Source organism: Erigeron canadensis, chromosome 1 (genome assembly GCF_010389155.1).
Source record: "Erigeron canadensis isolate Cc75 chromosome 1, C_canadensis_v1, whole genome shotgun sequence".
NCBI classification, from domain to species: Eukaryota; Viridiplantae; Streptophyta; class Magnoliopsida; order Asterales; family Asteraceae; genus Erigeron; species Erigeron canadensis.
In genome coordinates, this window is record NC_057761.1 from 5,417,140 (window position 1) to 5,489,228 (window position 72,089).

Below are 72,089 nucleotides of genomic sequence, written 5' to 3' on the forward strand. Positions count from 1 at the left end.
TAATCACCGCACTATACTATGATATGATAACTTAATGGGTTTGTTTTATTGGATTCCACAACTATTGATAAAGATCCGAATGGCAATGGCTCAACGAAGGATGCAAAAGCTCAAAAAAAATCCGATCATGTCGCCGGAATCTGTTGATGTTCTCCACTTTCGCCGAAATCTGCTGATGTTCTTCAAAAATAAAAGTGGTTATCGACAACTTGTTTTCCATCTGGTTGCTTACATTACATAACCCAACAAACAAAGGTGGTTACACTACATAGCTAGTCGAGTAGTTGATTACATTACATAACCTTTTGGTCATAGTTGGTTACATTCCCGTGCTATTATCCCAAAAAAAACCCAAAAGTGAAAAAGAAAACCTTTTAGACTAGAAGCCTCAACTTTTAGTCTTATCTACAAACTCCAGCACTAAGCCTCTAACCACAATCTCAACTCGAAACTTTTATGCGAAACATAACCAAAGATTTGATTATATATAGGGTAACACTCCGGTGAGAACAGTCTTAATATAATAACAGTGAGAACACTTAAAAACATCATTTTGATGCATTAAAAGTCCATAAAACTAACATAATGCATAACTAATTATCATTATTTAAGTGTTTAACAACACATTGGCCCGTCAAAATTGAAAAAATCATATTTTTTGTTGGAAGCATCATTTTGATCAATATGCATCCAAAATGGATGCACAAAACAAAAAACATGATTTTCATGATTTTGACAGACCAATGTGTTGTTAAGGATTTAAATAATGATAATTAGTTATACACTATGTTATTTTATAGACTTTCAATGCATCAAAATTTGGTTTTTAAGTGTTCTCACTGTGTTTTATTTTAAGACTGTTCTTATTTGATTGTCTATATATATATATATGTGTGTGTGTGTGTATGTATGTATATGGAAAAAGGAATATAAGGTTGTCCGGCACCTGAGCTTAGGTGTGGAACCCCTCACATACTAATATTTTATTATTTCTTGATTAATGAATAAATGCATGGGACCCCATGATTTTTATGGATTAAAAAAACAATATGTGAGTGTTCCACACCTAAGCTTTGATACCCAACAGCCTTATATATATATATATATATATATATTCTATTATCTAGTTTTTTGAGTAAACTACTTTTTTCGTCCTTGAAGTTGACACGTTTTTCACTTTTAATCCCTTAGTAAAAAATATAAATTTTTACCTTAAAATTGATAAACTTTTTTGCAATCGTGATACTTCCCAAAAACGACGTTAGTTGTTGGCCATTAACGTACGCACATGCTAAACACGTGAGGATGTTAATGTCATTTCTTCTTTACTTTCTAGGGACTGAAAGTGAAAAACGTGTCAACTTTAGTGACGAAGTTTGTTACATATATGATATGTCATAATTAGATATATATTAAATTGTTTAAAAATAATTATATAGATTAATCTTATATAGAATAGACCTACTCTGATATAAACTTTGTGAATTTTAGGTTTGGGTTAAAAGGATAAATTATGACTTAAAATGGTGATTGAGTAAAGCTACAACGTTCTATGGTTTGTGACAAAGAGAGTCCATGTGCCGCCGATTTTTAAATGTGCAAAATCCAGCTAGTTTTGGCAGCGAACAACTACACATGTATCTACATGAGATTACTGCTTCAGTGTGATTGGATAATCTACTTTTAGCTGCTTTTTTTAGTCGTGTACATGGAAAAGATGGAGAGTCCATTTCATTTGAAGACTTTTGAGTTTTGTGTTGTTTTCTATTTTGGGCTGTTCAATTACTCCACCAGCCCAACAGCTTTAATTTCTTTGATTTTGGATCGATCAAGACAATAATAGGAAGGCCCATACTCTTTGTTTTGGTCTAATGTCGGTTCGGAAGGAAACCCTTCACGTGGGGGTCAAGGAAGCAAAGGCTATATATATTAGTTTTACTAGAGATGAGTTATTTTGATAACCATTAAACAAAAACGTGAGAACCAATCTCAGTCTTCTAATCATCAAGATCAAGAAGGGTATGATTGTTATTATGAAAAAATCAACATCTCTCTTTCTCTTTCTTCTTAGTAAATTAATAAAAATATTTAATTAATTAAAAAACTTTTATCTCACAAACCATACATCGTTAGACGAAAAAAAAAAGCATGGGTAGTCTTGAAATTTCGTCCTCTTTCATTAGAGATGCAATTCGATATACTTTTGAAGACTTTTTAAATTTCATTTTTTCCCCATCCCGTTCATTCTACACATGTGTAGGTTCATCCTACATATGTGTAGGGATAAATAAAAACCACTAAAAGGTTCATCCTACACGTGTGTAGATTCATCATACACATGTGTAGGTTGAACAAAAATTATGATTCGGAACGGGCTTCGCTCTTAAGGATATTCATAAACCAAAGCTAGTGGGGTGATAGGTCATTGAGGGTGATAGGTCATAGGGTGATAGTTCATAGAGGGTGATAGGTCATAGGGGGTGACCGGTGATGGGTGATCTACCTAACGGGCTCTGCCCTTAGCTGCTATGGCTCCGCCATGGACTGACAGGCTCCGCCCTTGGCTACCATGGCTCCGCCATGGATTGACGGGTTCCACCCTTAACCTTCATTGTTGTGTACATATGTTCATTCATCTTACACATGTGTAAGACAAGTGGAAAGCACTAAAAGGTTCATCTTACACGTGTGTAAACATCAAATAATAATAATTTACACATGTGTAAGATGAACGTGATGAAAAAAAAACGAAACTTAATAACTCGTCAAAAGTATGTCGAATTGCATCTCTAATGAAAGATGACGAAATTTTAAGACTACCCATGCTCTTCTTTTCGTCCAACGATTTACAGTTTGTGAGATAAAAGTTTTTTAGTAAATTAGATAAAATTATATTAATTTAATAAAGTAAGAGAGGGAAAAAATAAAAAGAGTGACACAAATACCCCTCTAGTGTTGGGAGGGGTTTTTTGTTTTTAATTTAGTCCATCCATTTTTTTTGATCCAAGGGTGGAGAGAGGTTCTTGAGTTCTTTTTTTTAAGGGTTCTCAAATAACCCCTCCTCAGTTTTACTAATCCTATAATACCCGTACCATGTACGGTAACTATATTGACTGTATCATAAAAAAATTCGAATATGTCTCATACATGATTCGTGAGTATGAAATAAATTGTGGTTAATGTAAGCCGATAATCAAAACTAAATTATAATAAACAGTAATGATAAATATAATATATGTTTAGTTAGAATTTTGGATTTACCTTAAATTTTTAGAATCACATCAAAATCGAAACTTGTAAGTATAGTGAATGACGGAAAATAACCATGTGATTTTGGATCGTAAACACAAATTTTTGGAGTTTTCATGTTAATAATTTATTATAAGTAATAGAAGTTGAAGAACTAAAAAATAAAAAGAGACAATTTATCAATGAGAAAATGATCAATCAAATAAGGTTATAATGTCTTTTGTATTAATAAGTCAATAGTTAGAGTTTAATTGTAAGTCTAATAAGAAAATTGAATCTAATTATAATTAAAAAAACTAATTAAAATAAATAAATTAAAAAGTTACGACACGTGTCGTTTAAAAAACATCTCAATCCTGTTTTAGTTTATTTGTAGATATCACATATTCTGCTGACACATATTCTTGGTGGGTGCGTGTTGAGGAGTCGACGAACGAGCAGGAGCGGATGGAACTAACAGTTTTCTTATCAAATATTATGTTCGACTAAGGTTTTTGTTAGGAGTCGCGTAAACTTTGTTGTTTTTGGATTATAGTTCATATGACTGATTGAGTATTAATTCACTACTATTTGATTTAAATTTTCGTAAGACAATTTATTGTAAGTTAATGATTTGTGTCGAGTCTACCTAGTTTAGGGATTAAGACATGTCATCTAATTACCATAGGTTGTGCCCAAAATTGTTCTTATTAAATATTAAAATTATGTCTATGTAATTTAAAATAAATACTCGGTAAAGTTTAATAAGTAAATTAATGCAACTTTTGAAATTCGGAAAGGATGCACTTTTTATCATTGTTTAAAACTTTCTCTTTTTAATTTTGTATTGTTTAATTAATTTAAGTCTAGCAATTTTGTTAATTAAAATTAGTTTTCTTATTATTTTTCAAAATCAAACAAAAAGTGTTAAAACTTGACTATAACCACAGACGCTCCTCATAGGAACGATATCCACTTACCCTATCTAGCATAAGGTATTTAGATTTATTTTTTATTGATACTTTGACGTCGATCAATATATAGACCTGTCTTTTATTCCGGTCATCTTCTCTAGCTAATTTCTGAGAGTCTCTGGCAACTAAGTTTTTTCGCGGCGAACAAATGTCAAATTGTAACTCAACAATAATTAACTTCCAATTCTAAACCTTGACCACAATATAATATAAAAATTAAGATTTCGTATTATAAGAAATCACAAATCAATATTTCCATATATTTAAGGTTCGAAATATGGCATACCAGCAACGACATTAAAAAACCATCAACTATACCAGCGGCCACTTCAACACCAACCACCGCCACTTCTTTTTCATTTTAGATCGAGATCTATATATGGCTGTAAATTTGTGTAAAGATCTACGTGTTAGAAGAAGAATGTGAAGGCACATATGGAGATGGAAGTAGATCCATTCGGGTGAAGATGTAAAAGTGTTGTATTAACTTTTTTTTCTACCGTTTTGTGAAGCTTTCATTTGTTTAATATTACGTGTTAATGCATACAAATAATTAGCCGTTCTTTCATTCTTTTTTATTTTTTACCATTTATAGTACAAAATTAATATGTTAATGCGTTCAATTGTCTTCTATTTTGAATTGTATGATAGTTTTTTTGTGTCTTATACTTATAATAGCATAATGTTAGTTCGTTTTCATTTTTTTTGCCCATTTTGTCACGTTTCATTTGTTTAATTCTACATGTTAGCACATACGATATACATAATGTCTTTCATGGCAATGTCCGGATTATTAGTCTAAAATTAAACTTCCTGCTGCGTTCCATCGACTGCTCCTACTAGTTTTCTAAAGAACCCCCGCTCTCTGTCTTCTCTATAGATTAATTGATGTATAAAACGGGATGGGCTTTAGGCGGTTAAAAACGGCCCAAAGACAAAAATAAAATAAAAGGTGCTGGGTTTCTTCGTTTAATCCCATCAACAAATAATAGAAATTATTATGTGCTGCTTCAATTTGTGTTCTCGGTCAAAAGTCAACTAAAGTTCACTAAACGGAATTGAAAAATGGGGTGAGTGGGTGATGTGTCAAGTGGTGGTTGGTTAGTCAAATTCAACACAAGGAAAATCACCAAAAATTATTACTCGTAAATGGGATGGGGTGTGTTGTGCGTGTGATGTTCCAACGCAAAACAAGAAGACTAAAACTCCAATTTTTGGTAGCACAGTTTTGTACTTTTGTTATTTAACTAGTTGGTTTTTCCGCGCGTTGCTGCAGGAATGAACTTTTTTGCAACAGTAGAGACAACTATGATTGAACTAAAGATCACCGGGATTACAAACAGTCAAACTCGATGGCCGTTCATATAATTATCTATATGAAATTAACGTTAAAAGGCCAACAAGAAACATAATTACTACATAATTACACACATAAGTATTTGGATAATATCGTTACTTTTAAGTCTTAAACTCTTGTTTCGTTTAATGCGCAACCAATTTGACACAAACAATCACACATGATGCAGTAACAAAACATGGTAGCAATGATAGTCTTTTCAAAAGGCATTCAATCAATCAAATTAGAGCAGCACAAAAGATATAATTTTACAATGCTTGGTTATCACTACAACGTATCCACAAGGTGTTAATACAATTTAGTGATAAGTGGCCAAAAAGCAGAGTTCATAAACAGCAAGATTACCATATTATTAGATTTTCCAATTAGCAAAACAACCGTCTTCTATGAACTCTTTTTATTATATATGATCATATTGACTAGCTAAATGTTCTCAAATCAAATCACTTTTATATAGAGCAAATGTCACTTTTATATAGAGCAAGTGTCAAAATTGTGACCTCTAACGCACCTGATTACTTATAAGACTTCCAACAGAGGCAGGCCCGAGACTTTCTGTTGTCAGATCATTTCATTCTACTTCGCTATTTGAATTAACTGGTCGCTTAATGAACATATAAGTACCTGGTTATAAGTAAACACCATAAACAAAAGCAATAAAATGATTTCATTTATAGAGTTGAATTCGAGCAAATAAGTACATGGGTTATAAGTGCTAAACACCATGTTGGTAGCAGTTGGGAAAATAAAGCAAAAATCAGCTATGTTCATGTACATTGAATTCCTACTTCAACAAAGCTATAGTTTCATCTTCCTATCCAATGTGTTCATTTGAACAAGAAGTGTTGTAAAATGTGTGTGTCCCTTCTAAGAATTTAGCTAATAAGATAGACAACTTTTATCACTCGCTCTTACACGTTGATGTCAAACACTTTCTATTTTCCTGATTATCTCAAACAAATCATTGTTTTAAGTGTAACTATCGAATGTAAATTGTGTCCAATAACATTGTACTACGATAATAAAAGTTCTACCCAGTACCCACGAATGAGATAACAAATCACCACACATCAAATCTCACGCCAAATGATGACTAATCATGTTTTCGATTACAAGTTTTACATTTCGTGGTATGCCTACTTTAAAGCAACCTTATAAACATTTGACTCCAATTGACTAACCATATAACTAATAAATGTGAGCATAATTACAAAATTTACTACAAATATGTTTAATTATCGAAACAAATATGCAATCAAATTAATTAATAAAGAAGAGAATTGAAAACGTGTACCTTTTAGCAAAGCTTCCAATAATATTAGTTAATATTATTATTATGATGAATAAGGGTCTAAAGTAAAATCCCTCTACGATCGCACACTAGACACTCCATATATTGTATGCTACTACCCGAATCACGAACCGAACAACCCTTGTTGCTAACCCTTTTGATCGACCTAAGCACTAAACCCGAAAAATCCTTTTCTTGCTTAAAACCGAAAACCGAAAACCCTATAGAGAGGGGGTTTTCGGTCGACCAAAGAGAGAGAGAGAGAGGTTTTTCACAATTAGATTGTATTATGAATGTATGTGAAAACCCTTGGAATTAGTCCACTAGTTATAGGCAATTATGTAAGGGTTTTAAACTTGGTGGACAAGTAATCCCAAGGGGATTTACCCTTGAAATTTTCGGCCCCCTATGGTGGACTAAGGAAACAATTCATTTTTCTTATTTCAATCCAACACCTCCTCTTTAATTAACTAAATACATAGTTAATTAATTCGTGATTATATATTTAATTAATATATTACTTTAATATACTAATCAATGATATCGAGTTACCGTGTCATTTCGTGTGACCCCGTAGGCTTAAATTATTTTCGGGCATACGTTTATAATTTACATGATCACACTCCAACAGCTCCCACTTGAGCATGCAAATTTTATAAAAGTAATAACATTGGTTAGCGTCTAGCAACACGCCAATGCTCCCAGAAATTTTTAAGAATAATTTCTTAATTTTGCCAATTTGAAATGATTTAATCTTTAATATCCCATTGTTCAGATACCCTTGTAAATTATGAATATGGATCAATGTCATTTCATAAATTGACGATTATGTTTCTCATTTATACAATTAATCAAGATTACCAAATTAGTCAAGATACCTTATTGAGTTCATTTGGGTATGCGCATACAAACATCTTAATTAATTAATGAGGGCGCCAAATGGTATCATACTTCAGTTGCAAATTGAAGGAACAAATCCTATATTGACTATAAGTGTCTGGCCATGTTATGTCTTGACATTTCTGAAAATAGCCCTTTATTACTACCTTGTTCAGGACAATTAGGAACTATATCTAAAAATGCAATCCAAACATGCACAACTCACTTATATCTCAAGTCAAAGGATAAATAAAGTAACCATTTCATGAATTTCATTTAATGACGATGATCTATAAAATGATAATTCGTTGTGTGGGGTAAGTCTAATATTCATTTTGAATATCATGTGAGTTTTGTACGAAATCCTATCATCTTCAAAATATTCCCTTAAATATTTTCACCAATCTCTCACAATTGTCTTACTTTAATTATATTCCCGTACAATTAATCGACAATAGAGTATTTAGAATATTCAATTCATATTCATGGATCTAAACATGCAAATATAGGACACAATTATTAAATAAAAAGAAATTACTTATACCGCGTATAAAAAAATTCATTTAATGCAATAACAATTGTTTAACATCCCATAATCCAAATACCAAAACAGATTTGCATGATATAACTAGCAATATCTAAGACCAATGCCTTCAGCATGCTTATTGAGCTTTCCTTTCGCCAATGCCTTTGTAAAAGGATCCGCTAGAATATAATCTGTTTGAACTTTGAGTAGTTTGATTTCACGCGATTCGATTTGCTCACGAACGTAGTGATATCTTCTTTGGTAATGTTTGGCACCTTTTTGAACCCCATGTTCATTGGCTATGATAATTGCACCGGAATTATCACAATATAAATCCATTGGAGTGTTATTTGATGGCATCACATCAAGTCCAGAAATAAACTTTCTGATCCAGACAGCTTCCATGGCCGCATCCGAAGCAGCTATATACTGAGACTCTGTAGCAGACATAACAACTGTAGATTGTTTCTTGTTCTTCCAATCTACTGCACCTCCATTTAAAACGAAGACATATCCTGACTGAGATTTTGTATCATCTTTATCAGTCTGAAACCCAGCATCACAGTATCCAGTTACCTTAAGCTTAGTATCGGGATTTCCTCGATACACCAAAAACAATTCTTTAGTAGCACGCATGTACTTAAGAATGTTCTTTACAGCAGTCCAATGATCCTCTCCAGGATTTTGCTGATAGCGGCTAACTATATTTTGCGCGAACGCAACATCAGGTCTAGTACATCTTACCGCATACATGATAGAACCCACCGCCGATGCATAAGGAATTCTTTTCATACGTTCCACCTCTTCAGGTGTAGAAGCACCAGTCTTGATAGATAAGTTAAGTCCCTCTTGCGTAGGCAAATTCCCGCGCTTAGAATTTTCCATCTTGAATCTCTTCAAGATTTTATCTATATAAGCACTTTGACTTAATCCAATCAACCGTTTACTTCTATCTCGATAGATCTTGATTCCAAGTATAAATGCCGCTTCACCCAAGTCTTTCATAGCAAAACACTTTCCAAGATAAGATTTAACGTCTTTCAACATTGGAATGTGATTTCGCACTATCAATATGTCATCGACATACAAGACAAAGAAAGTGACATTACTCCCACTAGCTTTGCGATATACACATTGCTCATCAGGATTTTGAGTAAAACCAAACTTTTTGATCTCCTTATCAAACCTTTTATTCCAATTCCTTGATGCTTGCTTCAATCCATAAATGGATTTTTGAAGTTTGCATACTTTGTCGGGATGTTCTGGATTGATAAACCCTCCAGTTGTACCATATAAACTTCCTCGTCTAGAAAACCATTCAAGAAAGCAGTCTTGACATCCATTTGCCATATCTCATAGTCATTGTACGCAGTTATGGCCAAGATGATCCTAATAGCTTTAATGTCTGCAACGGGAGAAAACGTTTCCTCATAATCAACTCCATAAAGTTGAGTATAACCTTTTGCTACAAGGCGAGCTTTATAGGTGTGTACATTTCCATCCATGTCGGTCTTCTTTTTAAAGATCCATTTACACCCAACGGTTATACCATTTGGTGGAAGATCAACCAAGCTCCAGACTTGAATATCTTTCATGGATTTCATTTCCACATTCGCAGCTTCAAGCCATTTTTCAGATTCCGGATCTGATAATGCAGCTTTGAAATTAGGAACCTACGAAGTGGAATCGCATCATCTTCAACTTGATATTCATCTAGAGATTTATCTCTTTGAACATTTCCCCCCCCCCCAAGTTGAAGATCCCTAGTGCTTTCAGAAGTTGCCACATCTTCTTGATTTCTATCAAGTTCAACAATCCTCCCACTGTCCTTTTGAGATATGAGTTGCTCTTCAAAGAATTCAGCAAAACGATATACTTTGACAGTTATTTCCTTAGGAAAGTAGAAGTAGTAGCCTATTGTTTCCTTTGGGTATCCTACAAAGATGCACTTGACCGATCTAGGTTCAAGTTTTTCAGGCGTATCTCGTTTCACGAGTGCCTCACATCCCCAGACCTTTAAGTAAGACAATTTGGGAATACTCCCATGCCACAATTCATGCGGTGTCTTGTCAATCTTCTTGGTTGGAACCATATTGAGAATGCGAACAGCGGTCTCAAGGGCATAATCCCAAAAAGAAAAATGAAGAGTTGTATGATTCATCATAGATTGGACCATTTCCAACAAGGTTTGATTCCTCCGCTCCGAAAAACCATTATGTTGAGGAGTATATGGAGGAGTAAGCTGTTGAATAATTCCACAAGCTTTAAGATAATCTTTAAACTCTTGACTTAAGTATTCACCACCGCGATCCGACCGAAGAATCTTGATGGTTCGACTGAGTTGATTTTCTACTTCACTTTTAAATTCCTTGAATGTTTCAAAGACTTCATGTTTATGCTTAATCAAATAAGCATAACCATAACGACTAAAATCATCCGTAAAAGTGACGAAATAGCTAGCACCTCTCCTTGACACATGTATAAATGGGCCACATACATCCGTATGTATTAGTCCAAGTAGCTCTTTAGATCTTTCCAGTTTATTTTTGAAAGATTTCCTTGTCATTTTGCCCGAAATACAAGAGACACATTGATCAAATGATGTATCATTTGATTGTAAGACACCATCCTTTTAAGGTCTTTCAATGCGTTTCTTGCCAACATGAGCAAGTCGACAATGCCAAAGATAAGTCGAGTCCGAATTGGACTTGACTCGTTTGCTAACTTGATACATTGAATTATCCTTTGAATCACAACCATGCATTTCAATTTCATAAATACCATCACAAGCAATAGCATTAAAATAATGAACATTATTACGAGAAACTGAAATTCCATAATCATTAAAAACATTAACGAATCCATTGTTTTTCAACAAAGAAACTGAAATGACACCTCTAGTAATAGAAGGTGCATAATGACAATCGTCTAAAACAATTATTAAAACACTAGGTAAAACCAAATGATATTCGCCAATTTCTTCAACAGCTGCTGGTAGGCCATTTCCCACGAACAGTTGTAAAGATCCCGGCTTCAGTTTCCTTCTCCTTCTAAGCCCCTGTAATTCTATATGAGTACCACACCCGGTGTCGTAAACCCATGAATTTCGCTTAGAAAATGAATATAATTCAATTGTGAAGATACCTAAAGTACTGGCCGAAAGAGCTTGCTTCTTCTTCTTCTTCAACTCAGCTAGATACTTTGAACAATTCCGCTTCCAATGTCCCATTTCATTGCAATAATAGCAAAGTTGGTTCTTGGCTGGATGTTCCTTTTTCGCCGGAGGGGTCTTCTTAGGTCTAAGAGTAGCAACTTGCTTTCCTTTATCCTGTTTGTCCTTTCCCTTCGGTTTCTTATCTTTTTGGACCCTTCCCCCTTGATCGTGAGAACTTGGGGTGTAGCAGATTTCTTTGGAAGCTTCTTTTCATACTCATTTGCCATGGCATGAAGTTCAACAATGGTTTTCTCCATGCTATGCATAGTATAATTGCACACAAAATCTTCAAAGTCCTTGGATAAAGACTTGAGAATTATGTCAATTGTAATAGACTGTGGATAAGCATAGTTTAACCTTTCCAATTGCTCAAAAATCCTCTTCATTTTGAGGTTATGAGGACTGACCGGTGTTCCTTGTTCGTGTCGCAAGTTATGAAGTTGATCAACTAAGTCAAACAACTCCACTCCGGCTTGTTTTTCGTACATAGACTTGAGTTCAGTGAGCATGTCACAAGGATATGAGTGCTCAAATTGCTTTTGAAGTTCAACATTCATGCTTCCCAACATTAAACAAGCGATCTCATTATGTCTATCTTATGTAGCAGCATATTCCGCCAATTGCTCGGTAGTAGCATTGGCACCCGAAACAGTGGGTCTCTGCTCTTCAAGGATATGGTATTTTCCCTCAGCTCTTAAAACAATCCTTAGTTGACAATACCAATCATTGAAGTTAGGTCCAGAAAGTTTTTCCCTTTCTAGCATCGACCTAAAAGCCGATTGATGATATATGTTTTGAGTAGGATTTGTGGTTGCCATTCTACAAAACAGACAAAACAGTTCAATTATTGGTATTTTCGATAATTATCCTTAGGAAATGTAATTTACTCTTGTTAAATTTATCTAACAAAATACTTTCACTAAGGCTAGGATCCAACTTGACATGGAATCATTTCATCTGTTGATCAGCTAGAAACGACGGTATTTAAAAGGTAATCGTGAAAACGATAATTTCACTTTGCAACTCCTAGAGTTATGGGACTTACAAAATACTATAAAGGAGTATTAAGTATTTTGTAAACATGTTTTGTCTCATCTTATGCCACGGGTCAAGGATCTCACCTCTTAACTCGCTTTAAGTCGCCTAATTAAGAACATGTAGATAGTCCAACGTCGTCTCACGACGAGTGGTAATCTACCTTGAAGAGATACAATTCACTTACGTCTCATGCAGAGCAAAAAGCACTAGCAAGTGTTCTAATCAAAGTGGGTGCCAATGACTTAACTTTAAATGGGTAATGCATTTGATGTGAATCAAAAGTTTATGTATGAAGCCTCATGCATAATCTTCATAACATAATATTTTAATAAAACTTTTGTATAGCCTTAACAACACAAGAGAGCTCGGTAGCTCCATTTGAACGCACAAAGAAGCGCAAGGGCAAAGGTTTGCGATGAACGCAATTAAAAACCCGCCCTTTTAGAAGACTAGCGCACTCCGACTTATACCTCTCTTTGAGTTTATTCAAATGGGTGAGCCGGTGTATCTCAAGGTTGTAAGACTCCAATTTTATTAATGAAATCTCTTATTTCAATAGTTCTTAGTCAAGTTTATATTTTTCAAGTAAACAATTTTGCATCACCTTTATACAACTTTATAAAACAATACAAAATTAATAAACTTACTAATTACCGAACCATTTTAATCAAGTAACAAGTTAAGGTAGGCCACCTAAACATGGTCACTATGGTTCATGCATATGTTTAATTTTCGGCTCCCCTTTCCGAAGAAAAAGGACCACATACATCAAGTTACCTTGATTGCGTAAGCCTTTAAACAATTTAATTTATCAAGTAATACCACATAAACACATAAAGTATGCTGACTGGAAATTTCTAGTAGCTTGACGACCAGTTTACGACTGCTTCTGGTCCGAATCAGATTTCGACCAAAACTACAAAGTTGTAGCCCTATGAGTCGACTATCTACAGTCCGAAATTCGACTTCTATCTCATTAATGATTAAAAGATACGAATTCTTTAGTGAACTGTCGCAAATCAGAAAAATCACACAAAAATTCATATAGTCATACAATTAATCTAAAAATTAACCCTAATTATTTTATCATCATGCTTTGCTAATTATATCTATATATATTAGTAATAATCACAAATAACCTTGCATGAATTACTTGTGATTATACCCTTTATTTAACAACTTAAATAAAACCATACACGTAACATGCAATTTATAACTCATAAATCATGTTAATTCACATAATTCAAAACTTGCTTGAGGGTTTCAATTCACCATTGAATTAGGTTAAAATTAATTAAACAAAACCCTACATTTATTTTGATAAAAACAATTTTAATTAAATAAAATAAGAAAATTTATTTAATAATTAAATTAAACCAACCCTTAACCCCCTTCAAGTTTTGATCTTTGTAAATAATAGATCACATATGTGGTTCGTGATACCACTGTTAGAATACATGCATCTAATCACGAGTAAAGTGCAACGGAAAATCGAAACAAATATGCAATCAAATTAATTAACAGAGAAGAGAATTGAAGACGTGTACCTTTTAGCAAAGTTTCCAATAATATTAGTTAATATTATTATTATGATGAATAAGGGTCTAAAGTAAAACCCCTCTACGATCACACACTAGACACCCCGTATATTGTATGGTAGTACCCGAATCACGAACCGAACAACCCTTGTTGCTAACCGTTTTGATCAACCTAAGCACTAAACCCGAAAAACCCTTTTCTTGCTTAAAACCGAAAACCAAAAACCCTATGGAGAGGGGGTTTTCGGTCAACCAAAGAGAGAGAGAGAGTGAGAGAGGTTTTTCACAATTAGATTGTATTGTGAATGTATGTGAAAATCCTTGGAATTAGCCCTCTATTTATAGGCAATTATGTAAGGGTTTTAAACTTGGTGGACAAGTAATCCCAAGGGGATTTACCCTTGAAATTTTCGACCCCCTATGGTGGAATAAGAAAACAACTCGTTTTTCTTATTTCAATCCAACACCTTCTCTTTAATTAATTAAATACATAGTTAATTAATTCGCGATTATATATTTAATTAATATATTACTTTAATATACTAATCAATGATATCGAGTTACCGTGTCATTTCGTGTGACCCCGTAAACTTAAATTATTTCCGGACATACGTTTATAATTTACATAATCACACTCCAACAAAACCTTTACTACAAGAATGTAAATCTATAATGAATTACTAGTTCCTTACTTAAATCAAAACAAACATATTTTTATCACTCCATTCCTACCGTAATGATAGTCTATCAAACACAACCTAACTTCTAAATAGAAGCATTAACATTAGGGCACCTTTACGTTAGTGGGGAGTATCAAATTAAAAGAAGAATAAATGTTGATGCAGTTCATTACTTTCATTACCCCCGTTGAGAATTCGGAAGGCAATGGTATGACAAAATAGCATATATCTTTGTTGTACTTTAGCATAATTGGCTATTCAAATTTGAAAAGAGAACTAGAAAAGTACATCTTTTTTATATTTGAGCATAATTGTCTATTCAAATTTAAAGAGAACTAAAAAGGTAAAAAGTATATAAAGACATTTTTCTTTCTTTATAAAAAATAAATAAACTTATGACATACGGAGTAATAAAATATGTCAAACTCAGAAAGGATTTTGTTTTAGAAAGATTCACTTGCTATTCCTCTTGATAGTGGTTTTTCGGTGAGAACACCCTTAAAATGAAAACACGATAAGAACACTTAAAAGTATCATTTTGATGCATTAAAAGTCCATAAAACTAAAATATTGTATAATTAATTATCATTATTTAAATGTTTAAACATTGATCTGTCAAAATCGAAAAAATTACATTTTTTGTTTTGTGCATCCATTTTGATGAATATGCATCCAAGATGGATGCACAAAACAAAAAATATTATTTTTTCGATTTTGACAGATAAATGTGCTGTTAAACACTTAAATAATGATAATTAGTTATACACTGTGTTAATTTATGGACTTTTAATGCATCAGCATGATATTTTGTTAGTGTTTTAATCGTGTTCCCATCAAAATTAGGTATACGTATTTGTGTTTAAATGCGGGCTTCATTCAATGCACAAAAAGGAAAAAACAAAATGGACCCATGCACCATGACTCAACAAGCCCATTTTATCACCTCTAATTTGTGTGCTATTTTATTTTTCCTGGGGTCTAAGCCATCAAATTTTTTGGGTTGATAACTGACTGTTGTACCGAGCCATAGCCCATATGTAGTTGCAACTAACCGCCATATTAGCGCAATGCACCCCATTTAAGGCTTTGACACCTTCACTTCCACTACACCATGGTGGTCAATGCTTTAGCTAGAGAATCCGACATCAAATATGAGGGTATCATTGAGTCATGCTTTTATCCTGGGAAGTATACTATAGAGTTGAGTTCGGTTGCTTATGGTCTACTGTGGCGTTTTTACCAAGAAGGTCTACTAGAGGCCTATTTTGCAGGTAACTTGGAAAATTAACCTTTTCTTACATGCACTATAATTGGTGATCAAACACTACCTGATCAACTCAACCGGGTCCAACCTATTCATCCTTTCAAATGACGACCCATTTTATTTACCTACCTATATTGCTGCCACTATATTAAGGTGAGCAACAAATTCACTTTGCCCTTACAGTCGTCTAACTAATGTGAATTTGCTAAATGCTAATATATATGAAGGAGTATGGCTTAAGAAGATCCAAATTCTCCACATGGTTTAAACTTTAAAGTTAGGCATATAGAAGAGTATCCGTAAACCAACTGTTCAGACCTTTGGGACGCGATTAAAGGTTGGGTTACTATGTCAACCATTACTACCCTAAACCAAAATTGGTAGCATCTGATGTAGAGCTTCTACCCAGCTGGTGGACAGATAATCAAACTTTAAGACTAAATAAACAAATCAACTTGATCAACACTCAAACATTACTATACATATATAGCAACATACATGTGATATCAAACAGAACATAGAATGCAAAGTTAAGTTTTTGTGTCATGCTTAACCACATATAAAAAATCCTTCCCACTACACAAGCACTCTAGTCCAACACAAGAAGCTCTCGTCCCCGAGAATTGGCAGGCCTGTCTGTCCACACGGGAAGCGTAATGTATGTTTGTCTTATCCAACAAGTGCTTTATTTTCTTTCATTTCTAGCTAGCTATAAGTCCTTTTGTTAAATTCGTGTGTCCCGAAGGGCCTTTACAATATAAAGAAAATATAACTTCAGAAGTTTAGATATTAAGTGATCAAGCCATCAAAGAATGGAGTTATGGAGGCAATTTTAAAAACTATATGCCAAATAATAAATCACTTATATATGGATATGAGGACCCCACATTAGATATGAACAATACAAAAGACAAACAAAATGACTCTAGAAATTAATCACTCTAAATCATTCATGATTTTTTTGAAGTTATATAATACTGGCTGAAGGAGAAAGAAAGCAAGTCACAATAGGTTGCAAGTAACTGGTTCTGTCCAATCTTGTCTAGTTGTATAACAAAAAGTATGGTTTTTCAAACTTTTGGTAAAGATTAGCACACACCTGAGCCAAATTGCTGATTAGGATAAACTCTAACAAGCCCTGATCATGTTCTACAATCACATAATAACTTTAATCCTAAATTAGAATCCTCTTTAACTTGGTTATATCATTTATGAATACTTTGCTATGTTGACAATGGAGCTATGTCCTGCTCTTGGAGTCTTGGGTGAGGAGAAAAGGCCCAAGCCTCCCAAAATTATAGAGGCCCAAACATTTTCACTAATTTCCTGATAAAAATGGGCTAGTTTAAATTTCCAAGACCTATAGTCCAGTCTAAATCTTTTTGAGTTTTGGACTTTTTTCCAGAAACCTGTAATCTAGTAATCTAAGACAATTTCGTTAGATGTAAACAAATCCAACTAGTTTGTTAGATACTTCATAGTATTCAGCATCGTCTGATGGATGGGTAGTCTCAAAATATATATCAAATGGAATCAAAATGATAACTTGTGTTAGATGATGATTAACATGTGTTGGGTTTAAATCTTTAACATTAACCAACGTTGTATTCTTTTCATCTAACAAAAATAACAAAATCTATGTCACATTCTAAGAAAGATGTAAATGGGAGCAAAATAAATTTAAAATAATAAAACCAATTGTAGAAGAAGAAGTCATGATCAATATACAATTAAGAACAAAATAAATTAAAATAGTTGAAAAATAAACATAACATAACAATTCAATATCAAGTGATGTATAAACATGTACAAAATATCAAAAGTTAAATTAAAGCGATACAAAAAAACCTTATGTTTCTTTTATTGAAAAGTTATATGACCATGATTTTTTTTAAAGATAGTAAGAAGAGGATTGATGGAAAATGATTAATAAAAATTTATTTAGGTTGTATATTTATATAATAACTTCTTGTGAGAGTTTTAAGAATAATATATATCTTTAAAATTAAAAAGATTTGTTTTGATAAGACAAGATTTATAATAGATTTTAAATATAACTATCTGTTTAATAAGAAAAAAAGAAAAAAAAATAGAATTAAAGAGAGAGCTAGATTATATAGGAGGGAGAATTAGACCTAAGAAGAAGGATTAGGGGTGTCAAACATACCTTCAGCCTCCACTTTTAATTATAATATTGATAACATTTTATCAAACTTTTAATTCATTCTTCAATCTTCTACTTTAAGATAATTTCTTCCTTTGTATATTTTTGTTTTTATCAAAGTTTATCATTTAGGTAATTGTTTATTGCAATTTGGAATTGTCATTATATTAAAATAAGTAAAATCAAGATTAGTCAATCTTAAGTTTATCATATAGTTAAGAGAAATGACACAACACACTTTCACCATACACAACAATATATGCATTAAATAGTTATATAGTACATCTGTTTGATGTATATATTGTTGTGTATAATAAAAATATATTATATAGAGATCACCTACCAAATGCCCAACAATTATAACATATTAGACCGTCTATCTATATATCCATTGAATATGTTATGAAGTCATGTTGTCATATCCATTTTTTAATTAGAGTTAATTGTACAAATCATCCATGTGGTTTGGACATTTTCGTGATTTTTCATCCCTCTAAGTTTTTTTTTTTAATGAATTTTGTCCTTAAAGTAAACTTTTAGCACTTTACATTCTTTTGAGTTTTTGATTGATGAAAAACACGAAAATGCACAAAACTTTGTGTAAATTTTTTTAGCACCTTACATCTCTCAAAAGGATGTAAAGTGAAAAAAAAAAGTTTACTTTAAAGTTAAAAATCAATAAAAAAAACTTAGAGAGAAGAAAACCACAAAAATACGCTAACCACATGGATGATTGGTGCAATTAACTCTTTTAGTTATTATCGTTAATGTATTAATTAGTTGTGCCGACTAAAAGTGTGTCCATGTCATGAAAACAAGAGTTCATGATACAACACGTCAAAGGAATCTATGTATAAATATAAACTATTTATTCCGTAACATACATATCTATCATTCCAAAGTTTGCAAAAACATTGATCTTATCTAATATATATAGTTCCATACCACAACTACATTTAGCTACAAATATACCAAAATCATCCTAATGCATGACATTATGTAAAACATTATATGTACGTATGTTTGTTTAGTTTGTTAGTTAATTACGAATTATAGGTTAATACCATTTTGACTATAGTTGATCCGTAGGTACTTATATACGGATATTTAGTGTTTTTTTTTTTTTTTTTTTTTGAGTTTGTTAGCCCTCAAACCCATCTATACAACTTAATATAGTTCACACATACTTAATAAACATATACAATTAATTGTGATTATAAATGCATTCGATCACTCACAAAGCTCAAGCATTTAGATAATTAGATGTCATCCATACATTATTTATAATTACATTTAACTTTAAAAACGATGTTCATCCATGACAATTTTGATCATCCGATTTGATAATATTTTAGCATCAATGATAACATACAATTTGAAGTTACCATATACATGTTTACTTCATTTCATTTGCTAGTCGACATAAATATCACTTGTATCGGAATATATAATACACACATATCATAAAATTAAGAAATCTACTGACGAAATTAAGTTGCTTACGAAACTTAAGTGATGTACCATTTGTTTATATGTCCCAAGAATGATATGTGTCAAATCTTGGTTGGTATATCATATCCAATCAGTTCGCGTATGGCCGACTAATTAATTCAGTTATGGGGACCATATATTATAAATAACTTTGACCCATCAACTTCTCCTATTTTGTCGATACGTACTCCAGATGATTATTGGATTGTTCAACATAAACATTTAAAAATTTACCATATAATTAATAAGTAAAACTGTATACTCATCGTATGATAGGTGTATAAACACTCATCATATATATATGAAGAGTATACATTGATACTTGTCGCATGCTACTTTGATTTTTTAGTCAGTGTATAGCTAGTGAGTATTTATACCGAATTGGTGATCAGTATATATAAACGCTCCCTTATTATTTTACTTACATTTGTGTTGATTTTTAAAAAGGGCAACTGTTCAAGCTCATATTTCTCTAACTTATCTAGAAGCGTATATATGATTTAATCGCTTAATAAAATAAATTATCATATACAAAGTATATGTTTTCTAAGTTTGTCATATTAGTCATGGGAAGTGATATCCCACAATAAAAATTAGTCATCCACAACAATCATTGCTTTACACAGTTGTACACTGTGCAGCAGAATATATACATCTATTGTGAATGGCTAACTCTTATTGTGGGGATATCACTTCCCATTAGTCATACATTTGATTAGGGCATTACCGTGACTGTGCTCAAAAGTTTGCAGTATCAAATTCATATATATTTTTGTGCAAGAAAGCCAAGATATGCTAGTTTATTTCGGTTTAATTCACAAGTGCTTGATTGAAAATTACTAATTTGCCGTTAAAAAAAATGTATGTTTGTTCAAAATTTTGTCATACTAAATATCTATTTTTGGAAAATATGACAAGTAAAAACAATTAAAAATAAATAAATAAGAAGACAATAGGGTTGTTGACCAATTGGTAATGTCTTTGATCATAAGAGGATTTACCTGAATTCGATCCTGAGAGGATCCATCTGAGTTCGAGTCTCATCTCACACATTTGTGATGTGGATTAACATAGAGTTTTTCGATAGACTTGAGTTTTATCTCAAACATGCGTGTAACTTTGGAATATGAGCGAGATAAAATGTCGTTCTACAAAAAAATCAAAAACTAATAAAACAAATCAATTTAAATTATGAAATGCCAAGCGTCAATTGATTTTCATTTTCAAATAAAACACACCCATTACATTAATTACGTTTACATCAACCTATTTCATTTGACGCCACCACCATCACCGACACCATCACTATCGGTTTTTGCCACCATCAGACCGCCCTCAGCTCGCTACCACCACCGACGTCTTGCGCGCGCGTGGATGGTGCAGTGCGGTGCAGTCCTAGCTAGTATGCAATATTATTAACTTATGAATTTGATTTCTACTAATACGTTTTCAATATTAAAACCAGCATTCCAAACACACCCCAAATATTTTGAGTTGAAAGCGCATGGACGATTGTCGTAGATGAGTATATAATAAGACATAAAACTTTTAATACCATAGTTTATGCATGTATGCGGGCCTGATGGTTGATGTGATTTATCAAGAGGCATATGAAGTATCTTTTCAGTATTTAGTTATTTAAGTCGACACATTTTCTTGGTACTCTGACATGTGGTAATTGCTCGAAGGCCAACTTGTGCCGGACGCTTCTACTGTTTCTCTATATATAGAATTCGTAGCTAGATCAAAGAGTATAAAAATGTATAAATTCGTAGCGTGATCCATTACCTAATAATCTCTACCGGATCACTCGACCCGAACTTTTTGGATATCGGGTTTCTTCATCAGGTCCGAACTTGATTTGAAATGCGCTTCCTTTTACCACGAACTTGTTTAATTAGATAATTTATAGTCGAATCCATATAGTTGGTTAAAATCAAATATGATGAATAAGATATGCAAATGTACGTGTGCATGGGGTATTGTGGACCTCAAAATGTTGACAAATAAAAAGAAAAGAAAAAAGGAGACAGAAGTTGTCTTGATGCAAGTTGCAACACGCCAACGAGGACCCCGAACAACAGAACGGAGCCAGGGGTTTTTAAGACTTCACAGGTGCACCAATCTGCTGCTCTGGACACTATCTGATCTACATATTTATACTCTTACTCTCATGCTATTTCACTATAACCTTTAATCACCAATCTCGATCCAATCACTTATGCAATCTTATGGATATAAACAACCCAAAAGAACACTACGGACGTGCTTGTTTTTATATACTTTTTTGTGTTTATATGTAGACATTTGTATCTATACTTTTAAAAAAATTGATATCTGTACCACAAAACTTAATATAATTACCAAATAGTACAATTATTAAATCATATTATACAAGTCAGTAAAATACGTTTGTGGTAAATAAATAAAAAGTTATGGTATAAATATCACCACTATATTTAAAAGTTGAGGGATTGCTTCCAAGAACCATTCAATCATTTTGCAAAGGAGCGATGATCTGGTCACGGTTTACAAAAATAAAGGATTGTTTAATTAATGGAAAATGTTTTGTTTAATATAAAACTTGTATCCCTCTTTCACCTTTATAAAATTTGATTTCGCATGTATTGTTTTAGAACAAATCCTTAAGAGGCATCAAGGTAATTCTTGACAGGGGTAAGCAAAAACCGAACCGAAAAACCGAAAACGGAAAAAAACGACAAAACAGAACCGTTAAAACCAAACAAAACCGATTGGATTGGTTTTCGTTTTCTAAAAACCGAATGAATTGGTTCGGATTTTGGTTTCATTTGTAAAAAAACCGATCAAAAATCAAACCGAACCAAACAAAATATTTTTTAATTTACTTTATATTTCTAACATATAATATAGATATATTTGATACTTCTAGTTAGAAGTTTTGTTAATATATATTAATTTTCTCTTTTTAGTGTAAAAATCATTATAAAGTTTATGTTTAAATGAAAATACACAACAAAATAATTTGCTTTATAAACAGTTATACCGATTTTAACATCTGTATATTTTAGTTTCTATATCATATTTCTTCCTTAATAAATAAAAGTTAAAATTAAAACATAATAAACACAAAAAAAAAAAGAAAAACAAGGAAAAAACAGAAACAAAATCCAAAACCGATCCAAACCGAACCGGAAAACCGACAAACTGAACTGAATAAAAACCGACTCCGGTTTTAGTTTTCTAAAAATCGAATGGATCGGTTCGGATTTTGGTTTTATGAAAAACCAACCCAAACCGACTTATGTTCACCCTTAATTCTTATCAACCCAAAAAAATCCTCTTTTATTTCCTCATCAAGCCCAGTGATGACCTGTTGTGTAGGCAACCCATCTATAATGGGCCCATTATATGGGGTGCTAAATTCCATTTCAAAGACTTACATGTAGATTACATGTAGTTCTCGTAAATTCTACGTCACAAATAATGATCAAACTAAAACAAATTAATGGTTTTCTTTTTCTCAAAATTTTTTATTTGAGTATTAATCTCAAATTATATTGAAAAAAAATATAAAATATATACTCAGAATTTTAATCTGAAAAGTATGTATAGAATCTAATTTTTTTTCCATCGAAAATTAATCTTATTTTCTCAATATGTAATTTTATCTAATACTATCTTATAAAGTATTTTGCTTTTCTTTTAAAGAAAATATAATTTATTTAAAATACCCCTATTTTTTATTCACTAATTTAAACATCTATACCTAATAAACCTATAATAATTTTAAATCTCAGTTACTCATTTTTTTATTTCCTCAAATCCTAACCACTTATTTTTTTCCTGTCCTCAAAACCGTATATCAATAAATTATAAAAATTGTATAGGTGTTCTTAAAATTTCATACTCTTTCATTAGACATGTCATTCGATATACTTTCGACGAATTTTTAAATCCGAGGGTGGAGCCAATACGGCTAAGACATTTGGCTATCATACTTTATGACTTGACCTATTACCCCCACCGTCTCACCGTCGCAACGTGCGGGCACTATTTCTCGTTTTCTTTAAAATAAAACAGATACTAGACGGGTGAACTAATAAAGTCTTTATGCACAATAAAATCAAATCTTTTGTGACTAGGTTTATTGTTATGGAAATATATACATAAACATAAAATAAAAACTAATTTTTTAAATAGTCATATGGGTAAATCAACCCAATACATACTAACATATGGGTTCATCCAACCAATTTTACAAAGTATAATTTGTATACTATAGATATAGATAAATGTGTATCTAGTGATTTACACCAAATATGATTTGAGCTCTAATATCATTGTTGTGATTATATTAACTATTAATCTAAATTTTTATTGAAAAAATAAAAAAATATATATTACTCTTAATTTTATTCTAAAAAGTATTTATAAAAATTAAATTTTATTCTCTCAAAAATTAATCTTATTTTCTCAATATCTAATTTTATGGGGAAAAAACCATAAAAAGATAATATATTTACACAAATTTCCTATTAAAGATAATCTATTTTGTTTTCGTCTATTTAAAGGACCCTATTTCCAAAAATTTCCTAATAAAGGGTATCTCATTAGTTTTTGACAGGCGACGCCCGTTAAATGCCACGTCGCCGATATCACGTCATCAGATCTGTAAATGCTTATTTCGTGACTTCTCCAAACGAGTGATTCCAGAAAAGAAGATGAACAACGACGGCCAGAAAAATCTGTTTGCATAATACAACCCGCCAAAAAATTCAATTACACGCCGGATATTTTCAAAGTCCGATTTCCTTCAAGTTTATTCGAATTAGAACCGATAATGGTACCAAAAAAAATTCTAAATCGAATCGCGAACAATCCCTCAGCAAGAATATTTAGATCCAAAGCTCGCCGAAAAATTAAAAATCGCTACACCTCCTTCGTTTTTCCGAATTAGGACTCGAAACCACCACTAAAATACTCAGAAATCAATTCTGCACAAACCCTGACTTACATAAATCGATTATGACACTCGCCGGAAAATGTGTCAAGTCACCGGAAAATTCAACCAACATAAAATCTCAACAGATCAGAAAAATAAACACATCATTCTGCTCAGAATCTCTCCACGAAGAAAACCTGGTGAAATTCAATTGAATATGATGCAGAAAACTACGGAATTGAAGAAGTTGTTCAAAATGATGAAGACACTTTTTCATCCGTTTTCTTCTTCTTTTTTTTTTTCTTTTGTTTTTATAATAAAAGTGAACAGTAAATAAAAAGGAATCTATCACGTGAATTCTACCGTAGCTTCGAGAAACAAAAATGATGACTTTATAATTTGGTACTTAACGGACATCGTCTGTCAAAAACTAACGAGATACCATTTATTAGAATTTTTTTGGAAATAGGGTTCTTTTAATTATACGAAAACAAAATAGGTTACCTTTAATAGGAAATTTGTGTAAATAGGTTACCTTTTTATGGATTTTTCCGTAATTTTATAATCTTAATTTGCAAAATAAAAGTTTGATAAACAATCAATCCAAAAAGAGCAATAAGACGGGTAAACTAATAAAGGCTTTATGCACAATAAAATCATATATTAAATCTTTTGTGACTAGGTTTATGGCTATAGAGACATGTACATAGACATAAAAATAAAAATTAATTTATGTAATAGTCACATGGGTAAATTAACCCAACACGTACTAACGTATTGGTTCATCCAACCAATTTTACAAAGTATAATTCGTATACAGTATATAAATTGTTTATATATTAGTGATTTATATCAAACATGATGATTTGAGGTCTAATATTACTGTTGTGATTTTATTAACTACATATACTAGTTTGTATCGAAAACGAATGTTCATCGTTTATAAAACTTTTATTTTTTATTTGATAAATTGAAAACGTTGCAAATGTACATAGATTAAACTTTTTTTTTTTTTTTAATTTTGGTTTAGTTCTTCTATGTCAAGTATCTCACATAAGTTTTATTTACAAATCTAAATCTAAATAATGGATATAAGAAAATTAACCAATTCTATTCATATCTACCAATAAATTAAAACAGGATTAACATATTCTTAAAACGACACGTGACGTAATCCTTGATCGATATGTGTCTTTTTAATTTATTTATTTTATTAAATTAGCTTTTTTAATTATAAATAGATTCAAATTCCTTATTAGACTTATAATTAAACTCTAACTCTTGACTTATTAATAACATATTCAATTTCCTTATTAAAATTATAATTCAACTCTAACTCTTGACTTATTAATAATACAAAAGACATAATAACCTTATTCGATTGATCGTTTTTCCATTAATAAATTGTCATTTTCTTCCATAATTATTCAACTCTTATTATTTATATTACTTATAATAATTTATTAACATGAAGACTTAAATATTTTAAGTTTACGATCTGAAATTACAAGGCTATTTGCCGTCATCCACTATGTTTACAAGTTCCGTTTTTTATGTGATTCTAAAAATTTAAGGTAAATATAAACTCTAAATTAACATATATTATATTTATCATTATCGTTTTTATTATAATTTAGTTTCGATCAGTAGTTTACTTTAACCATAATTTATTTCATACCAGTGAATGATATATGAGACATATTCGAATTTCTTTTTGATACAATTTATATAATTACCTTACATCGTATGGGTATTAGAACTGGTTGCTAAATATAAGATGATATACATATACCCTCCATATAATTATGATTTTATTAAGGCAATTTGATACAGATATTTATTTATATCTATAACTAAGAGTGAATATGAAAAATCCTATTTAACACATTTATTTAGATGATAAATACGATTTATTTCTTACTTGTAATTTTATCAAATATCTGTATTTTTCTCCCGACAAGTAAACTATTGATTATTAAAGTAAACTTGTATTTATCTTTTTGGAATATTTAAATTTATTATATATTTAATATGTATTTATAGTTAAGTTATTTAATCTTTTTATATTTAATGTAGATAATTTGTAGTTGTGGCTTAAGTCTTTGAGTGATCATATTTTACCTTTTAGTTATTAAATAAAATTTCAATCTCGAATTCAATAATATATTTATTTTTAGGAAATTAACTATGTCAATTTATGTTTAATGTATTAAAATTAAACTTATGTTAATGGTTTATGTTTATTTATGAAATATATTTTATATACATAACTTCTTGATTTTATTTGTTGTTACATAGCTGCATTATTTAGACATCATAAAAAAAATAAGTTTATTGAGTAATAACAATAAATATTTATCTATAATATAACCATCTTTAATAAGTAAATTTACAAGTTAGTATATTGTTATTACAATATTGTACACTTTGTACTTCAAATTTGGAATATACATTTTTTTATTTTTAACATATTTTTATGACATTGATTATTCATCATGGGACGAATTAGTTTAATCTAGTATTAGATATATATGACATGAGAATTTAAAAAGATGTATTATCTACTCGATCTATTATTCTCTACCTTTTTCTCTAAGGTATAAGTGTACAAGAGTCTATCTATCTATAATACATAATAAAGTGACAATTTTAATTTTAAAAATAAAATCTCAATTAAGGAATTGAAGTTCTTAAAATATCACTTTCTTTTATTCATTAACTAGATTTTAGACCTAGATGTTCATACATTTAACTTATAAAAACTTATAATTTTGAACGTTTACGGTTCTAAGTGTTATAATCAGAGGTTCGTTACTGTCATTATTAGCTGAGGCATATTGATGGAATTGTTTGTCGTAGTCATTCCACAAGGCACATGCTACACTAATTTCTTTATTATAGAATTTTTGAAACCAATTGTACTCATAATTTGATATTATTATTAAAGATATTTAGAAATTAAAATATAAATATACTTGTGATCTTGTACTTGACATTCAAGCATATGTATTTGATCATGATGCGGGCTCATAACACGAATATGTTTACTTTCAATCACATGTCCTATGATATTTAGATAACAATTAGGATTGTTTTCATATTCTTTGATAACAATTAGGATTATTGATTTGAGTGACAATTGAAACTTTAAAAACTTAAATATAAATACATTTTGTAACTTTTTAAAAAAATCTCCTCAAGTTGATGTTAAAAATATATATAAATTAAATATTGAGGGCTAAAAAGTGTAAATTATTGATGAAAAACAAAAAATGTAAATTAACAAAACTTTTTCTACAAATTAATACAAAAACTAATATAATAATATATTTGGATAATAATTATTAGAGTTTTTAATTTATAACTAATCTAAATGATGACATAAGTGAGAGTTAATTTGATAAAATTGAGTTATTTGATTGGTTAATAAGTCATTAGTTCAACTGTCTTAAGGATTCTTGATTTGAGTGACAATTGAAACTTTAAAAAATTAAAATATAAATACCTTTTGTAACTTTTTAAAAAAATCTCCTCAAGTTGATGCTAAAAATAAATATAAATTAAGTATTGAAAGCTAAAAAGTGTAAATTATTGATGAAAAATAAAAAATTGTAAATTAAAGAGATTTTTTCTACGAATTAATATAAATACTAATATAATTATATATTTGGATAATGATTATTAGAATTTTTAATTTATAACTAATTTAAATGATGACATAGTCGAGAGTGAGCGATTTGATTGGTTAATAAGTCATTAGTTCAAATTTCTTATAGTATATATAAGATAAGATTTAAATATTTTCAACTAATATACCTATAATACCATTAATGAAATAATTTACTATATAAATCCTCAATCTGTATAATAACTACACTATCTCCTTTAACTAGTTTTACATTCACCACTCATTGCTGCCCCCACCACGCGTCACCACCGCCGCCGCCCGCCCGTTGTCATCGTCACTCGTCGTCGCCGCCATTACCATCACACCCGCCGATACATTGTATGAACATATGACTCAGTTTAAAAAAAAGGAATTACCTCAAACATGGACGTGTAACTAAATTCCATCACCCGCAAATCACTTGTAAGCATGGTGGTGTTAAGTGGCCTAGTTTCGACAGTCCATCATAAAGGGGGATTCGTCAACAAAAATTCCGAACCTATCAGGGTTTATTGTCTTAATTAAAGCAAACTTTTATTTCCTTTCCATCAATATTGTTTTCCCTTTGTATTCTTATTAGGGTTAAAATATTAAATTAAGTAATTAATAGATCTTTAATTAATGAAGTGACTCAAACATGTGTAAATTTGTCCGTATTAGTAATAATATTAACTCTCTTTTTCTCTCTATAAAGTGAGGTGCAAGATTTTTAAGTATATATGCATTGAGTACATTACATACATACATATTACTTACTCATCTCTCTCTGGTGTTTATTAGTAGTTGCATTATGCAAAGAAAACAAGAAAACACACATCGTATATTCTTCAAACCACACTGATATATATCATGGGTCCAATATTGTTGTACTCTACATAAATTTAGAGCTTTTTCATGTGAAGACACGATCCGGATCTGCCGCTCCTTCTCCTTTCACAATATTGCCATCTCCCTTTCACACAAACACACTTTTCTTTCTCTCATTATCTTTAAGAGAGAGAAGAAGGGGTTGTGGGAGCTAGTTAGCTAGCCTTATCTTTTTGTTTTTTTGATAGAGTTAGAATAAAAGTTTTAATTATTACAAAGAAAAAAATTAATATGGAAGAACAATATGGGATAACGGATCTAACTCATTATATGAATGGAAGAACTATCTTTAGTAGTACTAGTATCCAACATCCACCACCTCAAGCTCATGATCTACACTATGAGATGGTGATGTTGGGTGCTAGTGGTTGTACCGGTGGCGGTGGCGGTGGCGGTGGCGTTTTGTTTCGATCTGATTCGAACACGGGTGGTTCCACGACTGCTAGTCTTAGCGTTGGTGGTGGCGGCGGCGGCGGTGGGTTAGAGATGGAAATCGGTGGTGGTGGTTTAGAAATGGAAATTGGTGGTGGTTGTGGTGCAAATGGTAGGTGGCCAAGGCAAGAAACTCTTACCCTTTTAGAAGTTAGATCAAGGCTTGATTCTAAGTTCAAAGAAGCTAATCAGAAAGGCCCCTTGTGGGATGAAGTTTCTAGGTCTCTTTTATCATCTCGTTCTTAATTATATAATTTTGCTTATATCTATTTAATATTGTTCTTCATCTTCATTCATCAACTTCTCTTTTAGTCTCTTTATCTCTTTCTTGCAAGCTTTTTTATAAATCTTGAAAAAATTTGCCGATCAAAGACTTGTTATCATTGTTAAGATAAAAATGAATTTCTAACATAGATTTGGATCTATGTGTAGTAAAAAACTAGCTCATTAGCTATAAAAAGCTAAATCATCATAAAAACTATTGTCTTTTCTTTCTATTTATATGTTTTGTATCCAACGTAATCATTTATATATCCATATCACTATTTGCTTCCTTTTAGCTTTAGTATTTTTGTGAAGTTTGCTAGCTTACTGTTTTTTTTTTTTATTTATTTAATGAAAACTTATAATATATGCCAAATTTTGGACACACTTCACACACTTGTTGCAGTTAAACTCAACATATACTAATAAAAAGCTTACAAGAATTCAACTTTAATAATAAAGACTCCAATTTGGTTTAATAGTATGCTCAGACCAAGAAACCACATGAAACTTGTACTCCTTAGCAAAGATCACTATCACTTCAGTCTTTTCTCCCTTTTCTTGTCATTAAGTTTTCTGATATCACCCAATGACTACTACTGAAAAATACTTTATTTACTTTTGTTTTTTCTTTTTGTATTTTTTCAGGATTATGTCTGAGGAACATGGGTATCAAAGAACTGGGAAAAAATGTAGAGAAAAGTTTGAGAATTTGTACAAGTATTACAAGAAAACTAAAGAAGGGAAAGCAGGAAGACAAGATGGGAAGCATTATCGATTTTTTCGACAACTTGAAGCTCTCTACGGCGAAACTAGTACTAGTAATATTAATCATAACCCTCCTCCCTCTTTTTCAAATGCTCATAATCTTAATGGTGAAACTAGTGCTTTTCAATCTCATTTGCACCCAAATAATAGTTATAACCAAGAACCATTTAAACCTGTAGTCCCTTCAAGGCTATGTGATAGTCCTAGCCTTTCCAACAATTCTTCGGCTTTTGACAATTCTTCATCGGATTATAGTAATCCGAACGAGTTCATGGAAAATGGAGATTGTGTCAATAGGAGTAATAAAAGGACATTGGGGAAAGGAGGGTGGAAGAGAAAGATTAAGGAGTTTATTGATGCACAAATGAAGAAGATTATGGAGAAACAAGAGGAATGGATGGAGAAAATGATGAGGTCTATTGAACAAAAAGAACAAGAAAGGCTTTTAAGAGAGGAACAATGGAGGAAAGAAGAGGCGGCTAGGTTCGAGAAAGAACACAAGTTTTGGGCCAACGAACGAGCTTGGATGGAGTCTAGAGATGCCGCTTTGATGGACGCTTTGCATAAATTGAACGAAAAAGAGTTGGATCATCATCATCATAAGTCTTCTTCTCCAAATAATGATCAAATTAATAATGTACCTCATCATAACAATAATGGAAAGATGGACACTACTGTTAATCTTTCGAGTTGGGGTGAAAACGAGATCACACGACTAATCCAACTACGAACGAGTATGGAAACAAGATTCGAGCAAGGTGGATGTATGGAAGAGTATTTGTGGGAAGAAGTTGCATCTAAAATGACATCTTTTGGTTATGAAAGAAATAGTGTAACATGCAAGGCTAAATGGGATAGCATAAATGAGTTTTTAATGAGAACCAAGAAGAGAAAAGAGAACACAAGAAGTTCAAATTCATCATACACTTATCACTATAACAATGAATCATCACTTCCTCACATATTTCATCATCAGGGGGGAATCTATCGACAACAACCCAACGAACGACTAATTGCGCCGAATGATCAACAAAACGACGGTACTTATCGGTTTCTTATGGGTGATCCTCAGAACATGTGGGATGGGTATGGCATGAAGGTAAGCAAGGGTGATAATCACTAGTTAATTAGGTTATATTTGTTAAGGGTGTGGGTAGGAAAGGTGGTTATTGACTATTTAATTTTAGTCTCTGGGAATTAAGTTGATATTTAACCAAATTTCGTTTGGAAATTAGTTGTGTGAATAAGGTGAAATTTGACTACGTTTATTAATTAATGATTTATTATTAAATATTTAAATAGTAAGGAATTGATACATGATCAGCTAAACTTTTGTTACCTAGTAAATCTAAAGTCCATCTCATCCTTATAAATAATACTGTTTCTAGCTTGCTTCTATTCTCTAAGAAGCAATCTTTGATGCCAGTATAGAGATATATGTATATATATATATATATTGTATTACTATTACTATTTACTATTAAGGTTAATTCATATATATGTGATGGATGAACTGATGGTATGTTTGGATTGTATTAATTTAGTCGGCTTAGTATAGATTTAATAAGAAAATATAAATAAAGTACCATGCACCATATATGGAATTTGTTGTATCTCGCATTTATTATCTGATTTGATGATTTCTGTCCAATTATCTTTCTTTCTTAAAATTAATACTTGGCCGGGGAACACAAGGAAATTAAAGGGCCGGGGAATTGATTATACAAACTTATAATATAGCATGAGCAAGACACAAAAGAAAATTGACTCAATTTTGATTATTTAGAAAGCTCTAAAAATAATCGTCGTCCCTTATGTTTCTTTAGCGTTTATTCCTTCTTTTTCAATTACGCCTTTCATTGTAGTTAAAAAACGAGATGTTTTTAATTTCTCATATGTATCCCGCTCTTGAAGAAAAAACTTGTATCTGTAAAATGAAAAAGATGAATATATTCAGTATATTTTACACTAGATCAGTATATTCAGTATGATTATATTAATAGCAGGTTTATTTTACACTAGATCAGTATACATTCAGTATTCATAATGCAAAGATGATCGAGAAATATATATTTCGTTTTGGACGATTTTTTTTTAATATATTAACTATCATGCGATAGTAACATGAGTAAGAAAACAACATTAATTATCATATTCTTTTTTCTTTTTGGACGATTTTTTTTTTAATATAATCATACCAACTAGAAAATAATTTGTACATTTAAATTATAATTAATTGGGTTTAAATCCTTAACATCTATTTTTTTAAGATCAACTTCTTATCGTTAAGTTCTCTACCTAACAAGGTACTAGCTAGAGATAATAGTAACAAATTGCATTAATAAAAAAAGTCAAAATATTGTTTTATTCGGGGGCGGTACCACATGGGGGCAAAGGGATAAATGCCTGTTTCCAAATTTAGATTTTGTCACAAAAATTTTAAAATTTTCATTGATCTTTATTGATTTTCAAAAATTTCTTATAAATTTTAACATTTTGACTCCTTTATATTTAATTTTTACGGTTTTTTTTATTTTGCCCCTTTAAGAATTTTTTTCTGATACCGCTTCTGATTTTATTGATCTAATCCAACCTACTAATTCTACAAGAGTTGCATTGATGTTATCACGTACATCTAATATCGTTTCTGGCCTACAAATTAAAACCGCTAGAAATATTTTGTCAATTAGGATGTAAAAATCATGTTTGTAAACTATAGCACACCCGTTTGTTCAAATGACTTAATTCATTACTATATTCATCTGTTTTTGGAGTTGAGTTCAAAATTTTGCGTTCCATCGATCAATAACTTTATTTAAAAAAGCACAAGAACTTTTAGGCTAATTATATGTTTTATGTTAGCTAGCTAAACAATTAAAGGTTAGCTCTTAATTAAAGCAAAATACTTTCGTTAAAGTCAACCTATATATATGAACTTTAGACAAAAACCATTCTATTTATCTTCCAATCTTATCACACAATCATTTTACTTTAATAGTTTCAATGATTACAAATTTACTTTTATCAATAACAACATGTGCTTTACCACCCAATTATATTATTAGAGAAGGATGGATCATTGAGGACAATAATGTTTTCACTAGCTCGATTAATTGTTATGGTCAATTCAAAAGAGTTCATAAAAGAAAATTATAAAAGTATGATTTTCATGGCTTTTTTGAAAAGCTTATGTCTGAACTTACAGTATACGAATATTTGACTAGATAAGCAAGTTGCTAGTATAAATATCACTCGTACAAAATGGCTAATTACATGTTTAGGGAGGCAATTCATTAAGCCCTACTATACCAAGTTATAAGATGATCGATTTTCGTCATCTCAAACTGTTGCAGATGCAAAAATATCATCTTTTTGCTCATAAAATAAAATTCATGTAAAATGTACGTATATAATAATTATATATTTGGTATATTCTTGTTTCTTCATTATATATTAATTACACTTTTTCAAATGAAGTGTCAAGTGTACCCATAAAAGTAAATATGAAGTTATGTACACATCAATTGTATATTCACTGTTTTCAACATTATCAAATAAGATGTCTGTCCATGTAAATATGAAGTTATGTACAAATGTAGCGGTACTTGAATGACAGGATCCTATTCATGACTATTATGTTTGTAATGTTAAGTTATATATATATATATATAGTTTTCTTATTTTGAGAACCATTTTTTTTTTTAAGAACCATGAGAACTCTTAAATAATATATTTGTTCACATGTTTTTTTTGTTCATTCACATGTGAAATGATATAAAAAAGTATGTTGTAAAAGAAACTTTTTTTAAAAACCTTCAAAATAGCCTTTTGTGAACTTGTCAATGAATATGTTCACGTTTTCGTTCACATGTTAACAAATGAGTATATATAAGGTTTTGAAAAAAACTTTCTTCTACAACATGTATTTTTATAACATTTCATATGTGAATGAACAAAAAAAACATGTGATCCAATACATAATTTAAGAGTTCTCAAGGTTCTTACAAAAAAATGATTTCTCAAAATAAGGCTCCCCTCATATATATATATTGAAAAGTTATTTTGATAACTTTTTTTTGCGAGAACATTTGAGAACTTTTCAAATTAAGTCCAACCGATGATTATTTTTTACATGAAAATTGTTTTTTGATTGTTTTCTGAATTACTTATGTGTAATTTTGAAGTTTATAATTGTGTGGAGGCATGCATTATCATCCGTTATACAATTATGTGGAGATTTGGATTCTTGATCACATGTGGACGAATATTGATATGATTACATGTGATCGACTTTCATGTAAATCCATATGATTCCCATAGGCGTCCGGTGATAACCAGTTTAAAAAGAATGAGGGCAACGCCCATAACGTATACACCTGAAAACGAAACTGATGATTGCCGTAGATGTCACCGGAGGTGGTGGCTGTGGTTGTCTCACCAGAAAAGAAGAAAAAGGAGGAGGTGGTGATGGTCGTTGGAGAAGAAGGTGGTGGCTGGTGGCGGCAGTCTCGCCGGAGAAGAAGAAAGATGGAGGAAGAAGATGCTTAATCCAACGGTGGAGATTGACCCCCTTATACTTTTTGGATTGTTTGTACTCTATTTAACCCACCCTTCTACATATAATCATGTATTTATAAATTTTTCTTGAATCTATAAAGCTTTATTTGTAAAGCTACCTCCAATATAGTAAGAAGAGGATGATATGATACATTTCACGTACGTAAAATTTGGGATAGCCGAGAATAGTGTGACGGTCATTGAAGAAAAATGATAAATCTTTCTAACCAAATAGCCTAATAATCCTCCTAATACATTAAAAAGTTGACATGTGATATCCACTAATTCTCTTTCCTAATCTTGTCCCCTGATTTTTTCATGTGTCATCATCTTATGATTAAAAGGATTAGTAGACTATTTAATTAAGAGAATTAATCATTTCTTATGCGTGTACATGAAAGAAGACCTTTTTCTTCTTTCTCTTATTAGATAAAAATGAATACTCATAGTAAATAACGTATTTATATATTTAATGTTTATGAATCTTTAGTATTTTTTACTTTAGATATCCAATTCTTATATTTTTTAACGACATATTATTTTTACTCTTAAATTACACATAAGTCTGGAAACCAAGACTATCAAAAAACCCTCTATCCACCTCTACAAATGTGAAAAATGAGACTTAAACCCAGGTAAATTCTCCAAGATCAAAGACCTTACCAATGAGTTACTAACCCCATTGGCTTATTCAATCCTTATTTTTAAAAGATAAGTGCACCGAAATGTATATAACTAAGAACAAAAAGTTATAGTATGCGCGAACTATCAGAAATCTATTGTATGCACAAACCTCTATTGTCTAATTACAAAGTTTGTGCATGAAATAGAGGTTTTGATAGTTTGTGTACAATATATAACTTTTTGATCTTAATTATCTACATTTTCACGTGCTTATCATTATTTTTAACAACCGAATACTCACACTGGCTAATCTCTCATCATGTTATGATGGAGGCGTTGCCTTAAATAAAAAAACTACGCCACTTTTTTCTTTGAGATAGAGTCACTTAATTATAAGTACATTTTCAGATCTTTTATTACGAAATTGTTCATATCCCAAACCCCCAAGGACTACCATAAACTATGATGATAACCACACCAAGACAAACCAAAAGTGAGTATCATTTGAAAGGAAATTTATAACCAATTGGGTTGTATCAGTGGTTGGTTGGAGCCCTTGTCTCTGGATATAATGGTTATGGATTCGATCTTCATGCCAACAAGGCTGGAGATTCTTTTTTACCATTAATAAAACTTGAAAGTAGCATCTCTACTTTTAGTAGGGATAAAGCTGACTACATTTCAACCTTTCCATACACCGTCAAAGACGGTATTAAGTATCAAAAACCGTGGTAGACGACATTGAAAATATATATATATATATATATATATATTTGTGTAATTAACTCTTTACTTTATGATAAAAAAAAAGCTAAAAAAACTAAAAGAAGAGAAATGTTAGTTACCACTTACCACATATATGTCTTAGCCTCTTAGGTAGGCATCTAGACCTAGTATATGGTATCATGCATGCTTTTATATTCGATGTTTACACCTTGAGTCGCTTAAAACTTATCAGAAATGTACAAAAATAAAATTAGAACAATTTTGAATTCATACATCTATTTGCACAAATAAATAAGCAAAAAGTACAAGCTAGTAGTATAATATGTGTATGGCATTTCATGAATACAGAAACTGATATTAGTGTGGGGTACATTATTTCAATTCATTAGTAGGGCAATTTTGTGATTCTTTTGGAGACTAGGGCTATTTTGTCAATAAAATTTGGCATTCCTTGTATAGTAGGGCTAACAGAATAATGTTGGGCTTTTGCTTCTGACTTTACTTTAATTCCTGCATGAATAGTTCGTATTTTACGTCATAATAGTATTAGATAAACTAATTCCAATTTAATGTAAGAAACAAATAAGAAAAATGTGAGGCCCAAAGTTTGAAAATATCCCCCCAATATATATGCGTAGCAAAATACAATCATCCTTATTATATTTGTTACTTTTCAAGTTCAATTATTCTGTTGCAAAGCGTTTGATAAACACGGAATATAATAATTACATTTGATATTATTGGAGTTCATTAGAGTAAATGTCTAACCTTATCACCTAATTAACAAAACATTAGAATTTTATAATAAGATTAAAACACAGACAAAATTAAGAGTGTGGCTAGTGGTGATAAAAAAACAACACCGTACCACAAGTCCACAATGTCATGTTTTTTCTTTTATATCGATCTCCTTCATATTATTTATCACTTTTATTCCAAACAAACCCCAACATAAAACAATAAATATACCATAACATTCACAATGCCAAAGACACACATATGTAATAAGATCAATATTGCCAAAAGTTTATACAATAATTTATATAAATCAAGCCATCTAGCTAGGTGAGATGACCAAAGAAAAACCACCCACAACGGATATTGTGATCGCGATGATTGGAGATGGTTTTACAACTTCACAACACTACAACCACGTACTATACACGGAAGCTAGGATCCAAAGAATTGGGTTTGTCGGGGCAAAAGTGAAGTGTGGCTTAAATTTTTGATGACATTATAAAAAAAGCATAAATATGATATATATATATATAAAAAACAATTTAATTTGTGCGTCATCGTGGGTAGTTGTCCTTGTATTTCTACATATATTAGATCCGCATTGAAAGTGACTTGTAGCATAAATTTTTTTAATTAATATTCTGTAAGCCTAAAGTAACAATAATAATGATTAGATTGTCATGATTTTTAGCAATTATTTAAAGATTTTTAATTATTTTTAACAGTTTGTAAGTTTTATTTTTGCACTTTCGGTAGTTTCCATTTTTCATTTGTTGCACATATGCGTGTTCATAAGTTTTAATGTTGGAAAAATCTTTCGACACTACTTTACATTTAGCTACATTGATTGGTATCAATTTTATTTATTTGACCTGTAGCACGCATAAAGAATACATCATTTTTTGGAAAAAAATTAACTACATTAACACCACACACCCGTAGTTCACGCTAACCGTGCGTACATATTATGCAGTGCCTGATTCTTGGAGACAATGTTACTATATTACTTCGTATATCCCAACAAAACCACATTGCAATGCCATGCTCAAACAATACTAAGTATACGGTTGGAGACGATTTTACAACATCAAAACGCCACAACCATTATAAAACACCACACACAATTAATACCACTCCATCCCTCTTACATGTTTTGATTCAAGCTAGCTAGTAATTAAAACAAATTAATTGAACCTATATAAGACCATGGTAAGATCTAGTGGTTAAAGCATACATAGGTAGGGGGGATTGATTGAGATAGAGAAGTGAAATGAAATGGAAAAGCTAGGGAGGGTGTAAGTACGGAGAGGAAGGATAGAGAGAAAAGGCACCATAATGATGTAAAATGATGTGTCATGCATAAATAAATCCTAGACAAAGACTGTCACCCTGATGGAGTTCCTTAAGAAGCTTCCCTTTCTTGAAAGACTCACTCAAACTAAAAACAAAAATAAAACAACAGTTGAGTGTCACCATCCACATTCCTTATTTTGCTTCTTCCACCCGATGCTCCTAGCTTTCCTCTCCTCTTCTCACTCTTTCTTCTCCTATGAATTTTCTCTGATTTTCTATTGTGATTCAAACCTTAATTACAAACTAACTAAAATATGTATTCCCAACTTAACACACTCCAATACAACTGTTCTTTATATGACCCAAGTGACAAGCTAGTTGGTTTTAATTAAAACCAGGAAGAAATTTTCAAAGTAAATGATATAAAGTTGATAACTTTCATTTACAGAATATATTGTTATCTTGTGAATGAAATGACATGTCTATACATAAAATAAAATATATCAAGATTGTACATGTTTTACAGAAAATGTATATTTCTAATATATCATATAAAAAGTTTCACGTCTTTAAATAACTAAAATGTTTTCTTGATATATACTAGTAATTTTTGATGAAAACAACATCAACATTAATCCACTCTCTATGAATTGAAAATTTGATCATACAAGACAAATACACACCTCTACTATACATGCATATCTAGGAAACAAATATAACAATTTCTGGAATTTGATGTCTTACTATTTTGAATCAAAGATATATTTAATATTCTGCTTTAAACAACTATCAAATAAAACATCTTTTTACAGAAACCTGAAATGTACTGACATAGGATTGCTATTGTAATGAGAGTGATAGTGGTACTTAATTAATTGTTTATTATTAAATAGGAATTAATGAAAGGATTGGTGGGAATCTTGAGGGGGGTGCAGCTTTTAAGTGGTGTTGATGATGCAAAATTGATTTGACAAGTAAATGGCGAAAAACGAAAACTGTGTCATGCTATTGCCACTCACACACTCTTCTCAGAATCCCAAACTGGAAACTCTTTATTTGTCTCTATCTTAAAAGCAGTTTTCTCTCTAAATGGAAACTCTCAGTATATTTCTTGCCCATCTCTTCTTTCAATTTGCTTTTTTATTTTTTTATATATCACTACTACTACTACTACTAACCTATACATTCATCACTAGATGCTACTTACCACCCAACCTCCCAACCTATAACAGTTACAACCTATTCATTTTTCATTTTAATTACTTTTTATTCTATATGTCAAATGTCAAAAAAATTTCAGGTTCAAATCTGAACATTTTTTGAGGGGAAATTCTTTGAGGTTTGTTTACTTTTGTCTATGAGATATACAAGGTACATATGACAAGTCGACTACAAAGAAAAACATACCTTAATTGTTTACGGAGATAAGTAACGTACTGTATAAAAATAGTAAGAGTACCATACTTTTAATTTTGTACATGTATCTTTAGTTAACGTTTATCTGATAATCTAATGTCAACCTTACTTTATCTATAATAATCACATGACCCAAAAAGGACGACATACACATCGCTCCAATTACATAAGTTGATTTATGACTAATTAAAGAACAGTTACTTAACACACTAAAGCTAAATTAAAGCTCGTTGATTAAAGTAAGTAATAGTTGCTCAGGGATGATAAAAATACTCGTACCCGATACCCGATAGGGACAAATATGGGGATGTAGTTTAATTCCCCGACAGGGATGGGGACGGGGATGAGAATTACAAGTGAAAATCGGGTATGGAGATGGAGATTGGAATCCCCGAAAATCCCCGCCCCATCTCTTTATTGCCATCTCTTTGCTCTCTTCTATTTTGAATGCTAACTCGATTTGTATAATGAACTAACGAGTGCTTGATTTGAGGTTCATCTAAGTCCAAATCGAATCCAAAGCCCAATCATCTAACTTTTAGTTTTAATATCCAACTTACTTGTTTCTTCTTCCAATTTTTATTTTATTTTTTCAATCCACGATACATATTTTATTGAATTTAATCTCAATAGTTGTATTAATATTTAGTCATAAATATTTAAACTCATCTTAAGTTTTATCAGTTAATAGCAAAAGCTATAGAAATGTTTTTTTTTTATATAAATCATTATTAACCAGTATATCCCTGTATGTTATACAGAAATAAAGGCTAGTAGGTAGTAACATCGAAATAAAAAGAATAGTAATCAGTTTCTTTTGCTAAACAAATAAATTAAATTTATATACATACAATTATTTTCTCTCTTGCATCAACATTAGGTAGATTGTTTTTAAAAAAAAATTAAGATCTGAAAATATGGTAATGCTTCAAAAACTATTGCTGGTCGCCTGGTCATTACTGTTTGGGCTTTAAATTTATGACATGCCGGCCCATCATATTCGATCCAGTCTAAAGTAAACTATAGTGGGTGTTTGGCAAAGAAAAAGAGAAATGACATTTCCGTAAAGGTCACGTGTCTGCCATCTTTCGTACTTTATAATGTGTATATGGCAACTTCTTTACCTTAGCTCATAATACTACTGGTTTTACCTTTCTCGAGAATAGACAATATAAGCTAATTAAGGTCATAAACTTATCATGAAACTGTCAATCGGGTTGGTCATCCTTTGCGACAGTCTAATTAGTATTTCGTGATTTTTTGCCCTTTGGGGGTGGGGGGTCTAAGTAATTCGGAATCAGCCACCATGGTTCAAGTTTTACACTTCATATTTAAGGAGCTAGTTCGGATGGAGAGGTTATATGCGATATATTCAGAAGTCTTACGATCTGTTTTAGGCATTCAGGTTAGTTTAAAAGTAAGAGTATGCTAGCTAGATTGCCGGCCATTTTGAAAAAAATACATACAGTAGAAACTCTATAAATTAATACTCGATAAATTAATAAACTCGATAAAACTAATAATTTATCCGGTCTCAACTTGGGACCAGTACAAATTTGAACACAAATCAATAAAATAATAAGATAATAATTTTTTTGAAACCTCAAAGTAAATATATAGGTCCCATCAATACTATAAATTAATAATTCTTTAAATATTCCAAAATTGTAATATTGTTTAGTAAAATATGAATCTATAGTCATTTTTTTTTAAAACTTTAAATCTATGTTGAATTTATACTTCAATTTCTGCATTGGACTTAAGAGTTGAGACATTGTCGTAATAAAATGTTGTGAAGAGTTGTTAGCCGCTTATAGTGCTTATTTCCGAATGATTGATTTCAAAATTATTGTCTTCAACTTCATTATCAACTAGATTTTGAACATTATCCATCACAAATTCTTCAATGCTTTGAACCTCATAACATTCATTATTTTTACTAGGATATTCTCGCAACTCATTCACATCCGTTTTGTGCTAATAATGCATACCCGTAATCAAGCTCTCAAGCTCACGAATGTCTTATTCATAGTTTATATCGTTTAAATTACTTGAGGCGATTGAATTCATGAAACGGATTTTATCGTGGAATGCAATTTGCTTTATACTCTTGTCTCATTTAATGTGTGAATTACATTACATACGAAAATTTTGAAAGTGATACATGAACCTCTTTAAATTAATAATTTATTAATCTATCAATATAATAATATCTCGGTCCCAACATTATTAATTTATAAAGGTTTTACTGTATCAGGAAAATTGTTTCATATACAATCATTATAAATTTAACTTATATAAGTTATATGCTGTGATACTTGAATCAAAACATGTGAAACAACTTCAGTGACTAGGTTTTTTTTATCTAGGATTTAAACCATCAATTACCTTGAACCGCAACATAAATAACATGACTAGGTTAGTATGTTTCAATTTGTATGGAGATTCGTATAACAAAACAATTACTTTATGCATCATGACGTACAGATAATATACACATAATTATTTTTACAATAATTGTGGTACACGTTGTAATATTTTAGGTGGTATACGAATTGGTTCTTGTCATTCTACATAACAAATCGATCAATGATTTTATCAGAGCACTAGTCTTTAATACCCGTATGATATACGATAGCTATACAGATTGTATTATAAAAAAATACGAATATGCCTAATACATAATTCATGGGTATGAAGTAAATTCAGGTTAAATTAAATCGTTGATCGAAGCTAAGTTGTAACAAACAGTAATGATAAATATAGTATATGTTTAGTTAGCGTTTTGAATTTACCTTAAATTTTTAGAATAATCAAAATCAGAAATTGTAAGCTAGTGGATGACGATAAATAGCCTTGTGATTTCGGATCGTAAACTCAAATTTTTAAAGTTTTCATAAGTGATATAAGTAATAGGAGTTAAAGAACTGAGAAATAAAAAGAGACTATTTATTAGTGAGAAATGATCAATCAAATAAGGTTATAATGTCTTTCGTATTAATAAGCCAAAAGTTAGTTTTAGTTCTAAGTCTATAAGGAAATTGAATTTATATACAATTAAAAAAACTAATTTAATAAAATTAGTTAATTAAAAGGACACGTGTTAATCAAAAATTACGTCACGTGTCATTTCAAGAACATCTGAATCATGTTTTAGTTTATTGGTAGATACCCGTGTGAAACTTTTAATAGCTTATTAAGATATTTGCTTTTTCAATAAAATAGATTACCATCAAATCTACGAATAACCCCCTAAGAACAAGTCACTCTAAAGAGCCGAAAAGGTAGATCCACCGGTTGTTAATAGGCTATTCTTATTAAATTTGCGCCCTCAAAAAGGTATGGCTCTACTGAGGCCCATTTCATAAATTTTAGATGTCTGTATATTATATTTTGGGCCTTCTAAATACCGAAAAGTTTCAATAATAACGAAAAGATAATAAGTATTAATAAAGTATCCAAACAACCGTAACAAAATTTATTACTTTTTTCTTTTAAGTTTTAACAGCAACATATATTTCCCTTTAGGCTCAAAATATATTTCTCCATTGTTTCTTTGGTTTTGTTATATATAGTGATTACTTTTGGGCTGAAATCTGATGCCATTATATGGTGTGGGTCTTATGCAATCGGGTTGTCTACCCATCACCCGGACTAGCCTTTAAAAAGAGTGCTGGTACTGTGAGGCCCAATGTTCCAAAGGAAATCAAATATGTGAATAACCCCCTCTTTTTGAAAACCTTGGTGAACTGATCACGTTCAAGTTCAGCACTCACAAATGTTTTGGCTATCTTAGAGAGTGTTTGGCATTGCGATTTCAAAATAGTTTTTGCATTTTTGAAAGAGCGTATTAAAAAACATGTTCCTATATGCTTTTTCAAAATTGTTTTTCTCTTTATGCACACACAAATAATCACTTCTCCAGCCAAACACTTTTCTGATTATTTGTGTTTAGCAAACTGAATAACTAGATAATCTATTCTAAAAGCAATTCAAAACACCCTCTAAGTAGAGCGTTTTTCTACTGTTAAATTTGCCTATGGATCTTGTTGTATGTAAAGTTGATAATCACAAATTTAAATCATAACCGAGGTTAATCACAAGTCACTAAATTCATGTCTAATAGGTACTTTTATAAATTTCGTTAGAAAAGGACATGAGACTAGCTACACCGTCACTCATCTTTTTGCTTATTGTAAATTTGCTGATGAATTAAGACTTCTCCTAAACTCATTAATGGAGAAGCTATCCCTCAGTTTATGCTAGAAGCTAGAGATTAAACCTTGGATTGCTTCTCACCATATGTCAGCTATTGCCAAAGGTGTAGCTAAAGTTATATGCTTCGTATGGTGATAGTCAATTTGGAAAGTGATCGTCAACTTGGAAGCATAATAATAACATCTTCAAATAAAATAGTCCAAGCATGTTAAGGGTGTTTTCATCGATTGTATCATTATCTTTTTTTCGTTTGTCTAAGATTAGTAAGAAATTGTGTATTTGGTCTACTTAAAATAGTAGTCCATACTTTTGTTGTAATCTTAGACGTCTAATCAAAGACTTATTTATTTTTCATGAGAAAAATAATTGGTTGACCTAAAATATGAACCTAAAGATATGCATAATATTTTAGATGTTTAGATGTTTGACAAATGTAATATGAGTTTTTTCTCTCCTAATATTTAGGATTGATTATGCAATGTGTCATTATCTTATTATTAGGCATATCTTTAGCATAACAATTAAACATATTAATCATTATTCTTTTGATAAAGTTTGTTTGTTTAAAAAAAAAAGTGTATTCTACATATAGAATAACTTTTACCGGATTTTAGTTATTTATATACTAGTATTTCCTGTACGATATACGGATTGACCATATACATCATACAATTTACTATATTTTTTTAAAGTAGATAATATTTGAACATGTTTCATATTTTTCTAATGGTAAACTAATATCGAGGGTCATGCATCATAAAAAAATTGGTCAAAATTTAATATTACTTTTTTGATATTGGTAATGATTTCACCAATCTAAAGTCATGATAGTAAAATATATTTCTTATCGTTTTATAATTTCAAATCACGTTTAGTTAGGTTGATTAATGCATAAATATTAATTAATAAGTAATCTTAATTTCTACTAAATGACAACCGATCTAAGCTCAATTGATCAATCATTAACCTCATAATATACATAGTCATAGTCGTTGAACTAACTATCCGGATATTTGAGATCTTCTAGGTCTTCATAGTTGAACTTTTATGAATGCTGAAGGCTTGGTCAATTGGACATGTTCAACAATTCTACTCTTGCGTAAATCAACTAACCTAGACCAAGTCGAGCGTAGAGCTCATATCCGAGCGTTGAGCCAAAGACGTATCACGTAATTTACCAAGATCTTGGTGCTGGAAATCTTGATCACAACAATCAAATAAATGGGAGTAGAGTTGTTTTACACTAACAAGTGTTGATAGGTCACTAAATGCGGGAAGACAGGATAGGGTAACTGTTGACTAATTAGACTACTAGGAGCAAGGGGTTCTCAAGAGCCCTTCCCCTTGCATTTTTTGTGCCATGTGGGATACCACCTCACGCCCCTACTAAACCTTGGAGTAAGGGGTTCTAGAGAACCCCACATTTTTATTTTATTTTGTTTTTTTAATTAAATAAAATATATTAAAATTATATATAGAAAAAGACAAAAAAATAAACAAAAGTTTTATGATAGAAGTACTTTTTGCAGGTGCGCACGGTTCTATAGGTACTAATTTGGGTGTCCAAAATGCGATTGAACAAACTAATTTTTGGTGGAGAATGCCCCTAGGCCAATTTGGAGGGCGTCCTACGGCATTTCTGCGCGTAAAAAGTGGAAAAAAAAGTCGCCTTGCTCCTCATAGTCTTAATAACTCTACGGTGCCCATGACGGTTATTAATTGCCAAGTGGCAAACTTATTAGTAACTCTATGCTAAACAAAAATAATTGTCTAATATTGTTACTACGTCCATTTTTTCGTAGAGTTACAATTAAGTAATGTCCCGTTAAAGTTTTTATTCTAAACCAATTCAAGAAGGTAAGACCTAAACCTGCAAAATATTTGGCCTATGGTACACCTAATGGACTAGTTAAATCAACTATCATGTTATATGCACAAATTTCTTGTTACATCGAGTCAAGGTATTTATGTACTATGTACTATATCATTTTGGACCTATGAAAACACACAAAAAGCATCTCCAAGCTTTAAAATATATTTTGAGTCTTTTTTTTTTACCAACCTTTTTATTTTGCATGAAGGACTAAGAGTTATTGAAGGTTTTTTCTAGTTGAGTCTTTGTTTATGTGTTATTATCACACTACAAGAAAAATGTTCTTTAGTGACGACTTTAGTTAGTGACGACTAAAATTTGGTCATAAATAACCTCATTTAGTTACCATTAAGAAAAAGTGGTCACTAAATTTGGCCACTAAACAAAATTAGTGGCCAAAAAATAACATTTTTTGGTCTCTAAACAAAATTAGTCACGGACCTTTAGTGACGAAGAGTGACAAAAAGTGACCACTCAAAATTTGGTCACTAATTTATCATAATGACCAAATTTTCGTTACTAATTTTATTTAGTGACCAAATTTTCGTCACTATGATAAATTAGTTACCAAATTTTAAGTCGTCACTTTTCGTCACTAAAGGTCCGTGACTAATTTTGTTTAGAGACCAAAAAATGTTATTTTTTGGCCACTAATGTTGTTTAGTGGCCAAATTTAGTGACCACTTTTTCTTAATGGTAACTAAATGAGGCTATTAGTGACCAAATTTTAGTCGTCACTAAGCAACATTTTTCTTGTAGTGTCATTTTGATTGTTTCTGATTATTGTTTGAGTGAAGTTTTCTATGTCCTTCCTTTTCTACATCTTGCGCGCTAACGGGTGTTTTTTCTAAAAGCCCGAGCAAAGGGTCAGTTTTTCCTAATCCAAATCATCACAAGTCTTTAAATTTGATGTATGCGGCTAATTAAACCGAAAAAATCTATGCGAGTGAACCTTTTTCCTGGCCAACCAAGAATGAGATTCAAACACAAGATTCTGTATGAGCATACCTTTGTAATTCATTTACAACCAGCGTCGGTCCTGAGTTATTTGATGCTAAGGGCGAAATAGCCAGAATTTGCTCCTACTAAAATTTATACACATTGTTAAGCTTTGGGCTCATTTATACGCCATAATTTTATAGATAAATAGGATGTTATAAGCTTACATCAGTTACATGTAAATAAACTAACTCCGAATTAAATTTTTTATATTACTAGTCACCTAAACAATCTTATTCTAAAGATTGTATCATGTTATACTTAATATTAGCAAAAAAACCTATTTTCAATGCATTCAAATTTCTAATACATTTGGTGCCTCTTTCGTAAATAATGAACAAAATTTGGTAAAACATCTATTACCTTTTATCAAGCATCTAAAAATTGTAGACATAATTTATCAAACATGTAATAAAACGGTGAAAATAGTCTTAAAACATTTAAATAAAAAACTAATAAAATAAGAAAAATATACAAGTAAAATAAGATCATGTTGCCTATTTATTGAAAGTATGGGCTTTTCAAATAGTGTCTATTACATAAACCCACATAGTTCAGGGACTAGTATAACTTTTTGGATTTTTATAAGGAGTTGTAAGAAAACAAAATAAAAAAGAAAAAGAGTGTACTGTTTGTCTTCTTCTCCAATAGAACCCAATTTGCAAACCGTGGAACCACCATTAAAACACCAACACATGTTTTATTTTCATTTTTTATCTCACCATATAACTAGATAAAACATATTTCATTTATTATTAACATTGTTCAGTGATTCTGAACATCAGAAGTTTAATAGTCGAAGGAGATCTCAAAATATCCTTAGATCTGGTTTTGACTTTCCCTAAATTTTTCTGCCCCCTATTACATTGCTGCTACGGGCTGTTGCCCAGCCCGCCCATAGCCAGGGCCGGCCTTGTTTACAACTAGAAAACCGAAATTGATTTTGTTATGATTTTTGTTAGTATTTTGCCGAATAATGCATTTTTTTTTTAACTTTTCGTACTTAATATACTAGTCACTTGTGAGTAAGGAGCTACGTTTGTGGTTCCGTGTCAAAGACAAATGTTTCCGTAATTATTGAAGGTTAAATATCATCTTACATTCTTGTAAACAAGAGTATAATTACTCTTTTCTTTTGCAATAATTTAGTCTTGAAATCATATGTCACATTGTTACTGTATCGATCATTTTTGTTTTACACTTTAATATTTAACACAAGAAAGTCACCACCCACTTATGGCCGGAATGCCAACAATATTAAACACGTATCATTTAAAAAAAAAAACTTTTAAACAATGAAGTAGATGGCCATTTTACAACTAAAGGGAACCAGAAACATAACCGACTCCATCTTTCCACTTGTTTCAAGCTATGGTTTTTATTCCACTAGACTCCGACAACACATGAGAAATGTGTTTGGATCGGTATGAACAATATCACAAGAGGAGGATAGATCTTAGGATCTCCATGGATGATCAGTTACCTTCTTCGACTTTCATGCATAAAGAGTTATAGATCCAAAGCAATTATCTTTAATTGTTTAGACGATCTCCAATCTTAGCTTTAGCCTCATGAGGTTATGTTCAATTTTCATGCAATAGTCCGTCAATGGATTACAGAAATGAGGGATGCAGCTCAATATTTGCTCCAACTTCTGCGGAGGCATAAGTTTTTAATGAATCCTAAACAGATGTTCCCCTACTAGGGCAACTCAAAAGCTCAAATTTCTGCTGAGTTGGGGATGCTTACTAGTCTTATTTATTTTATAAAACATCTTTTTGTTTTAAACGTGTGAAATATACAGTATTGTCCTTAAAATCTACAGTATTTTTTAAAATTTTTTTACAAGGTGTAGGAGAGTTTGCTAGTTCGATGTCAAAATGAGGATTATTGGATCTCTCCATTCCTTCTAAGTTGTTCTTTCCACTATACTTTGATGCTACATAGAAGGTGTGTCTCAATTTATATGAACAGTATCACAAGAGGAGGATAGATATATCCTTTTCTGTGATACTCTTCATACAGCTCGAGACACACCTCCCATGTATCGTTGGAGTCTAGTGAAAATAACAACGCAGAAAGAATGAAGGGAGCCCATATTCCTCATTTTGACATCGAACTATCAGGTTCTCAAACACCTTGGGGAAAAAACACATTAAAATGTTCGAAGTAAAATATTGCATGTCACACACGTTCAACATAGAATAAAATGATGTTTTTTTTACAAATGTAAGACTAAAAAGCTAGTATGTCTTAAGTTGACAGAAATTTGAGCTTTTGAGTTGCCCTAGTAGGGGAACATTTGTTCATCTTTCACTATATATAAACTTATGCCTCCGTATCTGCTGGAGCAAACATTTGGCGACATACCACATGTCTATTATCCATTGACCGACTATTGCATCGCTATCGAAAGAACTACAAATTGTAGAGCTGTAGAACTGTGGAGATCACGTGTCTGCTATATTTTGTACTGTATACTATGTATATGGTAACTTCTTTACCTTATAGCTCATCATACAACTGGTTTTACCTTCCCAATAATATGCAATATAAGCGAAGGAAATAAAGTTATCATGAGACTATCAGTCAGATTGGTGATCTTTTGCGATAGTCTAATCGGTATTTAATTTTGGGATAAAGGCATAAGAATGTACCCAACTATGACAAAAAGGCTATGTAATGTACCATACTACTCGACTTACTATTCAGTGTTACCAACTACGTTTTTTGGGTTATTCAATGTAAGTAACCGGCTAAGAAACAAGTTGCAGGTTACCACTTTTAATTTTATTCCTTTTTTATTAAAAAAATTCATCATCATCATCATATATCAGTCATCTGTCATCTATTTATCCAGCATCCAACATCAAACAACAACAACATCAAACAACAAACAAGCTAACACAGATTTTCACTTGTATTTGTGATCTAATTTCTAATTTCTGTGTTGTTATTATGCTCTATTATTTATTATAAACCCGTTTTTTCTGCTGATGTTGACCCTTGTGTTGCTTCTGTATATCGGATTCATGCTTAAAGTTGATACTTGTATGTTGTAGCGTCTAGGTTTACATTATATTATACAAGTATTATATAGGAAAATAATCACTCATGCTTCTACTCTGATGCCAAGGCAACTTTTAATTTTTAATAAAAGTTCTACTTTTTGTTTAAGATGGTGGGATCCAAATTAGTGTATAAGATTGAAAGGTTGGTCAAATTAGTAATAGATTGCCAAGATTGTTATTTCAGTAGAATCATATATATGTCGTTGAAAAAAAAAAGAAGTAAAATCATATACTCGTATCACTTTTCCGACGATCTAAAACACACCACCAACAAATTTTTCTGGTGAATCACCATCTTTTCCGGCGAGTGTTGGATTCGAAAACTTTTGGCTAGGGTTTGTGAGGGATCAATTTTTGAGTCCATTGGTGGTAGTTTCAAGTCTTAATTCAAAGAAACAACAAAGTTATCACGATTTTAATTTTTCCGGCTAATCACCATTTTTTCCGGCGAGTGTTGGATTCGAAAACTTTTGGTTAGGGTTTGTGCGGGATCAATTTTTGAGTCGATTGGTGGTAGTTTCAAGTCTTAATTCGAAGAAACAACAAAGTTATCGCGATTTTAATTTTTCCGGCGAGTGTTGGATTAGTGAGGATGATGATGATGATGATGGAAACCTATTGTAGCAGGTTGCTTGCATTGAATAACCCAAAAAACGTAGTTGGTTACACTAAATAGCAAGTCGAGTAGTAGGGTACATTACATAGCCTTTTTGTCATAATTGGGTACATTCTCATGCCTTTATCCCTTTAATTTTTGATCTTCCTCCCTTTGGGAGGGTCCAAGTAATTCGGAATCAGCAACCAGGGTTTGAGGTTTACTCTTCATTGTTAAAGAGTTCAGATGGGGATATAATCAGAAGTCCTACATTTGGTTCAATTCTAGGGATTCAGATTAGATTAAAAGTAAAATTAATTACAGTATCTAGGTTGCCATTTAAAAAAAAAAAATACAAATCATGAAAATTGTTTCATACACAAAAATACTGTGATCGATATATGAGTCAAAACATGTGACAACTTCAGGCACTAGGTTTTTTTTTCTCTTGGATTTAAACCATCAATTACGTTGAACCGCAACTTTAAAAACATGACGAGATTCCTATAACAAAACAATTACTTTATGCATCAGGCCGTACAGATTATATACACATAAATTTTTTACAATAATTGTGGTACACGTTGTAATATTTTAGGTGGTATACGAATTGGTTCTTGTCATTATACATAACAAATCGATCAATGATCTTATTAATACTCGTTTGAAACTTTTTATAGCTTATTGAGATAAGATATTTGTTTTTTTAATATATTAAATCTACGAATAACCCTTAACAATAAGTTATCCACAGTTGCTAATATGGTTTTCTTATTAAATTTTGCGCTCTCAAAAAGGTATGCCTCTACCGAGGCCCATTTCATAAATATTAGAGGCATGTAGATTAATATAACTTGGGCATAACTCATAAGTACCAAAAAGTTTCATTAATATTGAAAAGATCATTAGTATTAATAAATGGAGAAACTATCACAAATCGTCCATTTGGTTTGTTAGGTTCAGATTGACTAGACTCGTTCCAAACGTGACTATTGGAACCCTCTGAAGATTTGTCCAGAATTTAGGTGAAGACCAGTGAACCATTTATTTGTACAGGAATCTGGATTTCACCATATTGGTTCACTGGACTTCACTCCAGTCAAGATCTTTCTACTAAAAAACATTCTTACTGAAGTCGAAGACTGAAGTCTGACAAATAGCGGAGCTCACTGGCAAACTTACCAGATCTCCTGACTGGAGTCCTTGACAGTGTTCTAGACCTTACAAGTCTGAACACTGATTACGAGAAATTGCCTTTATGCCTTTACATGCCTTTACCTGGACAATCAATTTGTCCTTTGTTAAAAGTCTTACACGCATGTAAAGGTGGATGGTTAATTAGAAGACAAGTCACTATCAAGTGACTTTATTCTTGTACTTTAACCAATGCATTTAAGGAATTAAAGTAGTTTCCTTAAATGCATGTAACCATATTTGTACGGCAAAAAGAATATTATATTTATTCTTTTTGCCTATAAATACCAAGTCATTTCCCTCGTCCAAAACACACTTTTGCAATTTGGTGACTTTTGCTCAAATACTCTCGATCTAAACAGTTATACTTCACAACTTTAAGCATTTCGATCAAAAGAGTTTATTTAGCAAATATTAGATCACTTGTAATTCATAAGGTTGTTTAGATACTTACTTTGTAATATCTTAGTTCCGCAACAACCTTGTATTTTATTTAACATCAATAAATAAAATACACTTGAAAAATTACATTGTGTCTCACCATTTACTTTATTTGCTTATCTTTATATTGCTTAAGTTACGTATTACTTTATATATATTCTTGCATTTATATTTATTGTAATACTATTCTAATCTAGTGCTTACTTGACTTGTCGCATTTATATTCATTATAATACTAGTCCAATCTAGTGCTTACTTGACCTGTTGTATTCTACACTTGTGGGTTAAACCATCAAGTGAGGGACTTCACATGGTTTGCTCAACTTGCATTTTCATCCCTGTGTTTTTTATCATTAGGCGTCCATGTACTTTTCATTTTCATTGTCAATCGTCCCTGACACTAACAGCCGTTAGTTATTATCCCGTTAAACCCCTCATGTGCTATGCACATTAGGGCATTTTCATCCAGTTTGTAACCACAGGTACTATCTGTGATAAACATATTTGAGGTTTACACACTTCATCATCTTCCCCCACAATTTCGGCCACCATCCCTCACCGGTTGGTCACCGCCTGCCACAGTTGGAAAAGTCGCCGAAAGTCGAGAACCACCACCCCACTTCATCTCTCCTTATCTCTCTCTCTCTCTCTCTCTCTCTCCCCTCTCTGATTTCCGGCCACGAAACTCTTTGACCGTTGTTGTCGGAAAGACATTACCGGAAAACTCATTTTCGAGATTTCTCCCATGATTCTTTGACTTAGAACTCGAGGTTGGTACCAAAATGCTCAGACACGAATTTCACAGAAACCGTGATTCTTTGACTTAAAACTCGAGGTTGGTACCAAAATGCTCAGACACGAATTTCACACAAACCCTAGCCAAAAGAAACCCCCTTTTGGCAAGTGGTGGGTTGGTGGTGTTCACAACGATTCAACCCAGAGAGGAAAGGGAACCCGTTTAAGGGTTTTTGGAGAGAGATCGAGTGAGGTAGATCTAAAATGGAGGCTGTCGGCGTGGGTTGGTGGTTCTCGACTTTCGTCGACTTTTCCGGCGGTGGCAGGCGGTAACCGGTCTGTCAAGGATAGCAGCCGAAATTGTGGGGGAAGATGATGAAGTGTGTAAACCTCAAATATGTTTTATCACAAATAGTCCCCGTGGTCACAAACTGGACGAAAATAACACATGAGGGGTTTAACGGATGAAACGACTGTTATTGTCAGGGACGACTGACAATTAAAATGAAAAGTACACGGACACCTAATGGAAAATAATACACATGGATAATTATTAATGGGAATCGAGCAGAGCACAAGGATTCATGGTCATGTAAATTTTTATCTAATCATTTTCCATCATTCCTCTTGTTTTTATCTTAAAAAAATAATTCATGGTCATATAGCTTCTGAACAAAAGAACCATACGTTTTTTATATCACTTTCATTTAATTTTTGGTATTTTGTTCATGTTTGTTCATTATTCGTTATTGAGTTGTTATGTTATCGTTATTTTCAAATCTCTTTTAATTTATTTTGTTGTTAATTATTGATTGATCATGGCTTCTTCTTCTACAAAATGTTTTATTCTTTTAAATTTATTATGCTCATTTATTTAATTTGTTCGCTATTTACATCTTTCTTTTTTAAATTTAGAATATGACAATATTTTGTTATTTATTGTTAAATGAAAAGAAACAACGTTACTTCATGTTGAAGATTTGAACCCAACATATTTTAATGATCATCTAACCATGTTATCATATATATAAGGGTTAGTTATTTTGAGTACATGGGGAAAAAAAAGTACAAAAAGTACATGTATAAGTTAACTTACTTCTTTCTTCTTCCGTCTTCCTTCCATCTCTGACCACCACCATAATCATCTCTGATCACCACCATGATCCTCCGGCGACGACAACCATCTCCGGCGAGACTTACACATGTGTAAATCTCGCCGAAGCGGCGACGACAACCATCTCCGGCGAGACTTACACATGTGTAAATCTCGCCGAAGATAGTCGCCGGAGGATCATGGTGGTGGTCGGAGATGATCATGGTGGTGGTCATAGATGGAAGGAAGAAAGAAAAAGAAGGAAATAAGTTAACTTACACATGTACTTTATTCTACTTTTTATATTGTCTGTACTAAAACTAACTTTCTCATATATATATATATATATATAGAGAGAGAGAGAGAGAAGAAAGTTAATTTGAGTACACATGAAAAAAAGTACATAAGTACACTCCACAGCCGTTGGATCATAGCTTTGGACGGATCAGATCAAGCCTTCTTCCTCATTCTCCAGCCAGCAGCATGCTTCCTCTCCGGTGAGACTGCCGCCGCCAGCCACCACCTCCTTCTCCAGCGAGACAACCACCCCAACCACGACGCTGGCGCCGGTAACAAGGGTTTCACCCGTACCGTAGCAAACCGTCACCATCTCTTGCATCGCCGCCCATCATTTCCATACGATTCTTATATGCGTCCATTGACAACCAGTTTAGAACCGATGAGGGTCACTGGCCCGTAGCGTATCCACCCGAAAATGAACTTGATTCTCGCTGAAAAGTCGCCGGAGGCGGTGGCGGTGGTTGTTCGCCGGAGAAGAGTGAAGAAGGAGGTGTGGCGGTCGCTCGAGAAGAAGGAAGAATGTTGTACTTTTTGTACTTTTTTTCCCCTTGTAATCAAAATAACCCACCTATATATATATATATATATATAGGGCAATCAATTAAGAGCAATCTTAAAATAAGAACACAGTGAGAACACTTAAAAACTACATTTTGATGCATTAAAATTCCATAAAACTGACATAGTGCATAACTAATTATCATTATTTAAGTGTTTAACAACACATTGATCAATCAAAATCGAAAAATCATGTTTTTTGTTGGATGCATCATTTTGATGAATATGCATCCAAGATGGATGCAGAAAACAAAAAGCGTTATTTTTTCGATTTTGACGGATTAATGTGTTGTTAAAAACTTAAATAATGATAATTAGTCATGCACTATGTTAGTATTATGGACTTTTAATGCATCAAAATGATGTATTTAAGTGTTCCCGCCATTCTTGTTTTAAGAGTGTTCTTACTGGAGTGTTACCCTATATCCACCAGAAAATGAACCTGATTCTCACTGAAAAAGTCGTCGGAGATGTCGCTAGAGGTGATGGCGGTGGTTGACTCGCTGGAGAAGAAAGAAGAAGGAGGAGGTGTGGCGGTCGCTGGAGAAGAAGGTGGTGACTACCCGTCCATCGAACGAGACTGAAATTTAGTAATTGTAATAAAGTACGATGTTTCAGGGGTAAAATACAATAGAGAAAAGTGATCTCATACGTCCACGAAACAAAGATATTGTTAGGTAGCCCAAACCCACTAGATCCGGAATATACCTGCTGTCCGAGCCCATTGTGATAAAAACTCTTTGTGGACCTGTGGTTCAGCTTGTATTTATGACCTTTGACCAACCAATTCATTCCACTGTTATTTTACAAAGGACTTTTTTTTTTGTTTCTTTTAATGCCAAACCTATTTTATTCCTAAACTAACTAAAATAATCTAAAAGTTATTCGTGTCAAGAATTAAATTTTGATCTAAAAGGTAAAAAAAAAACCCAAATAGATTATGTTAGAAGTTTTATGTTCATCTTTTGGTAACAAAAAATAATGGAATATTTAGTTGTTTGATCAAATTGAGACCAAAGGGTCTTGCTTAGGACATTTTAGAAAAAAAAGACCAATTTGGTCAATAAAACAGTAGTGTACAGTGATATATATATATATTATATATATTTTTTGAATGGCTAATTTCATTGAACTTTCACGTCAATACAACTACAATCACCAATATGAAATTACATACACCTAAACACTGTATGTTTACAAAAGAAATTTTTTCCAATTCTCACAAGTTATATCAAGCTTCTGCGCCCTATTTTTCACCCAAAGGAACCCAATAGATTGTATATCTTCAAACGTTTTTTGAGAGGAGAACCTAGCACCTTGAAACACAAATTCATATCGTGTCTTCCATATGCTCCAACATGACACCAGCATTATTGAATGGAACACCGCTTTGGCAGGAGGATTAAGCCCCAACGTTAGATGCAGCTCCAAAAGATCCCTAGTACTAAATGCATATATAGGCGGCACTTTGCACCATATACCAACTCTTTGCCAAATATCACATGAAAATGAGCATGAAGTGAACAAGTGATCCACAGATTCCCCATTCTCATTGCAAAGCGGACATAAAACGTCAGGCATATTCACCCCGCGTTTTACCAGATTATCCCTAGTAGGCAAACGATTCATTTCCGCCATCCAACCAAAGACATTAACTTTTTTAGGAAGCCAATTATTCCATAAGAACTTGTAATATTGCCTCCCAGTCACATTATAAAGAAGTTTTTTACATGAAGAAACGAAATAAGTAGTGTCCACCCCACCAGCATCCCAAACCCAATTGTGATAATCCAAATGTCTTAAAGTTGGAACCAAGTACATATGCTGAGCAAGATCTAAATTTCGTTTAAGAAAGAACTTTCGCACCTGACAAATATTGAACCAAACACCACGCGAACGAGCCACAGGTAGAGAATTATTTAGCCCTTCATCCTTATGAATGACAGCTATAACACGTCTCCATAGCCTTGGTCTTTCAGTATTGTAGCACCATACCCATTTGACAAGTAGACTGGCACTAATATCACACAACGAGCCAAGTCCAAGGCCCCCAACTGAAGTGGGTGCAACAACCTGCTCCCAAGAAACCCAATGTATTTTTCGCCTACCTTCTATACCTCCCCAAAGGAAACGCTTACGAATGGCGTCGAGTTTATTCAAAACCTGTTGAGGAGCCTTAAATAACGATAAATAATACAATGGCAAGCTACTAAGCACCGACTTGATTAGAATGATTCGCCCTCCAATAGACAGAGTGATTTCTTTCCATTTTTTGAGAGCCTATTCTCAACCGTATTTACTATCACCTCCCAACTGTTCACCCTATTCATATTATCACCGACCGGAATTCCCAGGTAAATAAAAAGAAATTCACCAACTGATAACTTATTAGCCTCGGCTAAATATTTTAATTCCAAGCTGGGAGTGCAACCCATGCCAAAAAGGAGAGATTTAGAGGGGTTCATTTTAAGGCCAGATATTAAGAAAAAGCATCGAAGAATACGCATCACATTTTGAACATTAGTTTCTGACCATTCACCAAGGATCAGCACGTCATCCGCATAAACTAGATGAGAGACTACTGGTTCTCCATTGGGAGTTGCGACTCCATTAAAGACACCGGCAGTAACAGCCTTGGAAAAGAGATTCCCGAGAACCTCCATTGCTAAAATAAAGATGAAAGGCGACAAAGGATCACCTTGTTTAACCCCACGAGAGAACTGAAACTCATAGGACGGGGGCCCGTTAACCAACACAGAGGCACGAGAGGATTTTAATACTCCCTGTACCCAATTTCTCCACCTAACAGGAAATCCCATTTTCAAGAAGACACGATCAATAAAACCCCAATTCACCGAGTCAAAAGCTTTCTCAAAATCAATTTTGAATAAAAAAGCTTTTGACTTGGAACGGTTAACCCAAGATACTAACTCATTGACAACAAGTGGTCCATCAAGAATGAACCGATTAGGCAAGAAAGCAGACCGTGAATCCGATACTAAAGAGGAAATAACCAACTTCAACCGACCAGCCATGATTTTGGAGATGACTTTGGAAATACATCCCAATAAATAATGGGTCGGAAGTCTTTAAGACCAACAGAAGAGTTGTTCTTTGGAATTAAAGCAATGAATGAAGAAGAACATCCTTTACTTATCTCTGCGTTATTATAGAATTGCAGAAGAACATTGCAAAAATCAGATTCAAGATGAGCCCAATACCTTTTGATAAAGAAGAAATTAACACCATCGGGACCCGGGGCTCGGTCACTACCACACTACCACACAGCTGCTTTGATTTCATTCAACGAAAATGGTTCAATAATAGACTGTGCTTGAATATCAGAGAGAACTTTAAGCCCATCTCCAGAAAAATTTGGCCGAATTTTAACTTCTTCAGTAAATCTCTTAGAAAAAAACTGCATAGCTTCTTTTTAATTAGTGATGGTTTCGATATCCATTCCCCATTTAGTTCTAAACCAGTAAGTCGAGACCTAGCAATTGTATTTCTAATGATCCCATGGAAAAAACTTGAATTTTCGTCACCCTCAATAGCCCATCTAATTCTCGACTTCTGCTTAAGATCACAATTGAGAGGTTTCTTAGAAATTCTACTTCCGCCTTAGCGCAAACACGAACATCAAGTTCATCCTCTGAAAGAGATCTCAACTCACTTATTTCATCAAAATAATCCAAGGTGTCAATCAACACATTCAAGCTCCCATTGCTAGCACCATGATGATTTTCAATCCATTTCTTAATTTCTCCTTTAACAAATTTTAACTTGCTAGCCAATTTCCTATCATATGGCCCATCAACAGAATACTTTTGTAAAGCACAAATAACCATATCATCAAAACCACTTAAGTTGACCCAGGAATTGTAGAACCGAAAAGGGATTGGGCCAAATCCCACAGAATCCGAACAGAAAATAACAGAACTGTGATCAGATTCACCCCGAGGAAGGCCCGATACAAAGCCCCGGGCCAAGCTCTCCAAACATTGGAACAAACAAGTATCCTATCAATGCGACTAAGCTTTTCCCCTTTAACACACGTAAATTTTCTCCCTTGCAAAGCATATTCAGATAAACCCATGGGCACAATAAAGTTATTGAAATTCCGCCCACAAGAAAAATTATAACGAGAATTAAATCTTTCATCGGGGAATATAACGGCATTAAAATCGCCAAGAACAAAAAAGATACCAGAAAGAGAGCTCTTGACCGAGATAATCTCATGCCAGAGATTTGCCTTAGCCGAAATCGCCTGAGGAGCATACACATTGAATATATGGATGGGCTCAGTACAATCTTTAGTGGAGAAGGAGACAACCATAAAATGTTGTGTATTAATAGTGTATATATGGCAGAAAAGGAGCGGATCCCAAATGGAGGCAAGACCACCAGACCTTCTGTTAGGTCCAGATTTACTGAACTCGCTCCAGACGTGATTACTGGAGCCCTCTGAAGATTTGTCCAAAAATTATGTGAAGACCAGTGAACAACTTATTTGTATAGCAATCTGGATTCCACCAGATTTGTTCACTGGACTTCACTCCAGTCAAGATCTTTCCACTGAAAAACATTCTCACTGAAGTCGGAGACTGAAGTCTGAAGAAAGAACTCTAACAAATACCGGAGCTCACTAGAAGACTTACCAGATCTCCTGACTGGAGTCCTTGTCAGTGTTCTAGACCTTACAAGTCTGAACACTGATTACGAGGAATTGACTTTATGCCTTTACCCGGATAATCCATTTGTCCTTTGTTAAAAGCCTTACACGCATGTAAAGGTGGTTGGTTAATTAGAAGACAAGTCACTATCATGTGACTTTATTCTTGTACTTTAATCAATGCATTTAAGGAATTAAAGTAATTTCCTTAAATGCATGCAACCATATTTGTACGGCAAAAAGAATATTATATTTATTCTTTTTGTCTATAAATACCAAGTCATTTCCCTCGTCCAAATTACACTTTTGCAATTTGATGCTTTTGCTCAAATACTCTCGATCTAAACAGTTAAAATTCACAACTTTAAGTATTTCGATCAAGGAGTTTATTTAGCAAAATTAGATCACTTGTAATTCATAGGTTGTTTAGATACTTACTTTATAATATCTTGTTCCACAACAACCTTGTATTTTTTTTAACATCAATAAATAAAATACACTTGAAAATTACATTGTGTCTCACCATTTACTTTACTTGCTTATCTTTATATTGCTTAAGTACGTAATCTTTATATATTCTTGCATTTATATTTATTGTAATACTAGTCCATTCTAGTGCTTACTTGAATTGTCACATTCATACTAGTCCTATCTAGTGATTACTTGACTTGTTGTATTCTACACTTGTGGGTTAAACCATCGAGTGAGGGACTTCACAATTGGTATCAGAGCTAAAGGCTAACATACTTGCCTAAATCTGTATTTTCTTGATGGCCAACCCAGAGAATACACAAGGAAACCCTTTAAATACTGGACCTCCTCCCATTAATGAAGTTGAGCAGACTACTAACCATGTTAACAATAATTCCCCACCACCACCTCCTATTCCTGCTTCTCCACACGTGCATATGCACTACTCAAACACTCCTGTTCCCAAATTCAGTGGGAATGGTGATGAATTTGGCACGTGGAAAGCCAGGATGATTTTACATGTCACTGGTATTGAGAGGAATTTGATAAAAATTTTAAATGAAGGACCCTATATTCCTAGAAGTCCTCCAATCCACTTCTTGAACCAACTGGAGCAAGATCTGGTAGGGAAAAGAGAGAGGAACATTGGTCTAAAGAGGAAAAGAAACTAGTCAATATTGACACAACTTTAAAAGTCATGATCCTCGGGGCCGTTCCAGAAGCTCTTATTCCCACACTAGTGCTTTATCCCAGTGCCAACAGCACGTGGGATGAACTAGTGAACCAGTTGAGAGGGCTTGGAGTAGAAAAAGACAAGGACATACTTCTTGAAAAATTTTGTGATATTCTTCCATCTAAATGGTCTCATATGATCATGGTCTTGAGACAAGGTAAAACCTGTCACTCCCATGTATGCCTGATGATAGCTACAAGTTAAAATACAAAAAACTTAAGGCTCAAATTGCTCTCATGTATGCAGAAAAAGATAATAATAAATGCATGGTTGCTGAAGAAGAATGGGTTCCCTCTGATGACTCATCAATTGATGATGAAGAGGAAATAGATTGTTGTTATATGGCTCTGGCTGATGAAGAGCATCTGGTGAAAAAAGAAGTCACATCTGGAAGATGGGTGGACATTGTCATTAAGAAGGTAATAGATTATGACAAAGAAACTGATCCTGAATTAAAATTGGACATTGCTGAAGCTTTAAACTCTTATTTGATTTTTGTGGAAACTGTTCGTTCAGAAATGTCAAACACTTTTGAAACAGATTTTTCTGAAATGGCAAATTTACAATGAAAGTTAAAAGAATTACAAGATATTGAACTCGCTTTTAAAGCACAAGTTTTGGTTACTGAACAACTGGTCCAGGAAAAAGAAGAACTGGAAAATATTTTATCAAAAGAAAAACATGTTATACAGTCATGGCTTGAGACCAAGAAACCGTATGATGCTGCACGTAACCAGTACCCTTCCCAAAAACGTGCATATCTGGGGGGTGATGTCAATGCTGCTGCATTAATACCTGTTGTTGACCGATTGCCTGAAGTGTTAAAACCTAGCACTATTTATGATGAACCAACAACACCCAAAACTTGTATTATTCCTCTTGTTCAATTATCTGAGGTTAAGACTGGAGCTCCCCAAATGAATGCTCCAGTCAAGAAGGTTAAGCAGAATAAACCTTTGCCTCAATCATCTTCTAAAGAACCCCAGGTTCAGAAAAAGAAGAATGTTGTTCCTCCACCTAAGCCAAAAGTACAGTCATCTGGAAAGGCTATGGTGTCATCTGAAGAAACTATTTTGTTAAGGCTGGAGAGTCAGTTTCAACTACTGGCTCGTCAAGTTCATAGTTGCAATGCAAGAATTAACAATTTTGAGGGTACTTCATCTGGCCCTAAACAAAATACAAAACCTTTTTCCAAGAAAGAAAAATCGAGCAAACCTGTTGATAAGAAAAAGAAAAAGGTTTCAAAACTGTCAGTTCCAGTGGTGTTTACTGAGAAACCCACTATTTTTGAAAGTGAAATCAACCAGATACCAGCTAGGATCCATCCTTATGGATCCAGAGAACCCATCAGTCGATGGGTTCGCAAACCTTTAAACTAATAATCTGGTGGATGTGCAGGGTGATCGAAAGAAATATATTTGGTATCTTGACAGCGCTGCTGGCAGAACAATGATCGGATGTAAGACCCTGTTGGAGGAGTTCATAGTTTCAGACAGACCCTCTATTACTTTTGGGAATGATGGTTCTGGAAAGACTGAGGGATATGGTGTTCTGAATAATGGTCAAGTCAAATTCAGACTGAGGGATATGGCTCACCTCATAAGTGTGAGCCAGTTGTGTGATGATGGCTACCAGGTGTTATTTAACATCTCTCTGGGCATCATATTTAATAAGGATTGGAAGGTAGTACTGATTGCTCTCAGAAAAGGGAATGTGTACGTGATGGATATGGAAAGCTCTCCTTCAGAGCAGTGTTTCTATACCAAGGCTGATGAAGACACAAACTAGCTATGGCATAGAAGGTTATCCCATTTAAATTTCAAAAATATTAACAAGTTTCTGTTTCCTTCAAAGGAAAGACCATGTCCAGGATGTGAGATGGCTAAGCAGAAACACACCAGTTTCAAGACAAAACAAAAATTTAGCATATCTTAACCTCTTCATATGCTTCATATGGACCTTTTTGGTCCAGTGAATGTTCAGACTCGTGCTGGTAAGAAATATACCCTGTTAGTTGTTGACGAATACTCCAGATTTTGTTGGGTAATATTTCTTAAATCAAAGAATGAAACTGATGCTGAAGTCATCGCTCTTATCAAGCAAATTGAACTCATATATAAGCGAAAAGTGTGTCAGTTAAGAAGTGATAATGGAACAAAATTCCAGAATACAACTCTGGAGAAATTCTGCACTGGCACTGCCATCTCCCAGAATTTCTCATCAGCACGCACTCCAGAGCAGAATGGAGTTGTAGAAAGAAAGAACAGAACGCTGATAGAAGCTGCCAGGAGTTTGTTTGCTGAATCTGGTCTTCCTAAAATGTACTGGGCCGAAGCAAATTGCAACTGCTTGCCACACCCAGAATCGCTCAGTATATGTGAAGAGACACAAGAAGACATCCTATGAAATATTAAGAAATAGAAAACCTGATGAAGGATATTTCTTAGGATATTCAGCCATTCGCAAAGGCTTCAGAGTCTACAACAAAAGACTGGAAAAGGTCCAGGAGTCAATTCATGTCACATTTGATGAGTCAAATGAAGCAATCAATAAAAAGCCAATCATTAATTCTCCCCCCAGAAAATGCAATTATCTTTGGTGAATCTTATCCTATCAACTTCAATAAAGATTCATTTGAAGATGTTTCCAGTCATCCTGACTTGGAACCAATGCAAATCGAAAAACCTCCCAGTAATACTTCATTTTATCCTTCAATAAGTTTCAAACTACCCTCTGAACTTGTTATTGGATCAGATGTTCGTACTACACCACCAGTATCAGATCCAATTGATTCTGAGCCAGTAATTCAAGAAATTCCTTTAAATGAAGAATTTCATGATGCAAATCGTGATCTTACAGATTCTGATGAAGATGCTGAAGTTTTCTGGCAAGATCCCATTCCAGAAAATCAATTGAATTCTTGCACTGAAATTGTTGTCAGAAACAATCCTTCTCAATACTCTTAGTGGACAAAATCTCACCCAATCAACCAGATTATCGGTGACTCCAGTAGAGGGGTTCAGACCAGAAATGCCTCCAGTGAACAATGTTTATATGTCAGCGTCTTATCACTGATTAAACCGAAGAAGATTGACGAGGCAATGAATGACCCAAGTTGGGTGATAGCTATGCAAGAAGAGCTTCACCAGTTCGAACGAAATAGAGTTTGGAATCTGGTTCCTCCTCCAGTTGGCAAGAAAGAACCAATTGGAACTAGATGGGTCTTCAGGAATAAGGTTGATGAAGATGGACATGTGATTAGAAATAAGGCCAGATTGGTGGCACAAGGGTATGTCCAGACTGCTGGTGAGCCTCAAAATGATGAAGAGAATATTGCAGTTGTCACTGCTGAAAGGGTGCTACCCATTACTCAAGTAGCCCCTAATCCCACCAGGCCAAGGAACAGAACTCGTCGTCTTAGGAGAGACGGAGTTTTGGTGTCATCTCTTCCAGAATCATCTCATCTGGATTCTGGAGATCTTGTTCAGGAAACTGCCCAAGCAACCACTTCCACAGTTATTGTAGAAGGAAGTGGTGAAGAAGAAAGAGGGTCTGGCTCACCTCTAGTTATACCAGTCTCAACTGCTCGAAGTGGGGACATTATGGCTGCTGATGGGTCCTTGATTGTTGAAGGGGTTGAGTGGGAACAGGCTGTGCAGATTGAAGAAGAGAATCTGGAGCAAGGGGATCAGATTGACTTAAATATTATGGTGGAAAATGTACAAGTAGAGGACCAGGCAGGCGGAACCGGCCCAGATTGGGATATGGTTGATTCTCCACTGTCTGGAGACAATGACTTTGATGTAAACATGAGTTTTCTGGGAGAAGAAAAAGTTGATCGCACCATCCATTCTGTCTCCTAGTCAATTCTTACAGATTTGCCTCCTCCACCTCCAGAAAGTACACCAGGACCTCTTCCGGAACAAACAACAACACCAACATCTTTTGAATCACCTATTGCACCAGAAAATCAACCCCCTCAAACTTGTGAACCACTAGCAGTCACCCAATCAACTGAAAATATCACAAGGGTGTTGCCAGTATCTTCTATCACTAGAATCACCAATCCTTCTAGTGGTCTCTCCTCTTCTTCTTCAACCGAGGTCCAAGGCCTTTTTGATAAGGTGAAGGACCTGGAGAGATCACTTCAGGCTTCTTCTCAAGTTATTACTGACTTCAAATCTCTAATTTCTAATAATCTTAAGTCAGAAATGAACATGTTTGCTGGGAATGAGAAGATGGTCTTTGAGAAGATGGATGAACTTGTTGTGGCAACAAATAAAAACTGTGAATCTATACAAGTTGCAGTCCAGGGAATTAAGGAGGATATGGTGACAGCTATTCAGACTGCCATTAAAGCCGAAGTTGTTCAACCTCTAGCAAGTCTGACTGGTGAGGTTCAGAATTTGACCACCAGAATAAGCTCTCTAGAAAGCAGGCCAACCCTGGAGAAAAACTCTGTTGTCAGCACCCTCAGTGATGAAGTAGTACGAAAATTTAGGGGGGACATGCTGAAAGAAATTACTGAAGAGGTGTCTGAAACTCTCCTTAGAAATCTTCGTGATAGGTTGTTGCCTGAGGTAATGAAGATGATTGACACCCAGTTGCCTTGCCACTTTCCTCAGGATCTTGAAATTATCAAAAAGGGAAGTGATGCAGTTTAGGAAAACTGTGAATAACATTGCTTCAGTGTCTGGTAGAACCTTTGATTTTGCTGACAGACATAAGCTGGAACAGGTGTGGAATCATCTTCAATCTAGAGATGCTTCCAAGTGGGAAGGTTCTGGAAAAGAAAATGTTGGTGATCTTCAGAAGAAGATTGAAGTCTGGAAGAAGGTGATTGGAAAGGATGTCACTGGTACTGATGCCAGTGGACAGGTTAAAGAAGAGGCTGCTGGTACTGATGTCAGTGAGCCAGTGTTTGAAGAGTTCCCAGACATCCCAACCACAATGAAAAAGATCAAGAGAAAGCAACTGAAGCAGAAGAAGAACATGTTTCTGCTGATGAGGCCAAGGCAAAAAGACTGGAGCAAGAGTGCATCTTGATTGAAATTTTCAAGAAAAATCTAAAAGATGACTTGATTGCTCACCAGTTAGATATGACCAGGCATGGGACTCTGGAATCTTATAACGCTGGCAGGTTGGGCGTTCAAATTGAAGTATATAAAAAGATGAAGGATGATCCCAGGCTTAAAAAATATCTGGATGCCTTGGATGATGTCTATATTCGATCCATGTATGCTCAAGATGAACAAGTCTATCATTCTGAAATCTATGGTGTGAGCATACTGGATCTCATTGCCCAGAGAAGAGTTGAAAGATCTCCAGCAACAAGTAAGGAGTAATGCTACTGCTCTGGAGCATGAATATAGAAAGAAGATCAAGGGTTTGCCCAAGGCACCAGCCAAAAAATCCAAAGCTTCCAGAGATGCAGATCTTAGCACCTTCATTCCCTCGAACACTTCAAAAAGAATCAATAAAGAAAATTTCAATAAGCTGCTGAACAGAGAAAGGTGTCCAGGGAAGTGGATGATATGGTAAAAAGGGCTCAGACAAAAGAAAAGTATGAACATTTGTCACAATTCAGAGCTGATGTCTGATCTATATTGGGTGCTGAGATCCATTTGGCAGAAAATCATGATAACTTCTCAAAGTTCCATGTCAAACTCTTCAGAGAAGGGAACTTTACTGATGAAAGAAAAGACACGTCAATCAGGGCAATTGGATGGTCAGAACTTAGAGAGATTGACCTTTCCTACAGAGGTAAAGATGTTTCCCAGGATGTCAAGTATTTCATGAAGAGGATTGGCAAGGAATGGATGAGGAAGGAACTAATGGAGATGGAGTTGGGCTTAAGGACTACTCTTACTACTTCATCATCTCCAGGTTTGAAGAGGAAGGCCACAGAAGAACCATCTGGGCATGCTGAAAAGAGAATGGCCTGAATCTGATATTGTACATGTATTTATTTCTTTTATGTTGATAAAATTGTAACTTTCCTCCAGTTGATGTTTGTAAATATAAGTTGCAATTCTTATTTTTCACAAGTACTTATCCATATTAAGTCTAAAAATTAAATTGTATAAACTGGGAACACTGATGATCTATAAAGTGGCTCTCCAGTAATTCAAATTAGACTTAGTCAAATTTTTCAAGGATTTTTCAAGAACAAACTTGTATAGATAAAAGCTTGAAAATCCTTGCATAATTTCTAAACAAATAGAGGGAATTTGTTAGGTCCAGATTTACTGGACTCGCTCCAGATGTGATTACTGGAGCCCTCTGAAGATTTGTCCAGATATTATGTGAAGACCAGTGAACAACTTACTTGTACAGGAATCTGGATTCCACCAGATTTGTTCACTGGACTTCACTCCAGTCAAGATCTTTCCACTGAAGAACATTCTCACTGAAGTCGAAGACTAAAGTCTGAAGAAAGAAGTCTAACAAATAGCGGAGCTCACTGGAAGACTTACCAGATCTCCTGACCGGAGTCCTTGTCAGTGTTCTAGACCTTACAAGTCTGAACACTGATTACGAGGAATTGACTTTATGCCTTTACATGCCTTTACCCGGACAATCCATTTGTCCTTTGTTAAAAGCCTTACACGCATATAAAGGTGGTTGGTTAATTAGAAGACAAGTCACTATCATGTGACTTTATTCTTGTACTTTAATCAATGCATTTAAGGAATTAAAGTAATTTTCTTAAATGCATGCAACCATATTTGTACAGCAAAAAGAATATTATATTTATTATTTTTGCCTATAAATACCAAGTCACTTCCCTCGTCCAAATTACACATTTGTAATTTGGTGTTTTTGCTCAAATACTCTCGATCTAAACAGTTATACTTCACAACTTTAAGTATTTCGATCAAGGAGTTTATTTAGCAAAATTAGATCACTTGTAATTCATAGGTTGTTTAGATACTTACTTTGTAATATCTTGTTCTGCAACAACCTTGTATTTTATTTAACATCAATAAATAAAATACACTTGAAAATTACATTGTGTCTCACCATTTACTTTACTTGCTTATCTTTATATTGCTTAAGTACGTATTACTTTATATATATTCTTGCATTTATATTTAATGTAATACTAGTCCATTCTAGTGCTTACTTGAATTGTCATATTCATACTAGTCCTATCTAGTGATTACTTGACTTATTGTATTCTACACTTGTGGGTTAAACCATCGAGTGAGGGACTTCACACCTTCCATTAGCATCAATGACCTCTCGAGCGAAACCAGCCTTTCCCCAAATGCCTTTGAAATCAATGGAGTTACCATCTTGACTTATAGTTTCTTGAATAGCTAGAAACATAATTTTATGATCCTTAACCAACTTCTTAACCCAAGACACCGTACCCGTGCTTCTAATCCCCCTGACATTGACTGACAATATATTCATTGATGAATAATGATAATGGGAGCACCATCGCCAATGACTGCCGTTGTAACTTCAGGCAAGAAAGCATCCAACGGAACACCAATTCGATCACCCAATTGAACCGTCTTATTTACTTCTACTCTTATATCCTCACCCATTTTATCATCCTGTACAGGTCCTGCAACTGCCTAGGAAACATGATCAGAAGACGATGACTGAGAAGTACCACCATGCGAAAAAGTGAAGTTATTTAACAAAGGATCCCCACCAACATTCTCAAAAGTATTAAAATTAATATTGGACTTAGAAAGGCTTTTTTGAAATTTGCGCTTAGGACTCCTGGATTTGGAACCCACATTTTGAAGAGAGAGTTGAAAGAGGATAGGGTCTAGTTGAAAAGAATCGTTTAAAGCGTCAGCAAGATTAACCCTAGCTTGTTTTTTAGATTGCCATCTTGATTGAGATGGCCCAAAAGAAAAACACCCATCAATAGGCCCAAGCCCAATGTCCGAATCTGGATTGGAGTTTCTATGGCCCATAACAGTTGCAACAGGATCAGAAGCAGAAGCTCCCGCATTTTTGCTTGAATTTGAAACTTGAATATAGTCCTTGGAATTTGAAAAATTGCCGTTAACTTTAGACTCCAAATTACTAGGTAGGGAATCAACACCAACCCCATCTTTATCCAGTCCATCCGATGACCCGCTGCTAACATTTACTTTCTCTGGTGTTGTATGATCACACTTATCGGTTTCACCAGATTGATCTCTATCAACTTCAGCATTCATTGAACAATCAACCCACTTTGGAAACCATAACTCTTGATCTTCGGTAACCCAAACCAAGTGACGAACCCATGAGACATCGATACCTTGATCGATCTTGGCATAACTAGCCATTAAGACACAAATTCTAGCACTTGAAAAATCATTACCCTCCGACATAGAATTGGAAAACAGGAGAGTTTTACCGAAAAGGTTTCCAATCTCCGCAAAAGTTTTACCGAGAAGAATGAGTCTTGACAAAAAACTCAGCCTTCGCCGAATCCGAAAAAAGAATGAGAGCCATTAACCCCCCAATATATTTGAGACCAGAAGCATTCATTGAACAATCAACCCACTTTGGAAACCATAACTCTTGATCTTCGGTAACCCAAACCAAGTGACGAACCCATGAGACATCGATACCTTGATCGATCTTGGCATAACTAGCCATTAAGACACAAATTCTAGCACTTGAAAAATCATTACCCTCCGACATAGAATTGGAAAACAGGAGAGTTTTACCGAAAAGGTTTCCAATCTCCGCAAAAGTTTTACCGAGAAGAATGAGTCTTGACAAAAAACTCAGCCTTCGCCGAATCCGAAAAAAGAATGAGAGCCATTAACCCCCCAATATATTTGAGACCAGAGTGACCCGTATCAACAGAAGATAGCCAACCATCCAACGATGAGAGACTATCCATTGATTTAGCGTGTACAGTGATATATAACATGGATATTTATTACCCAATCAACACAAGACATCTGACCCCTCATCTTCTTCATTCCTTTTCCCCCTCTCCACATTTTCTTCATCTCCTTAACCAAAAAGTTTTGTTTTGGTTTTAATATAGACTCGTATTCTTTTAGAAATTAAACTTTTGAAAAGAAAAATGGAATTATAACTCAAGATTATTAATGGGCTGCAAATTAATTACTTAAGAACATGCTAAAAGATTCAAGTACATCGAAATACATCTTCAAATTGATTGATGGTCTATATAACACACACATACATGTCAAATATGTTGACACGCCCCAAGTGTATAACGTACAACCTAGACTCAAATTAAATCTCTTTGAGTGTTGACCAAGATCCAAATATTCAACCATCAATCTTCCCATTTAACAATAAAGGTAAGGTTTTTGGATTTAGTAGTTTACAGCTATATGTTTGTTTTAGGAGGTTAAGTTTTGTTGTTTTTATTTGTTCAGGTAAATTTGACATATAGATGAGAGCTAAATTTCACATATAGTTAGGTTCTGGCTGGAGTTTAAATTTGGTTCTATTGCGTATACTCTCTCCGTTAGTTAAAGTTTGGTGTTTTGAATACTTTTTATGATGGCAAATAAGCTTTTAGATCGGAACTAACGTGAATCTAGAAACTGTTGGTTAGATAAATAATTATGACTAAGACGATAATTTTGTTGATATAATCGTAAATGAATATTCATAAAGAAAAGGTTCCAGCTACTCGTATTTTATATGGTTCTATCAATGTATTTTTCCATGTAATTGATTGCAAGTTTGCAACACCCAAATATTAAGATGAAATCGAAGATGAATTCATTCTAAGAATCAGAGAAGAAAAAAAAATGGGGAAGAGCTAGGGAGGAAGAAAGAGAGGCAAGAGATTATATGGGCCATGTGTCAATACCCCATTGGAGTACCAAAATCCTTGTGATTCTTCACTATGCATCACAAAAATTTTGACCAAATTGGTAATTTTTTTAAAACTAGTCCAAAACAATACCATTGTCTTCCGATTTGACTATCCATGTAAATTTTCCAAAAATAATTGTATAGCTTAATGGTTATGGAATCTACTTTTTTCCAAAGAAGTGTTGTGTTATAAATAATGGATGGGAAACAATTGATTACTTACTTGTTAAGTCTTCCAACATGTTAAGTATATCCTTTTCCTATAAATTATATTTGTACTTTTTGATAGAATATATCATAGTTTTGAAAAATAAGTTAGTAAATAATGAGATTATTTTTCTTCAATTAAAGATAACAAATGGTTTCTAATGCTAAGGTTTTTAAATAAAAATTTAGCGGTGTAGAGGGCTAAGAAAATGTGTTAGATATCCAATTTGTAACAAATTTATTGCATGTATTTTCATTTTATCGTTTAACACAAAAATGCGTAAGTAATAAGTACTTCATACTAGATGAGTGAATAACAAAACGAGACCGGCCGATAGTTATCCTAACCCAGCCATATGAAGCATTTAAGCGTCTCATTATCTTAACCTCACGATCCAAAAAAACCGACCCGCCTGAATACCCAGCGGTGGAACCGGCCTGGGAGCACAAAGGTCCCAATCTTCTTTCATTGGAAACTCTCTACGCCACGGAAGAAATGTACAAGACACCGATCAAACCCGGGTTATTAAGAACAAGTGTCACCATAAGCTCGTCGGCATTTATTCTATGTATTTAACTACAAATGTTCTTTCAAAAATAGATAACTAAAGATACACGTACTATAGATATTTAGTATACTCCAAAAAGCAAATAAAAGTTATCGTTTAAACATAACGACTAACTAAGGATAATGTTATTTTATTAATTGTCAGAAAATAAGTAGTAGAAAATTAGAGTAGTTGGTTTTATACGCAAGAGAAGATTGTATAAAATAATTACTGGGTTGGCTCGAGAACACTCTCTAAAGTCAACAATTAGCCGTTGTATACGTCTCAGATTTTGACTTCTCGATGACGACCGTTCATCAAGACTTTTATGACCACATTAACGCTTTAATATAACTAATAATTTGGAATTTCGATAATAAAAATGATATAATCAATAAGGTTGGTGACCTATTCTTAAGGTATTTAACTTTAAGACATTCTATCAAAGTTCGAGTCTCATTTTCTACCATTGTATTGTTGAATGACTATGGGAGGGGGGTCACGATAGTCCTGATTTCCAATCCCAAGAATAGGAATAAATTAACTTGCTGTCAATATAAAAATATACTCCGTAATAAAAATGATAAAATTTAGACAAGTGTACCGTTAGATTTAAAACCCATGTTGGACACACGTTTG

General features: G+C 33.1%; 1 protein-coding gene across 1 annotated transcript; it reads left to right on the forward strand.

Moving 5' to 3' along the window:
• Positions 1–29,022: 29,022 nt before the first annotated feature.
• Positions 29,023–31,875, forward strand: LOC122584864 (trihelix transcription factor PTL-like). The gene is made up of 2 exons (XM_043756939.1): positions 29,023–29,755; positions 30,447–31,875. Exons 1-2 carry the CDS (start codon positions 29,334–29,336, stop codon positions 31,687–31,689), a joined length of 1,665 nt encoding a protein of 554 aa, XP_043612874.1. The 5' UTR covers positions 29,023–29,333; the 3' UTR covers positions 31,690–31,875.
• Positions 31,876–72,089: the final 40,214 nt, after the last annotated feature.

What these genes read in the sequence shown, in the direction of transcription:
- LOC122584864 (XM_043756939.1), top strand. Translation starts at nt 29,334, where the DNA reads ATGGAAGAACAATATGGGATAACGGATCTAACTCATTATATGAATGGA. An exon ending in TTGTGGGATGAAGTTTCTAG is followed by an intron (nt 29,756 to 30,446) that starts GTCTCTTTTATC and finishes GTATTTTTTCAG; the next exon opens with GATTATGTCTGAGGAACATG.